We start from the raw sequence: 72,089 nt of genomic DNA on the forward strand, positions 1-72,089 counted from the left end.
AGCCAAGAAAAGGGACAGGCAGGAAGAGACACCCACAGGGGCATCCACAGAACAACAAGGGGAGAAAAGGAAAAGGTTGAACCCCTACTCTGAGGAAGAATTTATAGAGGAGACAATAGGAAACCAAAGGGGTGAGGAATCAACCGAACAACGGATTCCCCCAAGTATGGAAACATCAGCTAGTTCCTTTCAGCAGGAGCAAGAGAGGCAACAAGGTGTGGAGGTTACATCCACCAAGCAACAGAGCAAGAAAGGCTCTGACATCAAGAAGGCATTCACTGAAATCAAGGCCAGCAATGAGCCTGTAAGGTTCCAACTCTATAACCAATTACTAAGAATGGCTCCCACCAATCAACAGAGGCTAATGGCAGCCTATGATATCCAAGAAGAGAAAATGACCCTCAGTCACTTCAGGCCTATAGTACAGCAGCCCCAGTCAGCTGCTGATTATATCAGAACCAATCTGGAAGTCATTGCTAAAGACATCCACCCAATGGACCAGATTGAGTTACACAAACAAACTGGAGAAATGGTGTACTCCACCTTGGCAAATAAAGCAATATTAGCCCACAGATTGCAAAATTCACTTCATAATACTTCTGCCCAATTGGAATTGGAGAAAGCTTCCTCATTAACCAAGGAAAATAGAATCAAATCATTGAAGGAGATTATTATGGAGTTGGGACATGATCCCAGCGATCCCAAGGGCATACAGGCTTTAATCAAGAAGAAAGAAGAAGACATAGCAGCCCTCAGAAAACAACTCACGCTGCCAGCTACAATACATCCTTAAACTATAGAAGTAGCACAGTAGAAAGAAGAGGAGGATGTAGTAAGTTTGCTAATGAGGATGAATGAAAGACTGCTAGAAACAGAGAAAGCCTTGGGGGCAACACTGCAAGGAAAATAGGGAGAGTTGGCCTCTCAGCCGGCTCAAACAGCTCTAACTCTTGAAACTGTTCCTCCTACAGTCACCACAATAGTCCCTCCTACTGATCTGGCATCAACAACAGGTACCTCATCCCCAGCCTCAACTTCAGCAACAGTTACAACAACAACTACAGCAGCAGTAGAAGAAGAGGCCAGCCTGAGTATGGAGGAAATGATGAAAGAAATAAAATCTCTGGAACTCCAAATGGAAGAATTAAAGGAAGCCAAAGAAAAGTTGGCCAATATTGAGTTAAATTATGACAAATCAAAAATGGCTGTGGCTGAGAAGACAAGGGAAGTAAAGGCCTTGGAAAATAAGATAAAAGCCTTGGAAAAGGACCTTACTCTTCACAAGACTCTAATAGAAATCAAAACAATTTTGTGGAGTAAAATTGGCTAGTCCATTACTGATCAATGGACATCAATCTAGACTATTCATGACCAGATTGAGTTGATAGGGATAGATCAATTTGAAACTCAAAAGGCCAAAACATTATTGGCAAACAAGCCTGAAGAGGCCAACAAAATGATCCATTTTTTGAATACTCATACTAGAGAACAGTTAGCAGCTCTGGATATCAAGAACAGAACAGACACAATTTTGTTAGTGAAGAAGGTACTGACCATGAGGAATTTTGTGCAGACTTTGGAAAGAAAGTGCCAAGAGATGCAAGCAGAAATAAATACCTTCAGACAAAAGTTTGCAGTGTTGCAGAGCAAGGGGTTGCCCAGCTTACTGACCAGTAGTGGGAGACTGTTAACACATCAACAGTATGCTCGAAGGGTAAATACCTATATTACCAATCAAATCACAGCATCATCAAGCAGCACAGAAGAGACAAAACCTCCCTTTGGACAGGTTTTATATGAAAAATTGGAAAATTTGTTTTATATTGAACATGAAATAAATCATCTTTTTGAGGTTCGGCCAAATAACTACACATACACTGAAGCTGATGAAACATTGATTAAGCTACAGAGACACTAGCTGCCTATAGATCAATGGTGGGAGGGCATGCTTGAGGTTTTGCTAAGGTGATTTTATTGCTTTTTTTTGGGTCAGCTACACATTAGCAAATTCAAATATACGGGGGCCACGTACTAGAAAATCAAATTGACAAAGGATGGAATTCGCGCTAAAAGGCGTTAAGACAAACTCAGGCATAGGTGGCAAGTAGCAGCACATTAGGAACGCAAATTAGAGAAGCAGCCGTCAACCGACTAGTTGAGCTGAAAAGTCAACAATAGAGGAACACCTACAGTGGCCAGTACAGCATAGTTACTCCTTCATTCATTTCTGCGTGGTTTTTCCACAATCAGTTATTGCCTTTGCCAAAGTAGATGGATGAATTTATTACTTGATATTTTTCCTACGGGATATTTTGTAAACTCTTCTATAAATACTTCCCCAAGATATGTATTATTGTTGGCTGGTGAATATCATTCTGGACCTGTGCTGTATGTTTTGAGAACTCTTCTGAAATAAAGATTGCTGGAATGTTTTGCTGGTGAATTTGCTGGTTATGGAATCAATGGCAGAAGGATATACTGCAGAATTCTCGTGTTAATGCATGGATCAATAAGTCTTCTTTACTCTCATGTTATTGTACTTGTGTTTTATTTACCATCTAAATTTCATGCTCTAAGTTACAGGAAAGAAGGATAACACTGAATTTACTTTGTTGTACTCTGTGTTCAATTCCTGTAATTTCTTATGTTTTCTACAGGACTACCATAGGCAAGAATTCTTGACTGCTCTTTTCTCCCTAGTTCTTTCACTCTAAATATCATCAAGGAATTCTTAAATTCTCCTTGATAATGTTTACACAATTTCCCTCTGTTAGCATAATGAAAGATTCTTGATTGCCTTTCATTCCCTAACTTCATTTCATCTTATTCCAGCTTGAAAATTGTTTCTGTGTTTAATTATCTTGCTCTGTAGTTTTCCTATTGCCAAAGACACCATACCCAGAGGTTTATTTCCATTAGACTCCATCAACCCAATGGTCTGAACTTCTCTCGCATTGCAGCCCTGCTCTACTGAATGTCATCTTCCAAACATCAAACAAAACTTATGCTTCATAACTAGCCTAACATATAACAAAACAAATCTAAATTATAAAGAGAGAGCCCTCTCTAGTTGCAGATTGGCTAGAATCTGCAGCTAAAAGACTGGTTAGTGGTTACCTTGGCCGTATTCCCTTCTGGAGGCAGGGAACAACCTGAGTGATAACATCATTGGCGACTCCACTGGGGACCTGAATGACTGTTTGTAACTGCTGTCTATTTTCTAAAGCTACAGATGGAGCCTGAAGTTAGCCAGGTAGCCTTTGAAACTGTTCTTGCTGTGCATTTACAGGAGTAAATAAATGCTACTTCAGTCAAACTCCAGTCTAGTTTTAGGTTTTAAACAGCTGTCCCAAAGATTTAATCAGTCTCCCTGTTTCAACATATTCAAGGAGAGCCCAAAGCCTCCTATATTTCCAAAAGAACTTCCTGTAGAATATTATCGAAAGTTGTGATCTCTAAACATTTCCAGAAAATACCAAAAATAGATTTAGAAGCTGGCTCCAAAGAAGAAAACTCGGTACACCAGGTCAAATCCTGATCCAGATCCTCCAGCTGTTTTTGAAAATCCTAACTTGATCTCTAAGACCCTTAGAAAACAAGAAGATCTAGGAAAATCTACTGATTTAGACCTTGATATACTTCAGCATAACCTTACAAAATCTGAGCTTACTCCTGGGAGAGTAGCACTCCTTTCTATCAATACTACAACCTCTCCTAGTTCTTCATCCACACCTCAAAGCATTCTCTCCACTCCCCATCCATTGCACATATTTCCACCACTGTCCCTGCTATTCCAGCTGTCTTATTTCTTCCTGCCGTCCCATTTATCCTTGTAAATATGGCAAACCATTATGCTCCTTTGCAGTTACCTGGAAATCCAAAGGCTATGCCTCATGATTATCAGAGCAAAATCACATATTTCGATGGTACTAGCTCCTATACAGCCCAACAACACACTAAGAAAATGATGGACTACTTTGAGAACTATGAAATTGATGACAATGATGTCAGAATGAAAATTTTTGTTCAAAGTTTAACCGGTGAAGTAAGGACCTAGTTTAGGGCACTTGGGGCAAACACAATTGCTGATTTAGATGCCCTTTACCAAACCTTTCTCAATAGATGGGAAAAGAAGAAAGATTTATTGCACATCCTATCAGAGTATGACAGCTTAAAAAGAGGCCCGCAAGAAACTATCCAAGACTATTGTGCTAGATTTAACAATGTGTACAATGCTATCCCTCAAAACCTTAGACCCCCACCTGACTTAGCCCTAATCAAATTCCTTGATGGATTTGACTCTGACATGGCATATCGGCTAAGAGAAAGAGCCCCTGCCAGTTTGGAAGACATGCAGAGCATAGATGTTAGTGTAGAGGCAAATCTGATCTCTAAAAGAGCCCGAGCTAGAGCTGAAAGAAGGACTACTTTCAAAGAAGAGCCCTCAGCATTTGAACAAAAAATTGATGCAATCATCAAAGGCATGGACAGGCTCGGTGATAGAGTGGAAACCATTGAAAGAAAATCTTCTTGGGAGGGTCAACCAAGTAACACCACTAGTAATCCGAACTTTAGAAAAAATTCAAATCCTAACACCGGGAAGGTTGACCTTGATCAGAATATCAGACCTCCATTTCAAGAGAACTATGCCGAAGCCTCAACCTCTAGTGAGCCAACAGAGGACACCCAAATCAACTTAATGGGGTTAAACAGTGAGCAACAAATCTTTCTAACACAAGATGACCAAGAGGCCCATAATTTCAATCAATTTCAAACCAAGTCCGGAGAGTCATTTGATTTCAGAGAAGGGTATGATGCAGCGGTCTATGAGGTTCATAAACAATACAAATTAAGAAGCAGAACCATAGATGTGCCTGAACCTGCCAAGCTGAAAGATACCAAGCAACCAAAGAAAACAAAAGATAAAGCTGCCCTGACAGAACTCCCTGCTAGAATAGGTCCCAACCCAAAGGAAGCCACTGTGGAAGACATATCAGATGTACAGCCCTCAAAGAATCAACCATCCACATCCTTTCCCTCAAAATAAAATCTAAACTCCCCTCCTGAAAATAATTTTAAAACAAATTTAGCTCAAAACAACACTCATGATGAAGAGAAAGTTACTGAAAATACAACAGAAAAGGAAAAGCTTGCTGTCCACAATACAAGAATTCAAGTGGAAAAACCTTTTAACTTAGAAACAGAAATAGGAAAACTAAAAATAGCCATTTCTCTGTCTGAATTGGCTAAACATGAAGTTTATAGGGAACAAATCAATAGGTCACTTCAAATGTCAGAGAATAGGGATGCAGTCAATGTTTTAGATGACCAACCAGAACTGATTTTTGGTCCTGAAGTCAATGGTAAAACCATAGATGGAGGAGTTCCTCCATTCTATGTGAGCTTGAACATTCATGACAAAGTGCTGCACAACACAATGTTTGATTCAGGAGCTTCCCATAACCTAATGCCTAAGTCTGTGATGGAAAAGCTAGACCTAGATATCACAAGGCCATACAAAGACTTCTTCTCATTTGATTCCAGCCAAGTCAGGTGTCTAGGCCTAAATAAAGACCTTTGTGTATCTTTAGTCCAATATCCAGCTAAAACAATCTTGATGGATGTGGTGGTCGCTGATATCCCACCTAAATATGGAATGATTTTGTCCAGATCTTGGGGTGCAAAACTCCAAGGATCTTTGCAGCTAGACATGTCCTATGCCACCATTTCAGTCTTTGGACAGCCAAAGAGATTGTACCAAGAAACATTGATGAAATATGTGGTTAGTAGTCAAGAGAAACCCCAAAACTTCCCCATCTATTCTATGCATTCCGATATGGATTCATTCATCTTATACAATGCTGGGATGTGTCCCAAAACTGATGTCAAACTCCTGGGAACAACACAAACAAAAAACATGAATGAACAATCTACTGCTCAAGATCAAAAAATCGTTGATGTGATTGATGCAACAAATGAACAAGACATAACATATAAGCTACAAAATCCATAACTGCCCACTGGGCAAGTTTCCAAAACTCCTAAGACTAGCGGTAATCAAGAAATCCTATGGTACTTAGAGTTTGATGGGTCAGTGAAAAAATTAAGAGCAGGGGTAGGGATTTGGATACACAATATGCAAAATGACCATGCTCAAGGCTATGCATATAGGCTAAATTTCAGATGTACAAACAATATGGCCGAGTATGAGGCCCTTTTGCTGGGACTCAAATTTATCAAAAGCATAGGGGCAACTAAGATTTCAATTCTAGGGGACTCAGACTTGATTATCCAACAGATAAAGGGAAGCTTTGTTACAAATGATCTTAGGCTAAGAGCTTACAGAGGTGCAGTTATTGAAATACTTAACACCTTCTCAGAATCTCAGCTCACCAAAATTCCAAGAAAGCACAATTTACATGCACATAGTTTGGCAACCTTTGCCAGCACTTGCAAGCTACCATTTGAGCCTAACCACCACTTTACTGCTGAAATCAAACACAAACCTGCTGTCCCAGATAATGTCAAAAACTGGCAGGTGTTTGAAAATGATACACAAATAAATAATTTCCTGACTTTGAAAGAGGAATTCTCAAGTATAAACATTGACACAAGCACCATTGATGATCAACAACAAATAGACAAAATTGAGCAGAACATATCAGCTGAAATAGCAAATCTGATTTTGCATCCAACAACCTTTGACTGTAAAAATTTACAAGAATTGAAGCAAATGGACCTTGATGAAATGGCTGAGGGAGAATCCGAAGTAATTGAACTAAAGGATAATTTTCTGCCCACAGGATTAACTCCTTTGGAGGATATATTTGATTCAAATGATATTCCTAGAAAGCCAAAAATGCAACCTCTAAATGCAGAAATTGAGGACTGCAATATTGGAACCATAGAAAATCCCAAAATGGTAAAACTGTCCAAAACATTGCCTCCTGATCAAAAGCTGAAATACATTGAGTTGTTTAAAGAGTTCCAAGATGTCTTTGCATGGAGCTATGAGGACCTCAAGTCCTATGATACTTCCGTCATCCAACATACAATACCCTTGAAAGAAAATCAAAAACCTTTTAAACAAAAGCTTAGAAGGGTGAATCCTGTCCTCCTGCCCCTGATTGAGAAGGAAGTCAAAAGAATGTACGAAGCTGGAATAATTGCACCTATCAGGTTTTCAGAGTGGATTTCAAATCTAGTGCCCACTAGGAAGAAAACCGGAGAGATAAGACTCTGTGTTGACCTAAGAAATTTGAATAAAGTCTCTCTTAAAGACCACTACCCCTTACCAAAAATGGATCATATCCTACAAAGGGTAGTAGGAGCTTCTAGGATCTCACTGTTAGATGGCTTCTTAGGATTTAATCAGATTTTAGTCCACCCGGATGATCAAGACAAAATTGCCTTCACAACACCTTGGGGAACCTTCAAATATGTGAAAATGCCTTTTGGACTCAAAAATGCAGGGGCCACATTTCAAAGAGCAATGGACATAGCCTTTGCAAAGGAGATCCATGATTTCTTAGTCATATACCTTGATGACCTCACTGCTTTTTCAAAATTAGACCAAGAACATTTAGAACATTTGAGGCAAGTGTTCCTAATTTGCAGAAAATATGGCATATCATTGAACCCAAAGAAATCACTGTTTGGCCTAGAAGAAGGCAAACTCCTAGGTCACATAATCTCAAAAGATGGCATCAGAATTGACCTGGACAAAATTTAGGCTATCCTCCAAGTCCCTCACCCAAGAAACATTAATGAACTACAAGCCTTTCTAGGAAAGATCAATTTCCTAAGAAGATTTATTCCCAATTTAGCCGAACTAGTAAGACTGTTGAATAACATGTTAAAGAAAGATTCTAAAGTCAAATGGAAAAAAGAAGCTAAACAAGCCTTTGAGGAAATTAAAATGGCTTTGATTAAAACACCTGTTCTCACAAGCCCCAAGTTTGATAGAGATTTCATAATTTTTTCCTTTGCATCTTAGCATACTATTGCTGCTGTCCTACTACAAAAGGATGACCAAGGATGTGAGAAGCCTATTGCTTTCTTCAGCAAAGCACTTAGGGATGCTCCACTCAAATATCAAATCATGGAGAAACAGGCCTATGCCCTTGTAAAAGCCATCAAGGATTTCAGAGTTTACATCTTGTATTCACATGTCATTGCTTATGTCCCAAATGCTATGGTCAAGGACATTTTGACTCAAGAAGGAATTGAGGGTAAAAGAGGCAAATGGATAACCAAGATTTTAGAGTATGACATTGAAATCAAGCCTACAAAACTCATAAAAGGACAAGGGTTGGCTAAATTAATGACTGAAACCAATTTTCAAGCCCTTGACATAAATGAACTGGATAACGAACAGGAGATGGTGACTCCACAGATCAATCAAGCCTTTTTACAATCACCCTGGTATGCTGACATATGTTTTGTATTGTTAAACCTGCAAGCTCCTCCAGGGTTATCCAAGACTAAAAAGAGATTCTTGAAAATGAAGGCATCAAAGTTTTGTATTATAGACAATGTTTTATTTTGGAAAAATCATGAAGGTATTTTGCTAAATTGCCTAATACAGGATGAAACTAACAAAATACTCAAGGAATTTCATGCAGGGGACTGCGGAGGACACTTGTATTGGAAGTCAACAGCTGATAAGATTCTAAGAGCTGGTTTTTATTGGCCCTCCCTGTTTGCTGATGTGAAAAAATTTGTAGTTTCTTGCCATAAATGTCAGATCTTTGAAGGCAAGAGAAAGCTGTTACCTTTACCTCTCAGACCCATTTCAACTGAAAGACCATTTCAACAATGGGGTTTAGATTTCATTGGAGAAATTCATCCTTCCTCTTCTGGCCAACACAAGTGGATTCTCACTGCCACAGACTACTTTACCAAATGGATAGAAGCCATCCCTTGTAGGCAAGCCAATGACTCAATCATCATGCAATTCTTAGAAACCAATATTTTGTCTAGATTTGGTTGTCCGGAGAAAATTATCACAGACAATGCTGCTGCCTTTAAATCCAAAAGAATGATCAATTTTTGTCATAAGTACCACATTACCTTGGGCCACTCCACAACTTACTACCCTCAAGGTAATGGCCTAGCCGAATCCTCCAACAAAAGCCTGATCAACATCATCAAAAAAGTCTTGGAGGAGAATAAAAAGAATTGGCATAAAAAGTTGGTAAATGCACTATGGGCAGACAGATTGACCACCAAAAGATCTATTGGAACTAAACCATATGAATTGGTTTATGGCATGGAGGCTGTGTTCCCCTCATCCTTGGGCATCCATGTAATCAAATTGTTACAAGAGTTACAAGCAGAACCCAATGACATTCAAAGGAGAATCAATCAAACTATTCTCTTGCAACAAACTAGAGAGGAAGTATATCAGAGAATTCAGGTTCTGCAAGATAGACTCAAGAATATTTTTGACAAGAGAACAAAAGCTGAAGATTTCTTCATAGGAGACAAAGTGCTGAAGTGGGATTCTAGAAGGGAAGACAAAGGAAAGCACAACAAATTTGATTTACTTTGGAAAGGCACTTATGTCATTCAGGCTGTACAAGGAAACAACACCTATTTTTTGAAGAGTTTGGATGGCACAGAAGCTGAGGAAGGTCCAGTCAATGGGCGAATGCTCAAGCCTTATTTTGATCCTTGTTGATCAACATAATAGAACTGTATTGTACATAAATAGTGTCTATTTTAGTAGTTCATTACAACAATTAGGTAAGGGAAAAGATGCAGCAGATTTTGAGGGAAAAAGCAAGGAATTGTACCACCCTTTTGTGCATATTTGAATTCATCAGAGGAAATCAAAAAGAAAGCTTGGGAGCCATGAAGATGACTGAACATTTAGACCATTTACCAGAACAGAGTTGTTATTCGGTTCACATTAGCACATAAGAAGTATATACATGTTACAAAGATTCAGTTGTGTGTCTGCAGCAGAAGGAAGTTTCAGATCACAGCAAGAGTTGAAAATAAGGCCATCTGACCTGCTGTTCTTGGCTTTTCACCTGGAAAAGCCATCCCCAAGTGGAGCCACTGTTAGGTTCCTATACCAATAGGTGTCATATTTCATGATTGACTATGGAAGTGCCAAATATGATCATCCTTTCCATGCTGCAAAGGTTCCATATTTTGTAAACAGATAAAGAAAATTAAAAAATGTAAAGAGGGTATGCCCTAAAAGAAAAATCAAAGGGCAAGAAGAATGAATTGGTCAACAAAAGATAAAGAAAATGAACCCCAAAGAAAGACCAGGAAAGTGGCTAGTTAAAATGCCACTACTGTCCTATTTGTGCAAAGCAAGTTCACAATGTGCAAACACTGTTTCTTAGCACACTTGATGGATGGCCCAACAGCTCAATCTGGGCCAGTCCATATTTAAATTTCCTGTTGTAGAATAGAGAATGAAGGTCTGTCCAAACAGTTCAAGCTTGGCAGATCACTAGATAAGATAGTGAAATAAAGGGCCCAACTGCTTAGTCTGAGCCCTTGGAGGAGATAAGGATAGATTTAGATAGAAGGGTAGCCAAAAGAAAAGAGGAAAATTAGGGTTTGCTAGTTCAAGTGCACCCAATCAAAAATGAAGAAAAAATGTTAGGAATTGTAGAATGGGTAAGTAGATTGAAGTTACAGAAACAGGTCTATCAGCAGTGTCATCTTTGAGTATGATCTATTTTATGGATATCTCAAATTCCATGGCAAAGGTGTGATCAGATGTTGCATGTCTAACTCCCCCCTCTCTCCCCTCACAATAATCATTCACTAACATCCCTCAAAGAGATTGGGATCTGCTCAAACTCTTAACCTCATTTCATTTCTATAAAAGCTTAAGTAAAACTTTAGGTTTACTTAAAAGCTCAAAGCCACATTTCTTGTGTAAAGTTTTATTTATCCCCACACCCAAGGCTAGGTGATTCAACTTCATGCACCGAGAATTTCCCCTTATATTCATATTAACATGCTACCCCTATTATATAACTCCCACTTATATTTCCCCTCCTCTATTATATATAAAAATACATAAAAAACCCAAAAAATGTATAATATCCCTACCCTTGGCAACTATAGCCATATAGCAAAAAGTTTCGGGAATTATAACGTTTACCAGAAACATTATAATAGCCCTCCGCGTCATTGGAATTTATTTAACCCCCGGTTAAATAAATAACCACCCCTAACCTGCCCACATAAACCACATTATAACCCTTTGCACATTATTAAATTGCATTTTATTTAACATTTGGTTAAATAAATAACCGATCCGCCAAAGCCCAAAGTTAAAAACATTAGCAAAACCCCTCCAAAACATTATAAAATGTTAAATCTTTGGGCAGGCCCCTGCGCTGTACCTCACGGTCAACTCGCCATCCTGTCAACCGTTGGATCGTGCCCTCCAGATCCAACGACTCTCGTTGATATCGGAGCCGCTCTGGTGTACGAGAGTTAGCGCCCGATGGAAAGCGGTTTTCCCGCCGTACCTCGGGACGCGTGTCTCTTTCCTATTGCATCGGGCCTGCTCTGACATAAACCGCCCCCATACCAAAAGCGGTTCGATGGAAACCACAAACCGCCTCCCGTTCCCGCTGCTTACATCATACACCACGTCTGCACCCACGCTAGCACCTGTGTTACTGTTCCGTCCGCCGTGTCCGCCATGTCATTCTTCCATGTTAGCGACCACGTCATCCACCACGTCACCTTCCGTACCCTGCTACAAGACAAGGTTACGTCATGATGAGGTCAGCACAAAAAGCGCCAAAAAGTCCGAAAAAGCCCAAATTTATTCAAAAGTCACGAAAGTGATGTTTTTTGTTTATTTTTTATGTGTCGTATAGTGGAGATTGTGCATGTGAATTACGTTGAATCCACCACTAACGTTCCAGTCCGCCACCTAGGCGTGTTCATGCTGCAAACCCGACCTCCTCAGCTCTGTCTGCAATTGTATTTCGCACCAGACTCTTGTAAAACAGGTATTTACTCGACAGTCGCCCATAAACCCTGTTTTTTCATGATTTCTCAATTAAAATCACTAGGAGAGCTAAATTTGAGTCAAATACACTGTTGCCTGCGAACCTCTACACTCTAAGTCACTGATTCACTGTCTTTCCAAGGGAAACCTACTAATTCTGTGGTCCGCTATCAATTGTCCATCAAACTGCAAGTCGAGCTCATGTCTGCCTGCAAAACCACCAAAAAACGCCTGCAAAAGGAGCGCCCTTTCCCCTATTTTTTAGCTTCCTAATTAAAAAACTCTGCCGGCTCTGTCTCTCCTTTGAGTTTTACTCAGTGAGGCCATTTCCATATAAAACTCAAATTGTAGAATTCCTGTGAAAGACCCACTGTTAGTACCCTGTTTCCTGTTGAGACACAGACTCAAAATCTAATTATAAACACAGTGAATCATGGAGGCTCCAGTGGCCCTGAATATTGCACCCTTGAATGCACCACATAGGGAGTTGGAGTGGATGCCTCTTGCTGATAGAGGTTTCCAGATTGAGGACATGGAGGTTGATAAACTTCACCTTCAGGCTTTTTGTGAAATAAGGAATAGATACAGGAATAAAACTGACATATTTAGAATCTGGGAGTCTAATATGCCTATATACTACCTGCCTTCAGTGAATGTCTTCCCTGACCTCATCCATCAATGTTGTGCTAATTATGAGCCTTCTCAAAGGGCAGTGATGGACCCTTCTGGCAATGTCCTCTTTCATATCACCCCTCAGTCTATAAATGAGATGCTGCACTTCAAGCCAACTCAGCCTTTGGTCCCTCTCTCCATGAAACATTTGCTGGATCAAGCCTCCAAGTTGTCCTCTGCAGAAGTTGACCGAATTGCCAAGATGTTCATGCCACCAGATTGTTACTCTAGATACAAAATTCCCTATCACCATGCCTAGTTTGATGAGCCTGGAAAATTGCTCATTGACATGATTTCTTACATCCTGGGATTCAGAACAAGTGAAATAGTGGATGAGACTGTCTTTGCTTTGATGTCCATGTTTGCTCCAGGACAACCCCCTACTGTCAAGTATGATTATGCCACCTTCATAGCTAACAAAATTCATGAGCAATTCATGAATTTAGACAGAGAGAGAGTGTTCAAGTACACTTCATATATATACCATTTGCTGCTGTACTATCAACCTGATAGTTTCCCAGTTCCCCTTAAAAAATTGGATGCTAAGGGGGAGCGAAGGTCTGTAATATTTTGGTCCTCAGTATTCCATCATGTTCGTAGCTCCCCATATACATATTGTGAGTTTATTGACCTTTTCATATATATCCAGCCACCTGTTTGTTGTCAACAACTCCTCTTGCTAGGCTCTTTGCTGAAATGCAGAAAATCTTACACCTCTCAAAGGAATACAGTGTTGGTGACTGGTATTTTTACCAAAACCATACAGTGATCAGGATCTATCGCTGTCAATTAGCTCCCTACAAGTTGCCAAAGTATGTCCCTATGAGACTCTTTGCCCTGGAATACTACCGGAAATTCAGTAGTTCGGATTTGACTCATTTCTATGGTGCTAGGAAAAAAGCATAGCTCAAGATAAGGCACCAACTGGGCCCTTTTATCTTTAATAAAAGGGAAGAAGCATGGAAGGAAGCTGACACTATTCTGAGAGAGAAACTCAAGCTGAAACAAAGTTTTCTTTGGTCACCATATGACCCTGAACATTTCATAAGCTTTAGAAGAGTAAAAAACAAGCTTACAGGATATGTGCACCATAGTATCCCTCAGATTGAACAATATGATAATCAACAGGAGTGGATAGAAGGCACACTAGTTGAGGAACTTACTGAAGAAGAGAGATTAGAAAAAGAAAAGAAAGAGTTTGAAAAGACACTTGACCTGGACTCTATTGGACAGGTGTTTTTCACATTGCCTCGACACCTTGGACCGGGCACATTATTTGCCACAACTTCACAACAACTTGCCCAAGGGACTACTCCTCCTGCAGGGACATCCAAGGGCAAGGAAGTGTAGCATTCAGAGCAGTAGGAGACAATGGCAGACCAGCCAGATACAACAAAAGAACAAAGTCAAGGGAAAGCCCCTTCAACACAAGAAAAAGCACCTGAAATCCCTGTCTTACAAACTCCTCTCAATGAGGAAAGAGCCAAGAAAAGGGACAGGCAAGAAGAGACACCCATAGGGGCATCCATAGAACAACAAGAGGAGAAAAGGCAAAGGTTGAACCCCTACTCTGAGGAAGAATTTACAGAGGAGACATCAGGCAACCAAATGGGTGAGGAAACAACCGAACAACGATTCCCCCAAGTATGGAAACATCAACTAGCTCCTTTCAGCAGGAGCAAGAGAGGCAACAAGGTGTGGAGGTTACATCCACCAAGCAACAGAGCAAGCAAGGCTCTGATATCAAGAAGGCATTCACTGAAATCAAGGCTAGAAATTAGCCTGTAAGGTTCCAACTCTATGACCAATTACTAAGAATGGCTCCCACCAATCAACAGAGGCTAATGGCAGCCTATGATATCCAAGAAGGGAAAATGACCCTCAGTCACTTCAGGCCTACAGTACAGCAGCCCCAGTTAGCTGCTAATTATATCAAAACCAATCTAGAAGTCCTTGCTAAAGACATCCACCCAATGGACTAGATTGAGTTACACAAACAAACTGGAGAAATGGTGTACTCCACCTTGGTAGATAAAGCAATATTGGCCCACAGATTGAAAAATTCACTTCATAATACTTCTGCCCAATTGGAATTGGAGAAAGCTTCCTCATTAGCCAAGGACAATAGAATCAAATCATTGGAGGAGATTATTATGGAGCTGGGACATGATCTCAACTATCCCAAGGGCATACAGGCTTTAATCAAGAAGAAAGAAGAAGACATAGCAGCCCTCAGAAAACAACTCACGCTGCCAGCTACAATACATCCTCAAAGTACAGAAGTAGCACAACAGAAAGAAATGGAGGATGTAGTAAGTTTGCTAATGAGGATGAATGAAAGACTACTAGAAATAGAGAAAGCCTTGGGGGCATCACTGTAAGGAAAACAGGGAGAGTTGGCCTCTTAGCCGGCTCAAACAGCTCTAACTCTTGAAACTATTCCTCCTACAATCACCACATTAGTACCTCCTACTGATCCAGCATCAACAACAGGTACCTCAGCCCCAGCCTCAACTTCAGCAACAGTTACAGCAACAACTACAACAGCAACAGAAGAAGAGGCCAGCCTGAGTATGGAGGAAATGATGAAAGAAATAAAAGCTCTAGAACTCCAAATGGTAGAATTAAAGGAAGCCAAAGAAAAGCTGGCCAAGATTGAGGTAAATTATGACAAATCAAAAATGGCTGTGGCTGAGAAGACAAGGGAAGTAAAGGCCCTGGAAAATAAGATAAAAGCCTTGGAAAAGGACCTTACTCTTCACAAGACTCTAACAGAAATCAAAACAATTTTGTGGAGTAAAATTGGCTAGTCCATTACTGATCAATGGACATCAATCCAGACTGTTCATGACCAGATTGAGTTGATAGGGATAGTTCAATTTGAAACTCAAAAGGCCAAAACATTATTGGCAAACAAGCCCAAAGACGCCAACAAAATGATCCATTTTTTGAATACTCATACTAGAGAACAGTTAGCAGCTCTGGATATCAGGAACAGAACAGACACAATTTTGTTAGTGAAGAAGGTACTGACCATGAGGAATTTTGTGCATACTTTGGAAAGAAAGTGCCAAGAGATGCAAGCAGAAATAAATACCTTCAGACAAAAGTTTGCAATGTTGCAGAGCAAGGGGTTGCCCAGCTTATTGACCAGCAGTGGGAGACTGTTAACACATGAACAGTATGCTCGAAGGGTAAATACCTATATTACCAATCAAATCACAGCATCATCAAGCAGCACAGAAGAGACAACACCTCCCTCTGGACAGGTTTTATATGACAAATTGGAAAATTTGTTTTATATTGAACATGAAATAAATCATCTTTTTGAGGTCCAGCCAAATTACTACACATACACTGAAGCTGATGAAACATTGATTAAGCTACAGAGACACCAGCTGCCTACAGATCAATGGTGGGAGGGCATGCTTGAGGTTTTGCCAAGGTGATTTTATTGCTTTTTTTTTTGGGTCAGCTACACATTAGCAAATTCAAATATACGGGCCACGTACCAGAAAATCAAATTGACAAAGGATGGAATTCGCGCTAAAAGGCGTTAAGACAAACTCAGGCACAGGTGGCAAGTGGCAGCACATCAGGAACGCAAATCAGAGAAGCAGCCGTCAACCGACTAGTTGAGCCGAAAAGTCAACAATAGCGGAACACCTAAGGCGGCCAGTACAACATAGTTACTCCTTCATTCATTTCTGCGTGGTTTTTCCACAATCAGTTATTGCCTTTGCCAAAGTAGATGGATGAATTTATTACTTGATATTTTTCCTACGGGATATTTTGTAAACTCTTCTACAAATACTTCCCCAAGATATGTATTATTGTTGGCTAGTGAATATCATTCTGGACCTGTGCTGTATGTTTTGAGAGCTCTTCTGAAATAAATATTGCTGGAATGTTTTGTTGGTGAATTTTCTGGTTATGGAATCAATGGCAGAAGGATATACTGCAGAATTCTCGTGTTAATGCATGGATCAATAAGTCTTCTTTACTCTCGTGTTATTGTACTTGTGTTTTATTTACCATCTAAATTTCATGCTCTAAGTTATAGGAAAGAAGGATAACACTAAATTTACTTTGCTGTACTCTGTGTTCAATTCCTGTAATTTCTTATGTTTTCTACAGGACTAGCATAGGCAAGAATTCTTGACTGCTCTTGTCTCCCTGGTTCTTTCACTCTAAATATCATCAAGGAATTCTTAAATGCTCCCTGATAATGTTTATACAATTTCCCTCTGTTAGCATAATGAAAGATTCTTGATTGCCTTTCATTCCCTAACTTCATTTCATCTTATTCCAGCTTGAAAATTGTTTCTGTGTTTAATTATCTTGCTCTGTAGTTTTCCTATTGCCAAAGACACCATACCCAGAGGTTTATTTCCATTAGACTCCATCAACCCAATGGTCTGAACTTCTCTCGCATTGCAGCCCTGCTCTACTGAATTTCATCTTCAAAACATCAAACCAAACTTATGCTTCATAACTAGCCTAACATATAACAAAACAAATCTAAATTATAAAGAGAGAGCCCTCTCTGGTTGCAGATTGGCTAGAATCTGCAGCTAAAAGACTGGTTAGTGGTTACCTCGGCTGTATTCCCTTCTGGAGGCAGGGAACAACCTGAGTGATAACAATACCCTCTATAGAGGACATCAAACTCAAACAGGAAAGCATCAGGATCCTCTGTGATCATCCCATGGAAGGTTGGGATGCTCTGTAGAGGAATAGCCTTCATAGGAGCATTGGCCACCTGGTCGACTATGGGGTACTGTAATGTCGAGGTTTGACCTTGGGGTGGATGATTTTCCATTTGATCAAAGATGTGCTGATAATCTTCAGGGATTTCAAGGGATACTTCTGGAGTAAGCAGAGAGTTAGCAACCTGAGTTGGCTTTACAGCACTACCTAGGTCTGGGATCTCAGGAGATCCTTGTTCAGACATTTGTGGTTCTGCTTTAGCAACCCCACTAGTTTCTCTTTTTCCTTCTCTATGTTCGAGGGGATAATTCCAAAGGAATACCCAATCGATCGTATGAACTGTATGGATGTTGCAGTGATATCACAGCGGGATCAAACAAAGGATTCAGAGGATAAACAACCAGTCCTAGCTAACCTTCAGAAGTCGCCGGACTCTCGGGAGTCTGGATAGGATTATCCAGAGATTTCGAGCCAGATTCATAAGGTGACTTGGTATCTGAGGGAGGAGGAGGACGTGATGACAAAGGTTGAATACTCAGAACAATTCCAAGTTCAACACCTTGATCCTCAAGTGATCGTGGAAGTTAAGGGAGAGGCTCCTCAAATGAAATTTTAGATGGAGAAGAGGAAGAGGAACTGGGTGAACTTGATGGTTTAGCCATGATGACTTTGTCTCAAACAACAAGAAGAGAGAGATTAATTTTAGGGCTTTTAAAGTGTATTTAAAGGTATACTCACGATGTGGTCCAAAAAAATACTAACAGGAATGTTATGTGATCATGGGCAACAATTTTTTAAGACACTGAAACAAACTGGTGCTTTTTCATGTTTTAAGAGTCAAGAAAAAAGCAAAGATGACTCTATCACTTTTGGTTTGAAACGAGCTCGAAAGGACAAGCGCTCGGTGATATTTTATATTTAGGGAGTCAAAAATATCAAAATGACTGCTCAGGATAATCTAGGCAAAAAGGATTACCAGGTAACTATGAACTGCAAAATACCTCTAAACAAACTGAGAAGTTTGGGAAGGCAAAGTGAGCGTTAAGTTTAAAATGTGCCTTAGTTTAATTGAATACATTTTAAAGTTTATCGTGAAATTATGTCTCAGTTTTTATGCCTTATCGATGTGACTTGAAAAAAACTCCTATATGCATCTAAATGAGAAAAAAACCCTTTCAATTCGATGAATGTGTACACTAATGAGAGTAGAGGACCCAATCAATGCAATAAACAAGCAACTAAAAGCAAGATGACATTTTCACTACTTCGCTTTTGAAAACAAAATAATGAAGGCTCTTTCCACTTCCTATCTTTCCTATCATATGCACTTCAAGTAGTCCTTTAAACGATAAAGAGAATTCATTTCTGTTTGAATGCAAATGATGATGCAACTCTAGTTTTCAATGATGATAGCTAATGTAACATATTGATTCAACAAACTAGAATTATGTATTTTCAATAGAATGATAAGATTAATTTTTCACATACACTTCAATGAAAATTTTCAAACAATCAACATCAATCAAATACAAAGCACAAAAAAAAGAATTTTTTTCCAAACCAATGACACAAAGAATCAATCAAAAACAAGATGAGCAATGTAATCTATGCCCGAAAAGAGACGCTTAATCAAGAGAAGAACAAACGAAACTTTTCAAACTTGTTTAATTGAAATAAAAGCGATCAAAGGACAAAAAAAAAAATGCATCGAGCATCTAACCAACAACTTGACTTGTTGAGCACACTAATAGCTGAATGGATGATGACCTAGATGCCCTAGGGCAACAAACCATCCAAAGACTCAAAAAATCAAGGAAAAGTAAAACCAAACAAGCACACAAACCAAGCTAATGAAGCTTTCCAGTTAGGGAGAACACATGCAAAATAGACTAAGAGGCAGAAATTAAGAGGGCAAGACACACTGGTTATGATCCAAGAGAAACCCTGATCTTCACCTATAGGAATTAGCGCGATTGCCTAACTGACAACAAGTGCCACAAGGGGGTACGATGTGACTGTTTTAAAAAAAATCGTGCTGGTCGGCGCAACTGTCAGAAAATTAAATGCGCTGATCGAGGATTTCAAGAAAAAATATAAAAATTTTCAAAGGCCAAAACTAGACCTGCCACTGTAAATTTTAGACTCAGAGTAGTAAACTAGGCAAAGCAGAGAAAACCAAAGGGAAAAGGTGATACTACAAAAGTTCACACAAACCATGAAATGAAAATCAATCAAATGAGAGGATTGGTTCCCCAGTGGAGTCGCCAATTTGTGGTGTAGGTAAATTCTCAATGCAGACAAAGACAATTCCTCTAGCCTGAGAGAGCAGGTCTAGCCACAAACAAACAATCTAGTGAAAACTTCCTTAGGCTAGAATCAAATAAGAGGGCCTACCTCTTAGAACGCTATTTTTCTTGGTGATGATCCTGCTTCCTTACTCCAACTACCTTTCGTTTCCTTCCTTCGAATACCTGAAACAAGCAAACAAACAACAACAACAAACGTGATAGCATACAAATTGCATTCAACCTACTTAAAAGGTCAAGGAATCTTAAGCCATCAAATGTAAGATAACACTTAATGTAGGAAATCAATCAATAGTTGTATTCATATAAGTTTAGAAAGAGATTACAACCAAAGCCTTGACGTTGCAGGTCTCCTCCGACATATCCAGGTTCCCACACCTCTACTAGCATCTCATGGATAGCCCCAACAATGGAAGTTTTAAGGCTTCTTCCCTTTAGTTCCAAACCAAACCAAACACACTATTCTCCCTCCACAAACATAAACTAGAAAGCTACAAGCTATAGATATCTTGTTGGTTATTCAAGCTCCAAAAAAAACTAGTTCAGCTTGGAAAAGGAGGAGTTTATATAACTTTGATGGAGGGGAGATGGTTCCTCTTATGATGGGAGAGGGCTTATATATTTGTTTTTTTTCCATCTTAATAGGGGAAAAGAGCCCAAAATGAATTCCTTGGCTCCATCCAGCACAACCATTTACCAGACTTCTGTTACAAAGCTTCTAGACCTGGAAGCTTCAACTCCATATTTAAAAAACTTGTCAAAATATGATCGACATGACTGAGAAAAGGCCCATTTGCGCCGTATGAATCTAGGCCAAGTTTTAAACTCTGCAAATTGGCGTGAGGAGGAAATGGGTCATTAGCGTTGGTCTTGTAAACTAGGGTAAAAGGAAGATTCTTGGGAAATGATGCAAAAGGGAAATGTTCTGCTCATGAAGAGGGACATAATGGGAGTCTCTTCATGATGGGAAAGCATGTAGGGTTCATTGTAGAGGTCCTCCAGGATCGAGGAATGGGGAGTATAGGGACAGTGAAAAAATGTTGTGTAACACTTACACAAAGGGAAATTGATTTAAAAAATGGTTTGAAAGATAAACATGAAATCATGCATTTTCACCCTACAATATTTTATTAAGTTATTTTATAAATTATCACTGTGAATGTAGGGTTTTTTTTTTTTTTCTAGATACTTCCCAATTCATATAAATATGTTTATTAATTGACAACACCTTTTGTTATTTGATTGGCATATTGCAGTTGAAACATCATAAGGCTATGTGGTACAATGACCGTATATTTCACATCAAAATGTTGGATGGAAAGAGGAAAACTTCTGATTGTGGGACAACTCCAGTCTTCTAGGTCACTAATTTTTCCTTGAGAAGTGACACACATCCACAAGTCTTTGAAAATCGATATTGTGGGTATCTGGATGACATACTTGAATGTGAATTTAATTCCTTTAAATTGGTTATATTCAACATCAAATGGTATAGGCTACAAATGAATGAACATGATCCCGATATAACTATTATTCAACATGATAACTGAGTTACCATGGTTAAAACAAGGCCATTTGAGTCAGGACCAGATTGCTATGTTTTTCCAAGCCAATGCGAACAATTATTTTACTCAGATGTTTCAGGTAGAGTGGGTTGGTCATATGTTGTTAGGTATGATCCAAGAGGAAGGACGATAGAGTATGATGTAGTGGAAGAAGATGATATGGCAGAAGAAGATGATGTAGAGGATAAATTACTTCATGTGTCAAATGAAGTCATTGGAGAAGTTCAAGAATATGTTAATAGAGACAATGTTCTAGATGAAGATGATATCAACAATATATTATCAGATTAAGAGCTTGAATAAGTCAAACAAAATGTAGGATAAAATGTTCCTGATCATGATAACAATGATGATATGAATGGAAATGCTAACATTGATGATGATGTTGATATGACCAATCCTTTGATCAACATCAATACTAATGTGGATGATACAGATGTTGACTTGGATGAAGAATAATATTAATGCTATCAAAATGTTGAAATGTACAAGTTAGGTGTTAATATGTTTTCATTTGATTTGTCATCTTTCATTTACCTTAAATTTTTGTTTTCTTAGATTTTGTAACTATTCTTGATTCTTACTATTTTGCTTTCAAATATTTTATAGTAGATAAATTGGTTATTGGGGAATTGAGAGTGATGTGCAGGGGGGAGGGCCCATATGAGCTTCCACCTCCACATGGTTGGTCTTGTTCAGTAGAGAATATATTATTCTTGAAACAAAGAGAAGCTCATTGAGGTATGTATTTAGCCCCAAAGAGGGTTAGATGCTCAATTGGTCAAGTATCTATTGTCAACACATCTTAATTTTCTATTGAGAGATCACAAGTTAAATTATCTTGATGCTCTTGGGGTTAGGTAAATGTTCAATTCACTTAACATTTAGAGATCAACCAAAATTATGATTTAATTAATTGACCCTGCATAGAGGGGGTTGTGAATGGGTCCAATGTTGAAATTTTATCAATTTGTGTTTGTTTGCATTGAAATTTGACTTGGTTATAGTAGATGCATGTGTTGATGATATGGGATGGTTTCAATACTCAAATATGAATCACACTATTAGGATATTCCGACACATAGGAAATAGTTAAGTATAACTTGGTCTAGTGTAGAGTTAGGTAAAGTGTGTTTATTTACTATGTACATTTGTAACTTACAATCCTGAAGTCACGATATGTTCTACACATGAAGTGATCCTATTGTTCATTCTCTCCTCAGTATTACCAACACTTGATCCATGGCTTAACACCCGATTGGTCCATGATCGCTATTTAAAGAGCATGGAGGGTCATTTGTAGGGTAACCGTTCATGAGAGAAACTTATGTAAATTTTATTTCTTTTATTAATAAATTGCCTAAAGTGGTCGCGTTGGCTCAGGCCGTGGACTGTTTCCCTGTTTCCATCTTTGAGAGTTTTAACCACGTCAAGAATACTGGTGTATTGATCTATGATCTATTTGTGAGCGGTGTCCTTTGGTGTTCTGTCTAAGGAACTTACCCTGTAAATTCCTACAGGGTATCAAAGCTATTTGAGGGTTGCATCCGTTGGTGATCCAAATCAGAAGCTATTACAACTGCATCCAATTGTCATTTCCTAGATCTGCTGTTTTTGACTGCTTTCGGGCCAAGAGAATTGCTCTATTGTGTTAGGTGCATTTGTTCCAGTGAGGAACCCCTTTCATTTCACGCGAAAAGGTTTCTGGTAGTCCTAGCTACATCATTTTTAAGATCTGGAGGTATACAGTCTTTATTTGCAGTTTTAGTTATATATCTCTCTATTTATTTCAGTTTATTTATCTCTATTTTTTTTTATTACCAGATCTATACCTTTTATTTCTGCAAATGCTCTTTGTCCTGCGACTCTGTGAAATCTGGGCAAATCAGAAACATAAATGAAGTTTTTTTTCTCATGCATATGCTCTTTTCCGCCGTGCCTTAGTGTGATTTCGGAAAATCAGAAACATTGAGGAAAATATATAGTTTCCAGCAAAAGTTAACTTCAAGCCATAAGGTTTGGTTTTTTCTGTATGTCCATGTTGGGTTTTGTGGTTTTTTTTGTAGGTAAAAAGAGATTTTTCAAGTAAGCACGCACCCTAAAGCTTTAGTGACCAAAAAAAATAAAAATTACTAACCTTTTAAACTAGTTCACTTGGTCCAAAGTTACTTTATGAGAGTAGAGGTCTTGAGTTCAAGTCTTTCTTCTTGTTGAGTTAATTTTTCAAAAAAGCACATGTAACTTATGTTTTAAAGTTACTTTATGTAAAAGTGTTCTCACCCATTATAAAAATTGAGTCACTTATAATTCTAAAGTCTCTTTATCTTTTATTTAAGTTACAATTTAGTGGGTAGCCCAAAAAGTACCATTGTAAAAGTGACTTTCACTAATTTATGAAAGTGGGTCACATAATTTTTTTTTTTTTAAGTGAGCTAATTAGATTAAGTTTAGCGGGGGGGTGGCGGGGCGGGGGGATTTTTTTAATAACATTATCATTCATTTCCACACATTCACGTACTTTGTCGACATCTTCAACAACTTTTCTTCAAAAAGCCATAACTTCTTCATCCAGAAGCTGTTTTTAGAGCCGTTTTTTTTAATCAGCCTAATTTTTCGAAATCTTTCCATTGGAACACTTAATTTCAGCATCTACAGCTTCAGTTTCTGTTAAAATGGAAAGTCCATGCCAAGTTATTCTTGACAGCACCAACTACTTCCAATGGTGGTCCTACATTGTGGATTTACTTAGAAGTAAAGGTCTTTACAGAATAGCCTCAGGCCAAGAAACCAAACCTCAAGATGAAGATAAGGCAGCCAAATAGGAAAATAGGAAAGATCAAGCACATGGGTTGATAGGGATGTCTATTTCTCCAGACCTTAGATTCCATATCACAGAACTTGATACTCCTAATGAAGCAATGAAACAACTCACTAAAGTTTTTGGAATTAAAAATGAAATTAGAGCCCATCAACTTGAAAATGAGTTACTTACATTGGACCCCAATAATTTTCCTTCCATTGAAGATTTTTTGTCCAAGTTCAAGACCCTTAGAATTCTCTTGGAAGGTGTTAAGGTTAAGAAAGAAGATGGTAGCCTTATATATTCCATTCTTACTAAGTTGGGACCAGCCTACTCTGTGCTTGTTTCCACCTTCCATTCTACTAGAGAAGCCTTTATTTCTCAAGGACAAGACTACAAGTCCCCCTCTTTTGATGCCTTTTGTGATTCTTTAATAAGAGAACAAGAAAATGTCTTATATCTTGGTCTTCTTAATCTTGGAAAATCTTCTAAGAAAGCCTTAGCCGCCTAGAAGCAACCAAATTCAAAGAATCCTAAGAAGCAGTATCCTAAAAAGAATGCTCCTAAACCAAACAAGGGTCCTAAGCAATTTCAATCTCAAAATGAAAATCATTTCAACAAAATGATAAGGCAAATAAAAAAAAGAAGGAAGAAGACTCATAGACATTGCCACTTTTATAATCGAGATGGTCACTTAGAATCTAAATGCTTTAAGAATATGGAAGCCTTGGAAGCAGCAATGAAGAAGCATAACATCCATTTGGAGCACTCTTAAACTTCAACTTTATATTTAGGAATAACACTTTCAGCATGTGGTTTTCAAGCATCTCGGTCTGGTTATGCACTAAATGTATCTTCTTCTTCTCATTCTCAGGAGTGGCTCATTGATTTTGGAGCTTCTTATCACATGGCCAAAAAAAAATCCATGTTTTCTTCTTTAAATGATTGTAACACAAAAAATATATATGTTGGTGATGATAGATCTCTTAGTGTTGTAGGGACTGGAACTGTTCATCTAGACAATGGTAAATTTAATGATGTATTATGTGTTCCAACCTTATCCTGCAACCTTCTATCTGTGTATCAGATAACTCATTCAGGTGAAGGTAAAATCGTTGAATTTTTACCTCATGATGTTGTAATTAAGGACCTAAGAGATCCTAGACAGATTTTAGTTACTGGCATTGTTGATGATTCTACAAGGTTGTATAAGTTTAACAACCTTGGGTCATCAAATCTTCCCTCGGTATTTGTTGCTCATAATGATGAAGTGAGCAAACTTTGGCATGAGCGATTGGGTCACTTAAACTATCACTCCCTTCAGAATCTATGTAAAGAAAATATGGTGACAGGTCTTCCAATGGTATCTTGCAGAGATGGTGTTTGTTCCAGATGTGTACTTGGAAAACATCATCGAGATAGTTTTGAAAAGCATGCTTCTTGGCATGCCTCAGCCCCTTTACGGCTTGTGCATAGTGATTTATGTGGTCCACTTCCAGTTGTTTCATTCTCTGGCTACAAGTATTTCTTAACTTTCATTGATGATTTCTCCAGACGCACTTGGGTATACTTCTTAAAACTCAAGAGTGAAGTATTTAACATGTTCTTGGCCTTTAAGGCCTTTGTTGAAAAACAATCTGGACATCAAATTCTTAAGCTAAGATCTGGTAATGGCGAAGAATATGTTAACAACAAATTCATCCACTTTTACACTGAGAATGGAATTCAAATGCAACATATTGTTCCATATACTCCACAAAAAAATGGTGTAGCTGAAAGGAAGAATCGCACCTTAAAGGAAATGGCTAATTGTATTCTTCAATCTAAAGGACTTAGTCTTAATTTTTGGGCAGAAGCAATTAACTATGAAAATTACATAGTAAATTGCACTACTACTAAGGTTTTAAAGAATATCACTTCAGAAGAAGCATGGAGCTCAATTAAACCAGATGTAAGTCACTTTCATGTTTTTGGAAGTGAAGCATGGGACCATATTCCAGATGAGAAACATAAATCTTTAGAACCTAAGAGTGAAAAATGTATTCTTGTTGGATATTCTAAAGATGTAAAAGGATATAGGCTTATTACTATTAAGTCTAAAAATGTTATCATTAGAAGAGATGTAAAGTTTTTTGAAAATATATCGGCCTACGAGCTTAGTTTGGCGGATGTGCCACCTCTCTCTATCCCTTCTACTTTTGAAAATATTTCTTCTTCAGATGATGACAATCCTCCCCCACCTTCTCAGGATCCTCCTTCAGCTCCTTAGCTTCCAAAATGGGTCCGTGCCACTTGGGATGCAGTAGGTGCTCTTGTAGGTGATCCTAGAGATCAACGATGTACACATTCTCAGTTCGATAGAGCCTCTTCTTTACTGGCTCAAGCTTCAGTGAATCATGATCCTGACACCTTTATAGAAGATTTAGGCCATCCAAATTGGGATGCAGCTATGAATGAAGAATATCGTTCATTATTGGCAAATGATACATGGGACCTTGTTCCTCTTCCAAAGGGACGAAAACTTTTTAGATGCAAATGGGTTTACATAACCAAGTTTGGACTAGATAGAAAAATTGATAAACATAAAGCTTGTCTTGTTGTTAAGGGTTTTTTCACAAGTTGAAGGCATTGACTATACTAAAACATTCTCCCCTACTACAAAAATGAACTCTATCTGCCTTGTTCTTTCCCTTGCTACCTCTTTCAAATGGGAAGTCCATCAGATGGATGTTAAATCTGCCTTCTTGCATGGGGACTTGCATGAATAATTCTATATGGAACAACCTCCTGGCTTTATAAAAACAGACTCCAGCCTTGTATGTCTTCTTAAGGAATCCCTTTATGGTCTCAAGAAATCCCCTCGCACTTGGTATGCCAAAATGGATAGCTTTCTTTTAGATAATGACTTTTCTAGGTGTCATTCTCATAATATTGTCTACACCAAGAAAGTGGGTAAGTCCCTTATCATTCTTGTTCTTTATGTTGATGATCTTATCCTTACTAGTAGTGATCCCAACCTTATAAACCATGTGAAGTACAACCTTAAAAGGAAGTTTGAAATGACAGACTTAGGACACTTGCATTATTTTCTTGGTCTTCAAGTCTTGCAAACCAAGGAAGGTATTTCCCTTTCCCAGTCCAGGTATGCTTGTGATCTTCTACACCACTTTCACATGGAAGATTGTAAGCCAACCCCTTCTCCCTTTCAGTCTAGAGCCAAAATTTCAGTCACTTGTAGTTCCCCTGAAGTTGATGCTACCTTATACTGTCAGCTTGTAGGAAAAATTTTGTATCTGATCCATACTCGTCTTGACCTTTCCTTTGCTGTTGACCTTATTGCTCGGTTTATGCAAAACCCACATGAAAGTCTTTGGAAAGAAGCTAAAAGAATACTTCATTATGTTTGAGGTATAGTTCAGTTTGGGATTCATTACAATGCAGAAGCATCTCCTCTATTGGTTGGTTTCACTAATTCTAATTGGGCTGGTGACCCTAATGATTGGAAGTCTACTGCAGGTTATGTGTTCACTCTTGGTTCTTGACCTATTACATGGGCTTGCAAGAAACAAAGTGCCATTTCTCTTTCTTCAGGAGAAACAAAGTATCGTGGTGTTGTAGAAGGTAGTAAGGAAGCCCTATGGCTTTGTCAGATCCTGTCAGAGTTTGGTTTTCAGCAGCAACATCTGACTACACTTTGGTGTGATAATCAAAGTTCCATTCAACTATGCAAAGATATAGTCAAACATCAGTGCAGAAAAAAAATTGAACTACACATGCACTTCATCAGAAACCTAATTCATGACCATGTTCTTGAAGTGTAATATTGTTCAACTGATGATCAAGTTGCAAACATCTTTACAATGGCTCTCACAGAGGCGAAGTTTACTAAAATTCGATTTATGGTTGGTGTTTAGGAAGTTGTCACTAAGGGGGGATAGGCTCTAATGCCTCCTTCCTTCTCCTATTGTGTCATATTTGTACATCCTTCAATCCTATCCCAATTTGTTCTTAAGGGGGGATGTTAGGATATTCCGACACATAGGATATAGTTAGGTATAACTTGGTCTAATGTAGATTTAGGTAAAGTGTGTTTCTTTACTATGTACATTTGTAACTTACAATCCAACAGTCAGGATATGTTCTAGACATGAATTGATCTGACAGTTCATTCTCCCCTCGGTATTACTGACACTTGATCCATGACATAACACCTGATTGGTCCATGATCTCTATTTAAAGAACATGGAGGGTCATTTGTAGGGTAACCATTCACGAGAGAAACTTATATAAATTTTATTTATTTTATTAATAAATTGCCAGATGTGGCCGTGTTGGCTTAAGTCATGGACTGTTTCCCTCTTTGAGGGTTTTAACCACGTCAAGGATACTGGTGTATTGATCTGTGATCTGTTTGTGAGCGTCGCCCTTTGGTGTTCTGTCTAAGTAACTTACCCTGTAAATTCCTACACACACAAATAATTCACAAAAAATATAACATAATGTTGAGGAGATGATATTATTTATTATTTTTTACTGTCCTTATCATGGTATTTATTTACTAGCCCTGACGAGGGTTAAGTGCTCAATTGGTTGAATACCCATTGTCAAAGCACCTTAATTTTCTATTGAGAGGTCAGAGGTTAAATTCTCTCGAAACTTTAGGGGTTAGGTAAATGTTATATTCATTTAACATTTAGAAATTGATAGAAATTATGCTTTAATTAATTGACCCCACACAAAAGGGGTTGTGAATGGGCGAATGTTGAAATTTTTTCTGTTTGTGCTTATATGCACTGAAATTTGACATGGTTATAGTAGATGCATATATTGACATTATGGGAGGGTTTCGATACTCAAATATGAATCACACATAGAATTCAAAAAATTTATAACATAAATGTTGAGGGGATGCAATTATTTATTATTTATTATTGTCTTTATCATGGTATGTATTTACTAGCCCCGTTGAGGGTTAGGCACTCAATTGGTCAAGTACCCATCATCAAAGCACCTTAATTTTCTATTGAGAGGTCACAGGTTCAATTCTCTCGATGCTCTCGGGGTCAGGTAAATGTTCAATTCAATTAAAATTTAGAAACCAATTGAATTTATGCTTTAATTAGTTGGCCCCACATAGAGGGGGTTGTGAATGGGGCCACCATTTAAATTTTTTCATTTTGTGTTTGTATGCACTAAAATTTGACATGGTCATAGTAGATGCATGCGTTGACAGTATGGGAGGGTTTTAAGGCTTAAATAAGACTCACAAAAAGAATTCAAAAAAATTATAACATAAATGTCGAGGAGATGAAATTATTTTTTAATTTTTACTGTCCTTATCATGATATGTATTTACTAGCCCCGTCGAGGGTTAGACACTCAATTGTTTGAGTAACCATTTTCAAAGTACCTTAATTTTCTATTGAGAGGTCACTGTTCTATTATCTCAATGCTCTTGGGGTCATGTAAATGTTCAATTCACTTAATATTTAGTAATAAGTGGAAATTATGCTTTAATTAATTGACCTCGCATAGAGGGGGATGTGAATGGGACCAATGTTAAAATTTTTTTCAGCTTGTGCTTATATGCATTGAAATTTGACACGGTTATAGTAGATTCATGTGTTGACGGTATGGGATGGTTCTGATACTCAAATATGAATCACACTAAGGATTCAACAAAATTATAACATAAACTTTAAGTATATGAAATTATTTATTATTTTTTACTTTCCTTATCATGGTAATTTACTAGCCTTGTCGAGGGTTAGGCGCTCAATTGGTCAAGTACCCATCATCAAAGCACCTTACTTTTCTATTGATAGGTCATAGGTTAAATTATATCAATAGTTAGGGTTAGGTAAATGTTTAATTTACTTAACATTTAGCAATAAGTCAAAATTATGCTTTAATTAATTGACCCCACACAAAGGGGGTTGTGAATGGGGCCAACATTGAAATTTTTTCAGTTTGTGCTTGTATGCATTGAAATTTGACATGGTTATAGTAGATGCATGCATTGGCAATATGAGAGGGTTCCAAAAATGAAATATGACTCACACAAATAATTCAACAAATTATAACATAAATGTCAAGGAGATGAAATTATTTTTTTACTATCCTTATCATGGTATGTATTTACCACCCCATTGAAGGTTAGGTGCTCTACTAGTCGACTATCAATCATCAAAGGACCTTAATTTGATATTGAGAGGCCACAGATTCAATTATCTTGACACTCTCGAGGTCATGTAAATGTTCAATTCACTTAACATTTAACAATCAATCAAAATTTTTCTTTAATTAATTGACCCCGCATAGAAGGGGGTTGTGAATTGGGTCAACATTGAAATTTGTCCAGTTTGTGCTTGTATACATTGAAATTTGACATGGTTATATTAGATGAATGCGTTGATAGTATGGGAGGGTTTTGAGACTAAAATATGATTCACACAAAGAATTCAACAAAATTATAACATAAATGTCAAGGAGATGAAATTATTTATTTCTTTTTACTATCCTTATCATGCTATGTATGTACTAGCTTCATTGAGGGTAGGCGCTTGATTGGTGGAGTAATCATCGATAAAGAACCTTAATTTGATATTGAGAGGTCATGGGTTCAATTCTCTTGATTCTCTCAAGGTTAGGTAAATGTTCAATTCACTTAGCATTTTTTTTTTTTTTTGAATTTTATTTTTTAGTTTGCGCTTGTATGCGTTGAAATTTGACATGATTATATTATATTCATGTGTTTATGATATGGGAGGGTTCCAAGACTCAAATATGAATCACTCAAAGGATTTGACAAAATTATAACAAAAATGTTGAGGAGATGGAATTCTGTGGGTAGCAAGATGTGATCATAGAAGCAACAATCCTAACAAATAGTAGAAGAAAAAACATACCAATCATCATCACATGTCTTCCTCAAATAGTAAATTTCTCCATTGTCATAATAATGAAACACCAACACAAGATTGAAGTGGAATTACAGACTAGTCTCTATAACGAGATTTAACAAATTATTTTTTTAGTCCTCTTATCAAAATCTTCCTTCATGGAATCCCTTAATTAACAATTGGTTTCCATTAATAATTAAAATCAAATTAAACACATCTCAACCCTATTAACAAAATTAAATATCATTTATATGTACCTCTATATTTAATATCCTCTATATGTACCCTTCCTTTCCCTTTTTTGAGTTTTTGATGTAAATATATTTTTTTATATAGAATAAGTATTTTTCAAAAAATTAAAAGGAATATATAACCTTTAATATTCAAAAAAAAATTTCAATTTGTAATTTATACAATTGGCTATGGCATATGTTATACAATGATCAACACTGGAAAGGTTTGAGGCTATGGAAAACATAGGAGACTAACTTGTTGGCATGAAGGGCCCCATGTCATCATGATTGATGACCAATACTCCTACATTCAATTAAAAAAACATAAGGCAAGCACAAGATGTAATGTTAAGACAAAGTTTTATTTGGGAATGCTTGACCTTCAAGCTATCCCCCCAACTAAGACTCCATCCTATATGTTGAATCTTTGAGAGGGAGAAGGGGTTATTTGGTTGAGAAGGGAAGACAAATGATGCCTATATTTCACTAAGAAGCATAGAGTTGAATTGGAGAGAAACTTGCCCGTTGTTGCATAATAAAATCCTAGCTAGTAAAGCTAATTGAATGTTGGTTTTCTCTTCGGGTTTCTAGGATATTTCATGTCTTAATGTATGTATGTATATATATATATATATATATATATATATATATATATATATATATTTATTTATTTATTTATTTATTTCGTGTTGAGTATTTTACTATGTTAACCTGCATTTGTGGTTTATTTAGCTATTGTAGGTATTTAATGGTTTCTATATAGATAGTTATTAGTGTTGAGTAGTTAATGAGTTGGTAACTCAATGATATTTATAGTGTGGAGGTTTTGTTTCATTTTACAATGTTTAATAGTTGTCATCTATCTCAATAGATCTTTATCCTCCATCGTTGGGTGATGTAAAAGATGGGAAATCAATAGTTCATATTCCAAAGATACTACTATTAAAACAAACTAGGAGTTTCTAAATTTGTTTTCATAGATGTTGTCAGGTTTCTCTCACTAACATAATCGATCTTGAATTGTTGAGTGAGTGTTTCGTGCTCTCTAGAGGTTGTATCTCCTCTCTGGGTTGCATCCACTCACTAATTAGTGTCAACACCTTGTCCACAGGCTCTAACCCCTATATATCACCCAATATATTATGTGATTTTTTCCTCAATAAATATCCCCCAATATGAACCCACGTGGTATGGTATTGCTCTCCCAGTGAAGCCCTGATGTCCACAGGTAGTACATTATATTAATAAAATGAAAAAACTATATAATATATAATATATTAATAAATAAATAAACTATATAATATATAATGGTTTAAATGTAAACCCCAAGGGATAGCTCATTTGGTTGAGTTCTTGTTGCTAAGTACCTCACCTATTAGGAGGTCACGGGGTCAAATATCCTTGACACTCTTGGGGTTAGGCCTTACTACTTTGGTCGACGGGTAGATCCCTTCGGGTTAATCTACCTAGATTTTCTCATGGATGGAGTGGCCACTCAGTCTCTGTGAACCACCCCTAAAATAAATAAATTGGTTTAAAGGTTTAATATATATATATATATATATATATATATATATATATATATATATATATATATATATAACCCATCCATAATATCTCATTTCATTCCACCTATTTTTCGTAGATGTTCTCTAGTTGCATGCCATAGATGTTCTCGTTGGTGATATACTATGCATCCCATACTAATTTCATATACCAAATACATTTAGGGATGGTCAGTCTTACTAGTGAATTAGTTGAAAGGGCCTACACCTGCTCCTGTCTTGTTTCATTACATATGTAATATCTCTCCCCACCAGGCTAAACTTGACTAAATACCTCCTCCACACACCATAAAACCCTGAACATAAGAAGTTGGCTCTAGAGGGGAAGAATATTCAAATTCTGCAAGCACCATGAGAGCACCAGGATGAGAGATGGAGGTAAGAAAAATTCATTTATAATGTTTACCTATACAAGTTGTGTAAAGGAAGAGGACAAATATATATGCATGAACAAATTCTATACTCAAATGGGCCTTTTTTTGTTGTGAAAATTTGATGTAGAAACCCTAGGAATCTTGTTCATTACCTAAAATTATTAAATCATTCTCCATTAAAGGGATGGTATCTTGCAAGATCTCCTCTTGATCTATAATATTTAAGACATTCCTTTGTAAATTCCCTCTCAAACTCCTTAATGTCATTTTGTGGTTTCAAACACTATAATAAGTTCCCCAATTTGGTTACCATGGCCATGGATCCATGCTCTATAGACTAAGTCCATTTTGGAATGAGGGATTGAGTTCCCAAAACACCAATTTATTTCCCATATGTTATTAAAATGTAGCGCTAGCCACATTGATTTTGTAGTAGATTTGACTTGAAAATATATAACAATGGAAAATATTCCCAAGAAATAACACAATATATTTATATAATAGAAATATCTTTTATTAAGATCTTTAGAAAACCCTTGAGGTAGGGAAACACCATACAACTACTTCGTAAGGAAAGAGATCACTGTCAATACAAAACAATACTTGACATATCTCAATGGGGAGTCTCTATCCACTATATAGACTTCATACATACAAAACCATGGGTAATTACTTTTATCAAAATAAATATTTCACATTTATAAATCTTTTTTGGAAAATGCGGATAGTTGTAGTGTCAGTATTTAGAGTAGATCGAAAAATGCATGTTGGAAGGTCCTACATATCAAAGCATTAAGCATATCGACGAATCAGTGATCGACACATCGGAGGTCTAGGGAAGACCAACGATTGGCGAATGAGAGAATCAGAAATAAGAACTTCTTAAGGTGTAAATCTTAAGAAGTTTCAATATGAAAATGTGCTGATAGTGTTAAAACCACCGAGGAATGTCGATAGTGTTAAAACTGTCGGGGAACGACGATACAGGTTAACAAAGGATTTCATCACAAAACCAAAGGTGAATGGGCCTTTTCTCTCTCCTATAGAGGAACATGTGGCGTGATATGATTGGTTCCGATAAAGCTACAGTGGCATCTGTCGTCAGCATGATGTGGCGGTATGGCAGGACACGTGGCAGGAAATTTTGGCATTTTGAGGGGTCCTAAGTGTTAACGGGAAAAGTGTCCATTCAGAACGACCCTATCCCACTAAGGTGTGACAGTGACCTTAGAAACAAACAGAGAAAACTACTTTTGTATTCTTCTTTATGAACTATAAACAAAGAGAAATAGGATGAACCAACCTGTGTCTTGCGCTAGTCCTTTGATCCAATCTCTCTCCTCTTTGACAGCTTCCAGCTACCTGCTCCCTTACTTGCCTAGCTTCACCAAGTACTTGTAAGATCACAGAAGAAGGAAACTATACAAAGACATGGGTTTATATTCATAAAAAGCTTAGGATCAGATTTAAGCTAAACATACAAGTGTAACAAACATCAATGATACACAAGCATGTAGGAGAAACTCAAATAGTTTTATTGATATAACAAGAAGATCCAGGAGGAGTTACAACCGATGATCCCTGATCCAGCATCAACCTCCCAGCAAAGAAGCCCCTCTTTGCCTCCAACAAAGCATAAATCACCCAATACTCTGATATCTATCTCAAAACCAACAGCAATTCTCTGCAATGTACAAAATTCCAGCCTCTGGATCTCTGGGATGAGGGATCCATATATAGATGTATGCAGGGAGTATGAGTCAGCTTATGATTTGACTAGTGTCTTCTCTCTGTCAGTTCTTGCTTCCACTTGGGGACTGAGAGCCTCTTACTCATCCTTGGTCGAATTCAGTGAGGCAAGTGTTATTGGGGAAGATTCTGGAAGCTTCCATTGTCTCTCCACCTCGTGGAATGACTCTGCCACTTGTCATTTCCCGCTCAACGCACCCTGGTAGTGCATTTAGGTGCGTTGCAACGCACCTAGCTAGTGGACCTGGGTGCTATGCAATGCACTTGGCTAGTGGAGCAGTTGAAATGATCCTGATTTGACTGATTCTGAGCAGTTTCTGGTGGAGAAACTTCTGGGAGAAGCTGTAATTTGTTGACCTTGTTCCTTTAGGAGTTAGAACAACACTTTTAGGGACTTAGGATCCCTTGTTTTATGGACATTTCATGCTTAGAGCTGTAAGGCACAAAAATGTCTATAACAGTTGCCCCCTAAAGTATGAGGCCGTTTATCGGGTGAAATGCTTTATTAGGAGGATTCGAAGTTCTTTCAATGCTAGGAGGAGACCTGTAATAAGATACAATACAATACATTATCTTCATACTGTTTTCATGATCTAGCTGAGGCGGGCATTCCCATGCTCAGCTTTATAAATTCATTTTCATGTACATAGGATAGACAATCGTCTGATGGTAGACTGATGATTCTGATAGAGTCATCATCCTTTTGGTAGGATGATTATCTGTGCTGCAATGTTGTACATTTCAATGTCTTTATTTTCCTGAATATATATCGTAGCCCGGATGGATGAAACTAGATCCGGGGTCTTCAATCTCGTTCGATCTTCACTCGAAGTACAAGTCGATCCATGTGAGAAATGTTTTGAAGTCGAACATGGAAAGACATCGCTTGATTACCAGTCAATGATGTAAACTGTTAACAAGCGCAAGAGGAATCACCGATAATGATAATGACCCTCAAGGTACTGCAGTACAATTCACGTGGTGTGAATAAAGGACTTGGCGTCGAACACCACGCAAAATCTTTCGGTCGAAGGTCATTGATGTATACCTGTCGTCGGAAGTGAGAAACTTGCCATTGAGGCATGCAAGCTTCAAAGTACTGAATGGGGTGTTCCTAGATCAAATTCTTGGATAATGAGCTGATGTCGACAAGAAGCGATCTGTCAAAGGAGGGCCTTAATGAATCCCACATCAATGACACGGAACGGAGCAAATGATTTTGATGGAGGTGAAAACGATCTGATGATATATGGTTCAGGATGGCGGTCATGAAAGAATGAAGTATAATGTATGGTAGTGGATAGGACACAGGTGACTTCTCTGGATGACTTCTCTTGAACATGTCGGCGACACTTATGTGATGGATTGGTAGCATTTACCCCAAATGTGGATGGTGTGGCGTGACCATGGTGATGTGACCGGTGAACGAAACAACCCAACCCGACTCGGGCACGGAGCGGAAGTGTCATGTTCAAGAGCGACTTGCTACCAATAAAGATTCTTTGAGTTTTCTTCCCAATTTTTCCCCAGTCATTGCTGACCAGTACCTCTTTATTTTTGTCAAGCTCGAGGAGGATAAAATATGCTTGTTCTATAATTTTCCCTTCGGGCAAACCCATTGCTATGTTTTAACGAGCCTAGCGATAGTGAAACTCGTTCTCGTCTAAAGACAAGTTTGTCACTATTAATCTTTTTAACGAGTCTAACGACAAAGATAACTCGGTCCTTTTCATTTTTAGAGAGTCTGAAAAGGTACGTAAAGGTAACTCCGAAATTCCTTTTTCGTCATCTAATCCCTTAAGTCCGAAAAAGTATAAAACAATACATAAGGGATGAATTTTCGATAGTTTTAACGAGCCGAACAAAACAAGTGCTCGATCTTTTTGTGCAATAATCCCTCAGGTCCAAAAAGATTAAAATCTAGACGAGGGATAGCACTTCCTGTCGCTTTAATGAGCTGGAAGGCCAAAACTCGGCAATCTTTTCATATTTTACGAGTCAGTTGAAAAGAGCTTAAAGAAGACTCGTCTTTTGAGGAACGAGTGATAAAATGGGTAGCAGCTGATTCCAGGTAAGGTTTGGAATTTTCCAATCACGGCAGTGTCACAAGGATGGCTAGTGAAATCACTCTTCGCAGCTGTTCCTCAAAATGGGTAAACAATCAAATGGAGGTGAATGATCGGCCAATGGAAAAGTGGAGGTGACAGTGCAAACACGACCAAGGCTTTAATGGCTGAAATGCTTCATTCACGGTGGTTATTTACCAGGGAATGGTTCATTTTTTAATGAGCTTAAACGCGGGTGGAAACATTTGCTCATGTCTTATGTTTATTTTTTAACGAGCTTGAACTATGCGCTAAAACTGCTCGATTAATCCAGTCATATGATAAGAATGTCTCATATAAAAACGACAACTTTTAGATTTTTGCCCCACATCCTTTCTTTATGCAAGTTAGGAAACGACTAATCCAAAAAACAGATAAATAACCGCTCTTTGCTTGCACTCCAAAAGGTTTGCATGCCCCCAGGTATAAAATATAGTTTCAAGGTTACCCCTCAATTTGCAGACAAAACATTTGTTCTATTGGGAGAGGCCTACCTCTTACAGGTTACCCAAAGATTGCTCTATTCACACAGCAAACAAAACACTTCTTCGGCGATGTCTACCGAGATAAACAAGGGCGAGCAACGACGTCCGCCAACTCACATAACTTTGACAAGAGAATCTTATTCTAGAATAACCCCTCTTCCACTGACGGACGGGGTACAGACTAGTCATATTCTCCCATGGAAACCTACCCTATACCCGAAGTTTTCCTGCCGAAGCAGACCAGGACGCATGCCCCTTGGGTTTTAGTCATATCCCTCCAAATTACTCGCGCTCATCGGGGGGACGGACTGGGGATTGAGACATTTCTTGTGCGAAAAGACCATTTAGGGATGGTATATGACTATTTGCTATGCGTGATCCGGGAAATGAAAGCTGGTCCACGAGCTTGACCACTCTTCCTTCTTGCGGAAAACACATTACTCTAAAGAGTGAGGAGACAATGGCTCCCATGCAATAAATATAGTCTCGTCCAAGGAGTAGATTATAATCCAAGGGTCCTTGAACTACCATGACGTTCATGCGAACTGTCTTCCTTCTCAATGTTATGGGCACATCGGGAAGGATCCCTAAAGGTCGACTGGTTCCTTTATCAAATCCTGTCAGATTTCTCATCTTAGGTGAAAGCGATGGCGAACCAAGCGCTTTCCAAGCAATAGAGGAAAGGATACTCACAGAAGCCCCCTCATCTATGATGGTACCAGCCATGACCATTCTATATATTTGAACGATAATTCGGAATGGTATGCTTGCTGGTAGGCGGGGTCTACCTAGTTGATTCCAGTCGAAGGAGACAACTAGGTTGCTTGGAGGTGGGACCAAGTAGACGGCCGGGTATGGCTCTGACGAACTTCCTTCCTACGGTAAAGGAATGGGTAGATTGCCCCTATGTTCGTCGGAGTCTGTGTTGATGAAGAGAATTTGGACGGTGTCATCCTTGTTCTCTTCAGTGACTGTATCATCTGAAGATAAAACCTCTGAAGGCAAGACTGGGTCAACTGCCGCCTCGACCTTTTGACTTTCGTCTGGTATAAATTCAGTTGGTTTATCTTCAATGATAGATGCTTCAGCCGACCACCTGAGCGGGCCAGCTGGATTCTCAACTAGTGACGGACTCAGCAAGAGTTTTTTATGTCCAGGAGGAAGTCATAACAGTGAAACCGGACGATCATCCAAAACTCTTTTAGCTTCATCTAAGAAGGGACAACGGTGGAGGGCATGGTCGCCTTCGCAGAGTTTAAAAGGAAATCTAGCTTTCCCTTTTTGTCCTGGGGCTTCACTTTCACTAGTTGACGGTGTGCTTTCAACATGATCACCAGAGGTTGATGACACCGGATTGTGCAAATGAGGAGACCAGTCCCTTAGTATCTGGGGGATGCAAGGACAATCTCTATGAAAGTGGTCTCCTTTGCAAATGACACATGGCGATTTAGGCCTGGTCAGTGCAATGTGTGGATTTTCGTTAAATGACACTCGTTTTCCCCCATTAGCCTTTGACTCCTTCTTCTTTTTCTCTTTCTTCTTCTTTTCCTTCTTCTCCTTAGGAACTTGGTTTTTAGCTTTACCAGTTCCATCAAGCGAAGAGGAAGGAGGAGATGAAGAATTAGAGGAAGTAGAAGGCTGGTGGGCAACTCTGGACTCGTCTAATTGCTGATTCGATTGTTCAGGAATAGTGGTGTTCTGAACGACATTGGTTGAGAAGAGCCATGCTGGCAAGCCAATTGTCAGTCCTGGAAGCGACAATGTGGCCATATGGGGCGCACCAACATCTCCCCAAGAGGAGAAGGGACTAGGATTTCCACCAAGGGGAATTCCTTGGTTGGTAGGTTCCATTTTCTCAACCCAATATCAACGTAGGAAAAGGGTATGAATATTCCGTTTAAAATAAATTTTAACACGCTTTGACACAACTTGTTTTTTCAGTTTTTAAGAGTCGAGAAAAAATAAAAGATGACTCTAGTCTCCTTCGATTTTTAATGAGCCTGAAGTGACAAGTGCTCAGATGGACCTTTTCTGTTAAGGAGTCTGAAAAGGAACGAAAGGGACTGCTCTGGAGGTCTAGGTAGAGGGAGTACCAAACCAATCGCAAAACTGCAGAATACTTTTTACGGTACGATAGTCAATCTTCCCGAATGCTGTGTTCGGTGCATTGCGATCAGTAGGGCGGCCGACACAGCTTCCTATGGATAAAAGGTTTTAAGCCTATAGGGGTCTCCCAATATATACTCGACGGTACGTGGGAGCACAAGTCCGTGTTGGAGAGGTAAATCCCCTCTGCGGACAGAGGCGATCCCACTAGCCCAAAATGGGTCTAGCAACAATCAATCAACGCTACCATGCAAGTTCCTAGTTGCAGATTGAAAGTGGATTATGAGAACCAACCTGGAGTCCAACGCTAGTGTCGTAGAAGAGTTGATACTCCCGTTCCCTTGCTCCGGCAGGTCACGATCCTCACGATCTCCGCGAATGGATACCTGCACATGCAAAGAATGAAGCGAATACAAACATAAAATCCACTAAATACAACTATATATCAGTCAGAAAAGATATAGATCAAACATTATCATAACGAACAATAAGATCAGAACCATAATGATAGTCGTTTATTAATGAATAATCAACACAGAAAAATACAACCAAAGTTCTGACGTTGAATCTCTCCTCTGGCTGGGCGAGCAGCTACATATGTCTTGCAATAGACCTTTCTCTCTCAGACTTCTGGCAGCATAACCTCCCTATGCTCCAAGACTCTTACTATCACTCAAGACAAGCATTATCACTACTAGCACGATCACCACTACTCAAAAACTAGCTTGTCAAATGCACGAGGACATAATTTTATAGATGGAGAAGGGGAAGAAAATACAATGAATCAAGACACCCATTATGGATTGGCATTATCTCCAAAAAGCCGCTGTGGATAGATGTAAGGGATAGATGATGAATCTTGACATCTAGAAGATTAGCTTTATCCTCAAAAACTTCATGATTTGAGGGAAAAAACATCCGGGCGCGCGTTTGTTAAAAATCTTTTCCAAACTTGGTTGGCGCGGGTGTAACTCTAAGATAGAGCGCCAATTGGTGCGCCCTCTTTTGAGGATTTCCCCAATTTGCGCGGGCAGTACATTGTGGACCCGCGCTAATGGAAAAAGGGCACTTTTCAGGGATATTTTGCACAAGATGTCTTCAGGGCACATGAAGTCCATACTTAGGGGAACATAATGCAAGTGGTTTTATGTTATGTCACTGCTCACAGGTCCCGGAATGAGTCCTCCAAAGTGCGGAAAGGGGTAACAGGGACAGTGACCAATGGTGACAAATTACTGTGTAACAGATGCCCCCTAAAGCATGAGGCCCAAGAGAGAGAGAGGGGTGAAATGCTTTACAAGAACACATGCAGCTGCCGCTGGAGAATTTGCATAGAGAGAGATACAACTGATAGCTCAAGTACATGATATATGTGGTATGGTCGCAGCCATCCATAATAGAGTACATAATAATCTAGATCCATGGTATGGCCGCAGCCGTCCGGTTAGGATCGATGAATAGACTCAGGTATGGTCGCAGCCATCCAGTGATTGAGTCATGTAACAAGAATCACACCTGGATTACAACAGACAAAATCCAGGGTCTTGCGCTCCATCTCGACCCGAACAAAAGTACAAGTTCAAGCATGCGAATATATGAGCTGAAGTCGAACATGCATGAACATCGTCTAATTACCAGTCAATAATGAAAACTGTTAACAGACGCGAGAGGTACCACCAATAATGACGATGGCCCTCAAGGTACTATAGGTACAACCTACGGCGTGCGAATTAGTGAGCTGGCATCGAACACCCGTAGAATCATTCGATCGGAGGCCAATGATGAAAACCTCACGTCGAACACGAAGAACCTGCCATTGAGGCATGCAGGCTCCAAGGCACCTGAAGGGAGTCTCTAGATCAGCTTCCTGGATAATGAGCTGAGGTCGATAGGAAGTGACCTTGATCGAAGGTGGGCCATAATGTTTCCCACATCATCGACACGAGACAGAGAGATAATGTTGTGAATCAGGATTATGTGAGCTATCAGAGGGAGGTTGTTTTTCTGCAGAGGTCAACTTCTCTTGAACATATCGGTGGCACGATAGTGGAATTGGCAGTATTTGACATCAATGGATCAGAGGTCATGATGACGAGGCAATGAGCAGATGAGAGGTCAAATAGGATTATCCAAATCCATGGAGGCAAGTGAAAAATGAGATGAGATATCCCCACCCAGACACGAAAGCAGACAAGTGCCATGTTCAAGAGCGACATACTGCCGACACGACAATAATTATGGTTCCATTTTCCCCCGCCATTTCTGGCGAGTACCCCAATTATTTTTAACAAGCTTGATGGGGATAGCATATGCTTGTGGTGCATCATTTCGACAGAATCCAATGTCATCAGGTTTTAACGAGTCTGACAAAGGAAGAACTCAGCGTCTTTTCATGTTTAGAGAGTTTGAAAAGACAGCAGAAAATGAAACTCCAAGGGTGTCCTTTTTCATAAAGTTGTGTCTCTCGAGCCCGAAAAAGTATAAAACAATGCTCGAAAGAACCGCCCGACCATTACGATCGAGGAGTACTTTTCATAAGTAGTGATTTCGACCTGAAAAAGTAAAAAAGCGATCGAGATCACGTCGTTTCATAACCATTAACGAGTCTGAAACGACAAAAGCCCGGTAATCTTTTTATGTTTTAACGGTCAACAAAAAGAACTTAAAACGACCGCCCCTTATTTACTTTTAACGAGTCAAGAGGGAAAACTCGGCAATCTTTTCATCTTTAAACGGTCGGAAAAGCGCTGAAAGAAGACCTCCATTTTTATTTTCTTTAACGAGTCAAAAAGGAAAAATACTCGGCAATCTTTTCATATTTTACGAGTTAGAAAAGAGCGTAAAGGCGACTCGTCCTGAAGGAACGAGTGGTATAAAGGGTAGCAACTGGTTCCGGTAATGGTGGAACTGCTCAAAACATATAATAGTTAAGAGGCTGGCTAATAAAACCACTCATCGCTGCGGTTCCTCAGGAAAGGATAAACAATCAAGTGAGAGCATATGATCGGCCAAAGAGATGGTGGCGATGGAAAGAAACAACCAAGGCTCATCTAACAGAATTTAGTAGATAGGCAGCAGTCACGAGATGTAAATCAGATATGGGTTCATTTTTACACAAGCTTGAACCATGAAGAACTCTGCTTGGATTCGGTTTCATGTTTACACAAGCTTGAAACGAAAAACTATGCTTGTTATAAGTTCGCATGCCCCCAGCATAATAACGCAAATCGAGGTACATGGATGCCCCTTAAGCTTCATTGCATTCAACAAAGTGGATGGAATGAAGGTTCACTCTCGAGATCTATGAAAGACTCGACTTGTATTTTACGAGATCTTAATCAAAAGACTCGATTTGGAAAGGGAGTTGTTTCAATTTTTAATGAGGTTGACGCAGTAAAAGAACTATCCTCATTACCCTTGTTTCATTTTTTAATGAGGTCGTCACAAATCAAAACTATCCTCGGACACCTAGTTTCATTTTTTAAGGAGCTTGACACAAGAAAACGAACTATGCTCCAACCGAACTTCATCATAATGAACAGGAAGTCGAGGCTTCCGAGAGTGTCACTCCCGATGGAAGGGAAACATCTTGGAAGTCAGGGCCCAATGCCACCAGGACACTATGCACAACGGCGACATCACTAGATACAGGCACGGGATAGGTGGCCACATAGTTGATCTGTGCTGGGGCAGATGCAACTGGTGGATGAAAACCAGGAGGGGATGACGACTGCAAAGGAGGGACCCGTGGACGAACGAACGATAATTGATCGATAGTCACAATTCTTCCATCGTGTGGAAAGCAAACCACATGGAAAAGTGAAGAGACAAGGGCCCCCATGGCATAAACATAGTCACGGCCAAGGAGAAGACTGAAATCTAAAGCACCTTGGGTAACCGATACGTCTATATAGACGGTTTTGCCTCCCAAAGTAATAGGGAACTTTGGAAGGATCCCTAATGGTTGACTAGTTCCTCCGTCAAAAGCTGTTAGATTCGGCGCGACTGGCACAAGCTGTGGGGAACCCAAAGCTTGCCAAGTAGTGGCAGGCATAAGACTGACAGATGCACCCTCATCCAAAACAGTGCTAGGTATCGCCTTATTATAGGCGTGTACTGTAACCCAGAAAGGCACATGGGATGGAAGGCGGGAGGTGGTCAAACGACTCTAGTCAAAGGAAACGACTGAACTACTTGGTGGGGGAATCGTACGATTGCCCCCCTGCTCCAAAGGGACCGAAGCAGGACTCTCGGGAACAACTGGGATAGGAGAGTCATTTCCGGACTCAGGAGAATCTGAGGAGATGAGAAGAACATGGGAATGATGCTCTTCCAGAACAGAGTGGTCGATAGATGGTGAACTCGAGTCGACACTCTTTCCGACCAATGGTTGGTCTGGAACAGGCTTGGCAGAGCCAGGTTCAGGAAGAGGAGGCTGGACAAGAGAGGAATCTTGGTCGATCTCTTTGTCAGCAGGGGAACGATCTGCGGCTGCAGAGAGACGTTGATAGCCAATGGGTAGTTGGGGTGAGGGAGCTGTAAGACTTTCCAAGACAACAGAGGCTTTATCCATGAGCGGACAAAGGTGAAGGGGATGATTGCCTTCACAAAGTCTACAAGGGATTCGAATCTTCCCTTTTCCCTTACCATTTCTAGCTGATAGAGTAGCATCGCCATGAGCTTCAGAGGACGATGAGGGGCCAGCTGGATCATGAGACCATACTTCTAAGACCTTGGGAATGCCAGGACAATCGCGAAGAAGATGGTCCTCCTTGCATAATCTACAAGGAAATTTGACCTTCCGCGGAGGAGCAGAAGGTGGCTCGACTTGAGTTGTACTTTTAACCTCTCGCTTAGGAGTCTTCTTCTTCTTCGTCTTCTTCTTCTTCTTCTTAGCCACCTAGTTACTTGAATCCAGACTTTCGCCAGGCGAAGTAGAAGATGAGGACGGAGAAATAGGCGAAGAAGGGGAGAGGTCCACCTTGGAATCAACATGATGTTGTTCGGGTGGAGTAGATGGTGGAATAGGAGTCATTACACTCGGGACCACCGAGGTTGAAAACAACCATACGGGCAAACCGATGGTTAACCCAGGCAAAGACAAAGTTGCCATATATGGAGCACCGACATTTCCAAAAGAAGGAAATGGACTAGGGTTTCCATCTGGGGGAACACCTTGGCCGGTAGACTCGGGGAAGGTTGCCATTGAAAACGAGAAAGAACCCTACTCAAACTAACGCAAACAAGATCTAACCGGGTAAATGTGTATCGTGGCCGAATAAATTTTAAGACAAAGGAACTGAACTTGACCTTTTCATGTTTTAAGAGTCGAGAAAAGGACAAAAAGATGACTCTAGTCTCCTTCGAATGTTTAATGAGCACGAAGTGACAAGACGCTCACTGGCACCTTTTCTTTTAAGGAGTCTGAAAAGGATCAAAAGTGACTACTCTGGAGAACTAGGCAAAAGATTTACCAAACAATCCGTAAAACTGCTTATACACCTTGGCAATCAGATGAAAACCAAGGACTTCCTGTACGACAGTCAATCTTCCCGAATGCTGTGTTCAGTGCATTACGACTTGTAAGGTGGCAGACACGGCTTCCTGTGGATAAAGGATGATAACCTAGTGGGGTCTCCACATATACTCGACGGTACGTGGGAGCACAAATCCGTGCTAGACCACTATCGAGTCACAAAAGGAGGAATCACCCAACCATAATGTGAAACAACAGTGACTAGGTTTAACGACGCCGGAACACGTCTCTAGCCTAGACCTCTAGAATGTATGCGTTAAGTTCCAATGTGTTGTTAGATTCATTCAGTTCATTTTACAGTTGATCTTCAATTAGGTTTCAGTTTTTAGGTCCTACCGCTTGTGATCTCTCAGAATTTCCTAAATGCAAACTATATGCCAAAATATATCATTCCGTTCAATGAATGCTAACTACAGAAGAGTTGAGATTTTCAAACAAACAAAATGATCACCAAACAATCAACAAAGATCCTAATGCAGCTAATAGCAATAAATGATTTTTTTTTTTTTTTTTAAAAGTGACTAATTGCCAATAACAATGAAAAATGCTAACTAATATAATGCAAAAAGATCGTTTGTTTTTTCTTTTAAAATGGCATAATGCACTTAAACAAATCTCGAGAGATATTAACAAGCGTAAACAGGCAAATTTCACTCAATGCAAATAGAACCAAGTCTGAAACACCAAGACAAACTGTCAAAACAAGGAGAATCACAAAGACCAAGCAAAATCCAAACGAGCTAGAGGCGAATTGCTCGAAGCACAGAATAATAAGTTTTGACAACCACTAGACAAGTGCAGAAAACAACCAAAAAGTCGACTGGACAATCAAAGAACCAAAAACTCCTACGGAAGGCTCGATATACAAAGCCACTAGATGCTCTAGGGCTGGGATATAAGATCGATAGAAATAGGCGAACACCCGAAGGATAAAGGTAAAAAAACCAGTCAAACAGAGTTCTGACACACTCCAGTAGCTGAAAAGGATGTAAAAAGACAGAAATCTGAGTTTAAAAAGCTTCCAACAAATAAACTGGCAAAGTTCACAGGACTGGCGCGACTGTCAGCCTGTAACTCGCGCTATTAAGGAATTAGCGTGAGTTGCTTTTGTGCAACATGCGCCAACTGGCGCGACTGTCAGGTAGAAAAACGCGCTAATAAAGTTTGCTTGCCTAAAAAATAAATCAAGCAGTCCAAGGTCTGGTCGACAGTATTCAGACAGATCAAACAGCAAAAAACAACTTAAAAACTAACCCAGAAAGCTTATTTACGCAAGCAAGCAAGAGAAAACCAAAATGCAAGACAAAATCCAAGCTGTTCGGTTCATAAACCAAACCGGAGATTGACTGAAGTGGCGTTGATCTACTTCGCTAATGCAAAGCAATAGCGTTTAGAAGGCTGCCTGGCCGTACTTCAGGCTCCGTCCAAGGTTTATGAATCAAACAACAAATAGCTCCTCCCCAGTGGAGTCGCCAAATTATTGGAGAGGTAAATCCCCTCTACGGACAGAGGCGATCCCACTAGCCCAAAATGGGTCTAGCAACAATCAATCAACGCTACCATGCAAGTTCCTAGTTGCAGATTGAAAGTGGATTATGAGAACCAACCTAGAGTCCAACGCTAGTGTCGTAGAAGAGTTGATACTCCCGTTCCCTTGCTCCGGCAGGTCACGATCCTCACGATCTCCGCGAATGGATACCTGCACATGCAAAGAACGAAGCGAATACAAACATAAAATCCACTAAATACAACTATATATCAGTCAGAAAAGATATAGATCAAACATTATCATAACGAACAATAAGATCGGAACCATAATGATAGTCGTTTATTAATGAATAATCAATAGAGAAAAATACAACCAAAGTTTTGACGTTGAATCTCTCCTCTGGCTGGGCGAGCAGCTACATATGTCTTGCAATAGACCTTTCTCTCTCAGACTTCTGGCAGCATAACCTCCCTATGCTCCAAGACTCTTACTATCACTCAAGACAAGCGTTATCACTACTAGCACGATCACCACTACTCGAAAACTAGCTTGTCAAATGCATGAGGACAGAATTTTATAGATGGAGAAGGGGAAGAAAATACAATGAATCAAGACACCCATTATGGATTGGCATTATCTCCAAAAAGCCGCTGTGGATAGATGTAAGGGATAGATGATGAATCTCGACATCTAGAAGATTAGCTTTATCCTCAAAAACTTCATGATTTGAAGGGAAAAAACATCCGGGCGCGCGTTTGTTAAAATTTTTTTCCAAATTTGGTTGGCGCGGGTGTAACTCTAAGACAGAGCGCCAATTGGTGCACCCTCTTTTGAGGATTTCCCCAATTGGCGCGGGCAGTACATTGTGGACCCGCGCTAATGGAAAAAGGGCACTTTTCAGGGATATTTTGCACGAGATGTCTTCAGGGCACATGAAGTCCATACTTAGGGGAACATAATGCAAGTGGTTTTATGTTATGTCACTGCTCACAGGTCTCGGAATGAGTCCTCCAAAGTGCGGAAAGGGGTAACATGGACGGTGACCAATGGTGACAAATTACTGTGTAACAGTCCGTACTGGCACTTATCGTCTCAAAGTGGAGGAATCACCCAACCATTAGTGAGGACAACAGTTACCAGGCTTTACGACGCCGGAATACGTCTCTAGCCTAGACCTCTAAATGCTGTGCGTTAAGTTCCAAAGCGTTGTTAAGTTCATTGAGTTTATTTTAAGTTGATCTTTCTTATGAAGTTTGCCTTTTGGGATCACCACGAGATGTAGATGTAATTCCTAAAATGCAATCTAAAGATGATAAACAAGCTTTTATCTCTTTTCAGCAATGAAAATCCTAGCTACTAGGGGAAAAGAAAGACACAATCTTTTCGCAAAGAGCAAAGAGCACACTGTAAATGCACTTTCCTAAATCAAGCCAAACAGACTGTCAATATGCAAATGCACATGCATGTGTTTTGTTTTTTCACTTTCTTAATATTGATGCCTAAAAAGAAAGTTGTTGTACAAATCTGAATTTGCTTTCAAGTGACAAACACAAACAAGCTTCTTTTCGAAATCAAAAGGTAGAGATGATTACGACACTTTATGATTTTGAAATAAATACTCGTTTCGACACTAGAAAGTCACAAATTCAAGCCAAAGGCAAAAGTAAAAGCATAATCGACTGTCAACAGCAAATAAACTTTCTCCTAAGATCAAAATCGACACTTGCGACAGATCTAAATCAAAGGACGACAGTATGACTATTCTACTTTTGCAATGGAAAACTGTAAATGACGTAACAAACACACAAAAACATCTACAGTTTCTTTTATACAACTGAGGCGGAATTATGGCAAAGAAAAGGGGTTTTTAAACAGACACATACACTGATCACAGGCTGCAAAAATCAGAGACAAAACTGAAAAAATTGAGCAAAGAACCTCAGCTGCACAAGGCTAGGCTGATCAGCGCACCTGTTACACAAAGAAACTAGATTGCAACGCAGGTTGCCCTCTCGGGAACTGTGCTGAAATGCAGGAACTCTTCACAGTACCTGCGCTGGGACAGAAACGAGAATTCTATCCGGGTTCTGGGTCACGGTTTGCAATTTAATCTATGGTTTTTGGCCGAGTAAAAGCAATCAGTAATGCACAATCAGAGGGTAGATTTAAAGAAGGTCTAAGAGCTATCACAAAGGGCAATCAGATCATTTGTGAATCAGCTGTTCAAATCATAAACAGATCCAGTGAATGGATTGAAGCAGCAGATGTCTACTTTGCATTTGTTAATGGCAAATGCAGTTCGATTTGCTACTTCTAAGTTTATGAAATAAACAATGAGAGAAACACAAACAAACTAACTAGACAATCGTCCCCAGTGGAGTCGCCATTTTGTTAACGGGAAAAGTGTCCATTCAGAACGACCCTATCCCACTAAGGTGTGACAGTGACCTTAGAAACAAACAGAGAAAACTACTTTTGTATTCTTCTTTATGAACTATAAACAAAGAGAAATAGGATGAACCAACCTGTGTCTTGCGCTAGTCCTTTGATCCAATCTCTCTCCTCTTTGACAGCTTCCAGCTACCTGCTCCCTTACTTGCCCAGCTTCACCAAGTACCTGTAAGATCACAGAAGAAGGAAACTATACAAAGACATGGGTTTATATTCATAAAAATCTTAGGATCAGATTTAAGCTAAACATACAAGTGTAACAAACATCAATGATACACAAGCATGTAGGAGAAACTCAAATAGTTTTATTGATATAACAAGAAGATCCAGGAGGAGTTACAACTGATGATTCCTGATCCAGCATCAACCTCCCAGCAAAGAAGCCCCTCTTCACCTCCAACAAAGCATAAATCACCCAATACTCTGATATCTATCTCAAAACCAACAACAATTCTCTGCAATGTACAAAATTCCAGCCTCTGGATCTCTGGGATGAGGGATCCATATATAGATGTATGCAGGGAGTATGAGTCAGCTTATGATTTGACTAGTGTCTTCTCTCTGTCAGTTCTTGCTTCCACTTGGGGACTGAGAGCCTCTTCCTCATCCTTGGTCGAATTCAGTGAGGCAAGTGTCATTGGGGAAGATTCTGGAAGCTTCCATTGTCTCTCCACCTCGTGGAATGACTCTGCCACTTGTCATTTCCCGCTCAACGCACCCTGGTAGTGCATTTAGGTGCATTGCAACGCACCTAGCTAGTGGACCTGGGTGCTATGCAACACACTTGGCTAGTGGAGCAGTTGAAATGATCCTGATTTGACTGATTCTGAGCAGTTTCTGGTGGAGAAACTTCTGGGAGAAGCTGTAATTTGTTGACCTTGTTGCTTTAGGAGTTAGAAAAACACTTTTAGGGACTTAGGATCCCTTGGTTTATGGACATTTCATGCTTAGAGCTGTAAGGCACAAAAATGTCTATAACACTAAGGGGGATATTCTGGGTGACACATGTCACCAATCAATGTTGAAAAGTGTTCAACAAGAAATGCTAAATTTAGAATGTGCTAAAAATAGAACTCCTAAAAATAACACTTTTAAAAATAGCAGTTTGGCCAATGAGCATTTTGGCCACCTTGGGTGAGAGGTGAAACTGCTAAAAATAGAATCTTCTAAAAATAACATTTCTGGGTCCCTTCCTATTTTTAGTAGTCCCCAGTCTAACTATAGGAAGTAAAAACGAATTTGGTCTTAATAGCAGTTTAAAATATTAATTAATTAATCTCCATGAGTTAATTAATTATGGAAAATTAAACTTGAAGTCTTTGTGAGAACATGCAATTAGTTGTCCCACTGATTGAGGAATTTATCCTTGATTTTCTCCTCTGATTGAGGAATCAAGTATGAGTTCTATAATGAGAGGATTAGTTGACTTAGTTTTACTTAGTCAAGTCCAGTTAGATTAATTTAACAAGTTGTTAAATTAATGAGATATAGTTTGTTAATGCTTGCATGTATGTGACAACTATTATTTCAGATAACTAAGCATTCCCTCATGGATAATTGATGCATGTCAGTTCAGACAGAGACCAAGTTGAGTTCAGATGAGGGACAATGTACTATCAGATTCTTGGATATTTTTAGTAAGTATTCCTTGCATGGAGAAGGGTTTATTTCCAAGAGAAATACGAAATATAGGAGATTGGAGGACTTGTGGCCTATATATTGAGGCCTAGGTAGTCTATGATCTTCATCTTTTGATTGCAGAGAGTGCAGGATAGCTCTGACCTGATTCTTTTTGTGAACAGAAGAGGATTTCCACTTGATTGATAATACAAATAGGGGTTTTATGCTGGTGCTTTCCCCAATGATATATCTTGTGTTATGGTTGATTATTTTTCTTGATCAGTTATGTGTGTTTATTCTTGATGTTTCTCATGAATTCGATTATGCTTCCGCTTAATGTTTTGTAGAACTAGATCAAGTATTATGCTTTAGTACATTGCATATATCAGTTTGATCTACAGGTGTGAAATTTCTACATGGTATCAAAGCACAGGTGATCAAGGAAGAATAGTATACAGGCAAGAGAAATTCGAAGTTTATTATTTGGGATATAGATCTCAAGTTCTTATCACATCTATTTCACCGATGGCTTTCTATGGTTTGAGGCTTGAGTATGCCCTTGATGGTAGCTCAAACTACATAGCTTGGAAGGATCGCATGGAGGCAGTATTGGAAGATAACGGCCTTAAGGACTTCATTGATCAAGAAGTCCCTAAGCCTACTAATGCTACTCAACTGGCGGAATGGAAGAAGTGTGTGGCTAGAGCTAGGAGAATCATCCTGGAGGGAGTTCGAGATCACATAATTTCGAGCCTCCATGGGAAGGAGACTCCGCATGCAATGTGGAAAACATTGAAAGATTTATATCAGAATAGCAGTGATCAGAGGAAGTTGGCACTGAAGGACAAACTTCACAAGATCAAGTGTGAAAAGGGTGACACTATCTCTACGTTCCTAAACAAGCTCACCACCTACAGGGATGAGCTTGCAAGTGTAGGGGTCGTGACTGCTGATGATGATATGGTGAGTCTAGCACTCCTTGGCCTTCCTAAGAGCTGGCATAGCTACCAGGAATCAGTGAATGGAAGGGACAAACTGCCAGATTGGGAATAGCTATGGTTGGATTTGATGCAGGAGGAGATCAGACAGAGCACCAGGGATGGAGCTTCTTCATCAAAACATGATGATGTAGAGAACTTGGCTTTAGCATCTAAAGCTAAGAAAGGGAAAGGGAAGGCATCCCAATCCAAGTCTTCTCAAGGAGAGAAGAAGTTTGACAAGTCGAAGGTGAGATGCTTTCATTGTCATGAGTTGGGCCATTATGCTACTAATTGCCCAAAGAAGAAGTCCAAGAAAGGTTACTCCAAGGAATCTAATGGTGATGCACTAGCTTCATAGTTTGAGATGGATTTCTCACTTATTGCATGCATGATTTCATCTAGCATGGGATGTGTTTGGTACTTGGATAGTGGAGCCTCTTTCCACATGTCAGGTGACAAGAATATTTTCAGCACTTTGGAGGAGAAGGATCTCCAGATACGGAATGAGATGGGCAATGACGGAAAGTACCGTGTCTCAGGTGAAGGTACGGTTGTGTTTCAGAGGGAGCATGGTTCTCCCCTCACTGTTTCTAATGTTATGTATGTACTAGGGCTGAAAAAATTCTTGTGTTTATTGGTATGCTTGAGGATAAAGGCTATGATGTAGTCTTTAGTTTGGGAAAGCTTTTCCTAAGGCATATCGGCACTGGATAGACCAAACAAATAGGGATTTGAATTAAAAGTCTCTATAAGATACAAGTAGAATATTGTGCTGCATTGAGTTCCAAAGCAGAGGTGGTGCATGGCCAAGATATTGGCGAGGTATGGCATAGGAGACTGGGCCACTTGCATCATGGGGCCTTGAAGATCATGCAACAAATTTCTACCGGATTACCCAAGTGCAAGATGGAGCAAACGAGCACATGAAAAGGTTGCACTTTGGGTAAGTATGCAAAAGCTTCCTTTCATGATCGGGATATTAGTGCAGGAGTAGTTCTCGAGTGAGTTCATTCAGATGTATGCGGGCCCTTTTCTACAGCCTCCACAGAAAAGCATAGGTACTATGTTATTTTGTTGATGATTTTTCTCGTAGATGTTGGATCTACTTCATGCAAAAGAAGGATCAAACCTTATTGAAGTTTTGTGAGTTCAAAGCTTTGGCAGAGAAAGAATCAGGGATGAAAATAAAGGCCTTGCAGACTGTTAATGGTGGAGAGTATGTTTCCCAGCAGTTTAAAGACTTTTTTTCTTAAGAAGGAATTAAACGGGAACTCACGACACCTCATAACTCACAACAGAATGGGGTGGCCGAAAGGAAGAACAGGTCTATTGTGGGAGCAGCTCAAGCGATGTTGCATGACCAAGGCCTACCACTTCATCTATGGGTTGAGGCATGCAATACAGCAGTATATCTTCAGAACAGAAGTCCTCATCGCATGTTGGGGATGAAGACACCTATAGAGGCTTTTTCAGGGAAGCGACTAGATGTGAGTCACTTCCGCATCTTTGGATCACCAGTCTTCTGTCATGTGACCAAAGATGCTCGGAAGAAGCTAGACCCAACAATTAAGTTGGGAATACTTGTGGGGTACACAGATTCACCTCACAACTATCATGTGTTTCTGCCTGCCAGTCAGCTGACCGTAGTGTGTAGGGATTTGAAGTTTGATGAGTAGCGAGCCATGCGAGTGTCACTTGAGAGGGAGCTCAAGTTGCACGGTGATGATGAGGAACTATTAGTTCCTAAGGAGGAGGAGCCTCTTGATGATGTGGATCAGCCACATGCAGAGATTCCAGTAGTGGAGATCGCCACTGCTGGAGAGTCTTCCAGAGATGGGTAGAAATGCTCTCGAGAAGCTGACAGATTGATGCAGGATGCGAGAGAGAATGTGTGGCAGCCATCCTCTCAGCACAGATAGAGGAGATCTCCTGATAGATACATTGGCTACATGGCCCTGGTTGGAGAGTGTGTAGCGACCGAGCCTTCTTCTTTTGAGGAGGCAGTGTAGTAGCCAGTTTGGGTGGATGCGATGATAGAGGAGTATGATTCTATCATGTGGAACACTGTGTGGGATTTTGTCCCTAGACCGGGGGAAAAGTCAGTGGTTACTTCCCGATTACTTTGCAAGGTAAAGCATGCCATTGATGGCAGTATTGAGAAACACAAGGTAAGGTTTGTTGCTCATGGTTTCTCACAGGTGGAGGGGATTGACTATGATGGGACCTTTGCTCTTGTTGCAAGGTACTCATCGATTAGATCGATTCTAGCACTATCAGCATAGATGGGTTGGAAGATCCATTAGATGGATGTGAAGACAACTTTCCTCAATGGGGAAATTGAGGATGAGGTATACATAGAGCAGCCTGAGGGAATTGAGACCTTCGATCGTGAGTCGCATGTGTGCCGGCTCAAGTGAGCATTGCATAGGCTGAAGCAAGCACCCCGTGCTTGGTATACCAGGATCGACAACTATTTCACCTGGTTGGGCTTCACCAAGAGTGAAGTAGATGCGAACCTCTATCACATCATGGTAGAAGGTAAGCTATTGATTATTGTACTTTATGTTGATGATCTGATTTTGACAGGTGATGATCAATTGATCAAGTCTTGCAAGGAGGACCTTGCAAGAGAGTTTGAGATGAAGGACAAGGCCTCATGCACTACTTTCTATGCATGGAGGTGTGGTAGAGAGATGGGGAAGTATTTGTGTCTCAAGGCAAGTATGCCAATGAGATACTTAGGTGCTTCCACATGGAGACTCCTCTAGTAGGGAACTGGAGGAAGGAGGATGCTACTTCAAGTGAGGTAGTAGTTGCTACTGTTTATCAGCAACTTGTGGGTTCACTTATGTATCTAGTGACCACACGACCGGATTTGTGCTTTGTGGTGAACTAGCTGAGTCAAGCTATGATTCAGCCAACCAAGTTATTTTGGAAGGTGACAAGCATGTGTTGATATATCTTAGAGATACTACACAGTATGGATTATGGTATAGGCGGACAGAAGGGAGTGAAGCTCCAAGGCTTCACGGATGCAGATTGGGCAAGTAGTCCATCAGATAGGAAGAGCACTTCTAGAGGAATCTTCAACCTTGGGTTAGTTGCAGTTTCTTGGTATAGCAGGAAATAGAGATCAGTTGCACTTAGCTCAAAGAGGCTGAATACATGGTTGCTAGTCAGGCTGCATGTGAGGCCATTTGGATGTGGAAGATTCTAGTGGGATTGTTTGGTCAGATGATGGATCCTACCGTGATATATTGTGATAATCAGAGTTGCATTAAACTCTCTGAGAATCCAGTGTTTCATGACAGGTCCAAGCATATAGATATCTACTATCATCATCTACAGGATTGTGTGGTCAAGAGGATCATGATGTTGCTATACATTTCAACCAAGGAACAGGATGTAGATATTTTGACAAAGGCATTGTCAAAGGGCAAGTTTGAGTTCCATAATGACAGGATTGGGGTTGCTGGTAATCCATTTCTTGTTGAGAGGGAGTATTGAAAAGTGTGCAACAAGAAATGCTAAATTTAGAATGTGCTAAAAATAGAACTCCTAAAAATAGCACTTCTAAAAATAGCAGTTTGGCCAATGAGCATTTTGGCCACCTTGGGTGAGAGGTGAAATTGCTAAAAATAGAATATTCTAAAAATAGCATTTCTGGATCCCTTCCTATTTTTAGTAGTCCCTGGTCTAACTATAAGAAGTAAAAACAAATTTTGTCTTAACAGTAGTTTAAAATATTAATTAATTAATCTCCATGAGTTAATTAATTATGGAAAATTAAAATTGAAGTCTTTTTGAGAACATGCAATTAGTTGTCCTACTGATTGAGGAATTTATCCTTGATTTTCTCCTTTGATTAAGGAATCAAGTATGAGTTCTATAATGAGAGGATCAGTTGACTTAGTTTTACTTAGTCAAGTCCAGTTAGATTAATTTAATAAGTTGTTAAATTAATGAGATATAGTTTGTTAATGCTTGCATGCATGTGACAACTATTATTTCAGATAACTAAGCATTCTTTCATGGATAACTAATGCATGTCAGTTCAGAGAGAGACCTAATTGAGTTTAGATGAGGGACAATGTACTATTAGATGCTTGGATATTTATAGTAAGTATTCCTTGCATGGAGAAGGATTTATTTCCAAGAGAAATACGAAATATTGGAGATTGGAGGACTTGTGGCCTATATATTGAGGCCTAGGTAGGCTATGATCTTCATCTTTTGATTGCAGAGAGTACAGGATAGCTCTTGAGCTCATTCATTTTGTAAACAGAAGAGGATTTCCACTTGATTGATAATACAGATAGGGGTTTTATGCTGGTGCTTTCCCTAGTGATATATCTTGTGTTATGGTTGATTATTTCTCTTGATCAGTTATATGTGTTTATGCTTGATATTGCTCATGAATTTGATTATGCTTCCGCTTAATGTTTTGTAGAATTAAATCAAGTATTATGCTTTAGTACATTGCATATATCAGTTTGATCTACATGTGTGAAATTTCTACAATCAGGAGGTTCCACGTGGATTGATGATGTCATATCTGAGTTCGCATATTAGAGGTTGAGGAATATCACAGCTCCAAAGTAAATCTTCTAATTGGAAACTTTCGATGAGAGGGGGTTCCAATATTGGGTTGGCACATGGTCGAGAGAAGTTTAAAGAAACTCAAGTGCTAAGAACTTTACAAAGGAGATATAGCCTCCGACAGCGAACAAAACACCCTAGCACCTCAAAGTTAAGCAGTAGGTCAGAACCCTTGGCCCTATGGTGAAGAAATGCGGGAAGGGCTAAAGCAAAAGGAGCCAAGACAAAATCAGAACTTCACGTTAAGTTATGTTAAAAAGGGGATCTGATATGGCATTAAACCGATAATATTTGGGCCAATCATACAACAAAACAAATTCCAAAGGAGCAAAGTGCAAGGGGCTGAGTATCAGTTAGCAATAAGGTAGAAATTTCTCCGATAAGACCATACAAAGAGTTGAAAGCATATGAGTTGGAAGTTGTTGAATCACAGGAAAAGAGGGGTTGGTAGTTTGAATGGACAGTCAACAAGTTTTTACAAAAACAATTTCAGCCACTCCATATTACAAGGTAGAGGATCAACATTAATGAACCAATTTCTAGATTTGAAGGCTAAATATTTTCTAGCAGAATTGAAGAAGAACGAGAAAAACAAGGGAGCAGTTTTGATGGATTGTTGTAGAGGGACCTGTTATGATAGCAGAAATGCTAAACTACAGTTTAGGGACCTATTCTACTTTCAAGGGAGGCAGTTGACCAAATATTTCTTTTTGCCTAAATACAAGCATATTTTCCTATAGTTATTCTAGGAAAGACAAAATATTTTTAAGTTTATCTTTGCATACATGAACTTGAAATATATTTAAAATATCTCAGTTTTTGTAATTATGTGATGACTATTATTTTGCAAACTGTTATGTAAGCACTATATAAACAATTTATGAATATTGAAACGAGGTTGGATTTTATTGGAAAAACACTTGTAGTCCAAATATATTTGAGAAAATCTTGAATGTATTCACAATGTTTAATGAGAAGTTAGTAGGAAATTCATGTGTTACTTCTCCCTGTCAGTATTTCTCTGTTATATAATTGTCTTCTTCAATGTCTGAGAATTTAGTTATGAAATTGGGTTTCATTGATGCTCCTCTCTTATATTATCAGTCATTAATAATTTTTATTCTAGTCATCTATAAACTCTATTTTCCTTTAGTCATCTTTCTTCCAAATATCCCAAACAGTTAAAGGATTGGCGACTTTCATGTTTTTCACAACCTGCTCATTGGAGCTGTGATCTCATTTGTTTAATAGATGGACTCCATGCCCAATGGTTTTGAAGATCACCCAACCAATTTATCCCTAGACCTTAATCTGGCCACCTGAACTCAATTGCACAAAACCTTCTACTACAGTGACCATTAGGTATTTCAGTTTTATGGAGACATCCCTCTTCAGGTTGAAGGGCCAAATTCAACCTAAAAGAGGTTCTGAGTTTACCTTAGGGTTCTTCCCTGCAGCCATGATTTTCCCTGAGTGATAACAATTACCATGTGTCTCAAAATACCATACATCCAATACCATGGGATTATCACATTATTTCATAACTACTTGTGGTCCCTTGCTCAATGTGGGTTAACCACTTTATTTATTAATTATGGCCCATTTATTTATCATCCTCACATTATTCCCTTGGGTACCTCCCTCTGTACCCCATATTATCCCCTCTCGGTATAATATAGATTTAAACATAAAACTATATACATATCTGCTTATGTAGAGAGGTTTTTAATAAATTCGTCTTTTTAAGGATAGATAAATTGTTAGTGAGGCATTCATTCCAAGGAGCCTAGTTTTCATTTCCCTTTTTTTTTTTTTTTTTTTAAGTTTGAGTAGATCCTATGTAAAATAGAAGATGTAGTATCCCATTTAGCACATCTTTGATTCTCTATTCATTTAGGGAATTTTCCAATTCTTTTGCAAATATGGCCAGGTTGCGAGCTTGCACCAAGATTGCAGGTGACCTTGCATTATGCGATGTACACCTCGCATTAGGTGATGTACCTAGAGATAATGTAATATCGGGCTTATTAAAAAAATATTTTGAAAAAAGGTATCCATTATGAATATACCCAACAATCCAAGCATTTCATGGTATTACATTGATGTGAAGTATCAAACATATTGTGTATATCCTCCATACACGCACATATTGCATACATACTTATGAAAAATGTTATGAATAACATCCAACCAACTACATGTCTTGAAATAATTTTAGAGCTTCATCATTGAGCCCACTAGTGACGTGGGTTCCTTGAAATCTCTTAATAAAGAAAAGCATTGTAAATCCTTTTTGGTTTTAACAACACTCACTCAAATAGACAACATCAGGGTTTTAAGGGAAACATAACCAAAATGTCGAGCTAAAAGTTATAGTGGGATGATAAGAGGATCAATCAAAGCAAAAGTTGATTTTGGCATAAATCTTAGGTAGAAGTAATCTATATCCAAAATAGAATATGACCATTATTAGAAACATCATTTTGCTATTATCAATGATTGACAATACTGTGTTTAAGGATTTTATGCATGTTATATTCTCCTCTATACTTCTTTATTCTTTTCTTTTCTTTCTCCTTTTGACTATGCAACTGGGGGATTTACTATGTCCAGGGAATGGCCCAATTTATACTTTTAAGAACAATGTAGTAAAGAAAACTACAATTCCTATTTTTCCTACTATTTGGTAAGGACAAAGCCATAAGTTTTGGAACTTAGTATGTTTATCTTTAGGCTCATGACTTCGTCCCACTTTAAAACCAAATCACCCATCTCAAAATTCTTGTCACCAACATAAGGCTTGTCAAAGCAAATTTCTGGTTAGATTTCTCCCTCTCTTCCTCTAACATTAGGAGTGTATCAATTCTATTTTTCAAAGTGAGAGAAGGTTTACCTCGTGAAGCTTGGAAGAGTTGAAATGAAGGCAATAAAACATTTGGAAAATAATTGCTTCTTTCCCATATACTAAACAATACAAGTACCCAATGATTTTTTAGGTGTCACTCTCTCTACTTATAGAGCATCAGATGAGGCATTGTGCCAATTTTTGTGTTTCTCAATTACAATCTTGATAATGATACAAATCAATTTATTATTGGTTGATTTAGATAATCAATTTCCTTGTAGATAGTATTTGGTTGAATAACACATAATTATACCTTTGTCTAAAGTAAAGTTAGACAATAGAGAGGAAGAAAAATATGAATGTTTATCTAACACGATAACCAAAGGAATTATAAATATGGTAATAAGATGTTCAAGGAACTAAATGATTACCTTTTCATTCACATGCATTAAAATCATAACTTCATCCCACCTAGTGAAGTAGTTAGTAGCAATCAAGATGTACTTGTGTTTCTTGGAAGAATGTGGGTTGATTTCCCTTATTATGTTGATTCCCCATTGCTCAAAAGGCCTTCTAATGGAAATATTTTGCAATGGTATAAATGTATTTTTCTCTCTTCCCATGCTTAATTGACAAATCTTTCATTTTTGAATGTAAGCATGTGCATATTTGAAGATAGTGGGCTAGTAGTAATCGTCTCTTAAGATTTTGTGAGCTACAACTTCATTAGAAAAGTGACCTCTAGTTGTCCCATCATGGAGATCTTGAAAAAAATTACCCACATAATCATTTTCCATATAGCATAGTAAAAATATGTCATAATATTTTAGAAAATGATGTGATTCAAGAGCTTGTATTGTGAAAATTTAATCATAAATCCCCTTCCTCCTTACAGTTCAAGTGACTTGGACTTGTCCCATGGTGTAAGAAGTATTTTATATCTAAACACCATGATTATGGCCTAGTGGGAATGTAAAGAACCTTGTTGGAAATAATATAAATTTTGTTCTCCCATCCTTCTTCTTCTATTAATGCAAAATCTTATGATTTTGTTGTAAACGTGTAGAGTCCTTGTATGCATATAACATGAACTTTTTTGAACTCGAGGTCATATTCCTTGATGTTTGTCATCCAGTTCTCCCTTTCCTCTAATTTTTGTTGAATAAACAACAATTTAACAACAAGATGAGGGACTATCACTTTATTATGATTAGTTAAAATGTAAGGTGTGAAGTGTTTAATAGGCCTATAGACTACATAATCCTATTTTTTATATAGAAGGATAGTTCAATTCTACTCCTTGTATAGATCCTTCATTTCCTTTAGGATCTTTCTACATTAAAATTGCTACTATAGAATGATCAAACACAAATGTATAAATAAGAGAGTCATGATTAAAATTAGTGCTACATAGCACCAAAGCATTAGATATTGTAGCCTTGATTTTCTCAAAGGATTCCTTTTTTGCTTTGTTCCACCTAAATTCTGCATTTTTCAATGTTTACACATGTTCTATTGGACATCCCATATCCTCTTCTCTACCAATTGTTTATTACATGTTTAAAATATTTATCAAAATAACATATGCTCCAATTCAATTCTCCATCTACAATCAAATTTCAAATAATGTTGCTTTGATGTATGAATGAAAGGAACCTTCTTTCCCCTGAATATCCAGTGAAATCCGATTGTACCAAGGGGTAACTATACAACCTCTAAAAAAGAAACTCCAAGTCCAAAAAATCTTGATTTGGAATATATTATATTACCTATTTTTCCTTGGAATTTGATATCTATTTTAGTCAAGTGGTGAGCTAGAGAAGTTTTCACACTCTTTCTCTATCTCTCACTCACACACACACACACACACACACACACACACACACACACACACACACACACACACACACACACACACACACACACACACACACACACACACACACACACACACACACACACACACACACACACACACACACACAAACACACACACACACACACATAGCCCCAAGGATTAGCTCAATCGGTCAAGTTGGGGCCTCACCAGATGGGAGGTCACAGGGTTAATTCTAGTAAGCTCTTGGGGTCAGGTCTGTTGATGGCTGAAAGGTTTGATCCCCCACTTATCAGCCCAGTCTCTAAGCTATGAACGTAGCGGCCACCCAATGACCAAGGGTGGTCGTGAACCACACAGAAAAAAAAAATATACACTTACACACACACACCAAATAAACCTTGCAAGGAAACCCTTGGGCACTTCCTTACATTTCATGGATGGTGCCCAATGTAAACCTGCTAGTGCTAATTATGACTCCTGATATCATAGGGACATTGAGTGTGGCACACAAAAAACACAACAAGTCTAGGGAATTGACTCCAAGGAGTTTTGCATGAAACTTAAAGTACCCAACCTCTCAAGGTAGCCCATCAATTTTCTCTCACAACACACACACACACATGTGTTTACCTATGTGTACATGTACATATTTTCACCACATGAAAAAGAATGCATATATTAAACGGTAAAAAAAATACATTAAATTTCCAAATTTTGGCCTCTGCATAACACGACTTCACTTCACAAAAATGTTGACCACATTAGAATATACCAACAATATTATCAGAAACCACCAACCACATCCATACAAATGATAACTACTCTATTACATATGCATGATTCGATTGCAATCCATACTTTGTAATAAAAGTAAGAATAAATAGGAATACTACCAAACAACAAAACATGAACATCATCAAACTATGCCACTAGAGGAATCAATGGATGAGAAGACAGAGGAAGATCAGAGAAGGTAGAAGGGTGGATGTTCTAAGATAACACCCTCATTTTCCTCCATAAAATTCATCATTCTAGCCTCCAATGAACACCAACTTTAGTTAAGAATCAACCTTGGAGTTATGTTCATGAAAAACATGAGAAAAATAGACTGTGTTAAAGCTGCTTCTCATAGTTGATATTTGATTCATCACTACTTGAAGACCTAAATTTTGCATGGTGATTTTTCCATTGAGCCAATCCACTGAAAATTTTCAGTTCCCATAGACTTGGACACTACTTACATTCTTATTAATGGCTAATCCAAGAAGGGATATTAGGGAAAATATCTTGACCCATTATTTGTCCCATATCCAAGATCTAACCAAAAAGAGATATAATGAGAGGAACTAAAATAAATACAATCCCATGCACCATATTCACTTGGATTTTCTAGGGGAGCACCATCAAAGAAGCTACATGGGTGAGAATCATCACTCACAAAAGGATTAATTTGATGTTTTTTCTTGCTCTTCACAATGTATATGTATTCTTCATAGCATAATTTTACTCCAATATACTTGTACTAGAGAGAATGGGGCATCTTTGAAACTAATATCATTTCTATACCTCCATATATCCCGAGTAATAGTAATTAGGAAATATCTATTTTTACATACATCCTTATCCTCATAGAAGGTTTTGAATACTTCTAATAATAAGTTCCTTTCTCATTTACGTGTTCCATTCTATAATGTTAAAAATGTTGCTCATACTTACTTTGTGTCATGACATCCCACAAATAGGTATGTAGATCTTTCCTCATGTAGGCTTGGCACAACATACATATGTTTGGTAAAACACCATACATACATACATGTTTTTCCTCCTAAGAGGTCACAAGTTCAAATATGTTCAGTGGGGTGGGTGGGGGTAGAGTATGTACACCTATGTACACTTTAACAATCAAATCACTACATGGAGGGGGTTCCCTTGTTCCAGAAATAAGGGAGTTTCATACACCATTTTGGTCTTTGGCTCAACTGTGACCTTAAATTATAATTATACTTATTATAATATACATGTGCATTGTTCTTGTTGGATCTCTAAGCTACCAAATTTATGATGAACCATATTGTGAGTCAATGAGGTTCTCGTATATTGCTTCCAACTAGATAACTACCTTGAAGTATCTTTAGATTTCTTTGGATAAAAACAAGCTAAATGTTACATGCCATCAATTAGCTAATTGCTTCTCTCATTTGATGGACTGTTGGTACAATCAAACAAGTCCCTATCATATATACCTTCATCGAGCAAGGGAATTTCAAGTAGAGTGGAGGAAGGTTAGAGATTTATTACATTTAACAAATAGAGATCAACTATAGGTGAGAAGATCATAAGAAAATTCCATAGACACACATGATTTTTTCTTGCTGAAGGGGGGTCATGTTCTTATGATGCTTAGATAATAAATGACATTGAGGTGCCCTTAAGGGACAAACATATAGTGAAACGATGGTTACCCAAGGACCTTCGTCAAGTAAACATCATTTTTTTTCTCAACGAGAGGATATATCACATTGCTCCATCATTGTTTCATGTTTTGGGGATATTTTCCATGGATGGAATAAACATTTCTTACGATGGATTCACTGTATTGATAGAGTATGTCTGACACTGTTATAATTACAACGGTTGAATGTGACTAATCCACTATACATGAGGTATGTGGAGATACAAAGTGGATGAAAATTATATAAAACTAAGAGAATGTTAAAAAAAATGAGCGTCTATTTGTATTGACGGAAGGCCAAAAGCATTGGGGAATATTGCAGGGTTTATAAACAATACAAAACCAAAGACAACAAATAAGAAACCCAGTTTCATATTTGAGGGATGCGAAGGAAACCACATATTCATATGTGCAATAAAATCAATAGCTGCTAGAGAACATTCGTTGATTAATTTTAACTTGAATTGAATAGATACAATCGACATTGCTATTATGGGGGCAATTATATGTATCAAAATTTCATGGACAATGAACATTGTATGACTAACTTATCAAAAAGGTATATCTATTATCATTTTTCATTTTTGAGGGGTAAATAAATGAATCTATGGCTAACATTTTTATAAGAACGTGTATATATGATCCAACTAACCATAGTCCAAATTTGGTCTTCATCCGATTTATTATGTATTTATTAAGCCAAAAATTATGTTATAATATGGCAGGATGATCGTGGAAAACAGTCAACAAAGTCAGAATAGGTAAACAATTAACAATTTTGATTTATATTGAATGTGAAATTGATTATTTGTTTAAAAAATCAAAACAACTTTTCTTTTGTTGAAATATGTAATTTGAGGGACATGACCACAATGATTGTGATTGGTTTGATGAGGAGGAGTTGTTCGATTCTCCCAACCCATTCAAAATAGTAAAAATGATTGTGGTTAAAGTGAACAAAAAACTTGTTTGTTTGATTCACATTAGAGATAAAACTACTGGGATGAAACAAAGGATGAAAATATTGAATGAATATCTTAAGAGATATGAGGTAATAACCAAATTTTAAAGTGGTGTTTTTTATGTCATAAGTTGAATTATGAAAGTTTGTTTTTAACTTTACAATATCTAATCAAAAAACTTTTTCTTTCTTTTATAAGATTATTTGGTAGAGACACCACAAATTTCGACCACCATGAGGCAACATATACCTGTGAAGCTATTCACTTCTCCACCTTTGAGTGGTCATAGTCCTAGTAGTCTGACTAGGTCCACACCTTTGGCTCTAACACATGAGCACACAGCCCCCAAGGAAAATACACAAACAACTTCTAGAGGTGGTGACAGAGGTGACCCTATTGATGATACTATGGGTTCATTTCCTAGACTGTAACATGTTCCCAACACATGGACAATTCCATACACATTTTGGTGAATGAGTAAGAAATTCCAATAAAAACACCAAAAAGGCTAGGTAATTTTTAATGTTTTAACTATTTCATGTTGTCTCTCTCAAACATAAATAATCTATATTATTATTTTCAAACTAATGATCGTATCTTTTTGAATGTAAGAAACAACTTGTTCTATAAAAAGATGAATGAAAATTTGTTGTTGATTTTTGGGCACACCATACACATAGGGTGGAAATCCCAAAATTCCAACATGAAGAACGAGCTTATGGACTACCTTGAATGTCTATTTGGGGTATCTACCTTCAATAAGAGTGCAATCACCTTTGTAGTTAGAAACTATTTAAAATATATACAAGACATGTATAGGGGTAACTTGGAAAAGAACTCTAGGTATGAGCATCTACCCATGATTCCTATGAGGGAATAAAAGGCTCTCATCATTGATGCAGAGGAGAAGAAATAGAGAAAAGAAGGAAAAACACCACCTAATGCACCAAGGTAAATTACATTTTCAATTTAACAGTTTTAATTTTATTTAGTTGTAAATAAAATTGTGGTGTATAACATAGTTGAAATTTTTCATAGGCTTCACAACACTTCAAAAACCACCAAGGAGAGACTTGAGAAACATGGGCAACACCAACTAGTTCAGGGTGACTATTCAAAGTTATAGGAACAAGTTGTAAGAACCCAAAAATATTAACAACATTATTTGTTATATCACCCTCTGACTATTTGGGAATTGTGCTATCCAATAACAAAAATCAATACTCTTATGCATTGGCGAATGACGAGTTTGGAACCCAAGCCACATAGGAAGACTTTGGGCTTGGTTTCAAGTTTAAATTTCAATTTTTTGTAGATCACTGAATAAAAATGGGACAAAATCCAAGATCTAGTTTGAAGGACACATTAAATAAAAGTCAATCCACATTAACCTTTAATTACTTACAAAATACAATCATGTTTGATTCCATCCATGATCCAGGTGGATATTGGTGGCCACCTGCCTATTCCACTTGGACCCCCAACACTGTCTCTTTCAGTTTTTCGGTTTCCTTAATTGTAGCAAAATTTACTATTTTTGGCATTTTTTCGGGTCCTGAACTTCCAGAGTCGTTTTGAGGCCCTAAACGACGTTTTTAGGGAAAATGGAGAGATAAAATTGTCCCAAAATGGCTTGCTAGTTTGTTTTTGGCCTTCTCTTCGAGATCTTCGAAACGAGGTATTATGATAGCCAAACGGAGATCGTATGCCAAAGTTACAACCCTGGGAAGTTGATGTACCAATTTACCCAAACGGGGCCCACAGTTTTGGTGCTTCATCTCCTAGGGTTAGGTTTTTGGATGTTTAGGGTTTTCCATTGTTTCTCAATAATAAATAGGCCTTTGAGCCTCATTGTAACATAGTTTGGAGGCATGTAGCTGCCACATCTCTTCTCAGAGATAAGCTATCATCGCCCGAGCTAGTATTATTTCCATTCTTGTTTGTAAGCATATTTTAGTATTTGATATTAATGAAATGAAGTGTTATTTCTACTGCATCTTTGTATTTATAGTTATATCTATAATTTGTTGCGTTCTTGTTTAAATTCAGATCAGTGGTATCATAGCAATATGCTCTTTCTTTGTTTTTCTTTGCATGTCCTCAACGAGATCAGGACATAAGGAGTTAGGGCTTGAACTGGTCGAACCTTTGCAAGACCAACCTCGCAAATCCCAACGGCCTCCTATGGGGGATGAAAATAAAGATGAGGGGGTAGGAGATCTGATCAAAATCTTGCTTGAAGAAGCCCTTGAATGACAAAGGAACACGATGATGGACAACTTTGTCTAGATCCTTTGGCGACTACCCAAGGGCGACGCATCTACTTCCGACAACTACTCTGGAAGTGCCACACGCTTTAGGGTACACGTTAACCTTGACATTCCCATATTTGAGGGTCAGATAGATGCAGACGCTATAGATAAATAGTTAAATATACTAGAAGGATATTTTTCCGTTCATGATTTTTCCAGTCGAGAAAAGATCACTTTTGCACTTCTCAAAGCAGCCCCCCACATCAAGGACTGGTGGGAAACCTACTGTGAGCAAAAGGATGAAAGTACAAACTCACTGTTTTTAGCCACACCCACTTGGAACTCATTCCAGGATGCCATCAAGGAGCAGTACTACCCTGTCGGGAGCTATGAGGATAAATACATAAAGTGGACAACGCTGCAACAGGGAAGGGACCAAGATGTACCAGAGTTTACCAATGTTTTTCATACCCTTCACACGAAGTTAGGTATCAAGGATTCTGAGAACCATTTGGTTCTCAAGTACCGCGACTGCCTACACAGGTACATCCAGGATGAGATGGAGTTCTTGAACATCTCCTCACTCAGCATGACATACCGATATGCTGTCAAGATTGAGAAAAATTTTAAACAGAAGAAGCGAGACTTTGGATCTGCGAATCCGAAGCAAGGGAAATGTACCCCCAAACCGCAGAACAAAAGAAAAAGCCAAGGTGGGGCGGCCTAGGACAACCTGCCAAAGCCGCAAGCAAAGAAAAACACCACAAAGCTGAAGAAGGACATGAGAAAGTGGTGTGAGTTCCATAAGAGCTCCACTCACCACACAAGTGAGTGTCAGGCCAAGCAGTCACTAGTGGCTGAGCTAAAGCCTTCGGAATCAAATGCATGTTTTGAATCTGAGTCAAAACCTGACAAGGGGAATGACAAAGGGAAGCAAATTATTGATGTGGAGCCCAACGCCACTATTGCCACCACGAATATCCAGAAGGAGGAACCCGAAGATCCAGAGGAGGAGGAGTGCCTTTTCCACTCCCAGATGTGGGTTAAGGGTCCCCTGCTATAGTTCATTGTCGACAGCGGGAGCCAAAAGAACCTCATTTCAACAGAGGTCGTGAAGCGGTTGGGCTTACCAACCACAACACATCCACAACTGTACACCATTGGGTGGCTTCACCAAGGACATGATGTTTGCGTGAGCCAGCAATGCCACCTTCCATACAACATCAAGCCCTTCACAGATAAGGTATTATGTGACGTTGCTCCCCTTGATGTTTGTGATGTATTATTAGGCCAACCATACTTATGGAAACGACATGCTGTGTATGAGTCAAGGCCTCGTGCTGTTTTTGTTACTATGGGAAATAAGTTGTACAGGATACTGAGGTAGCACCGCCTACTTCCATCTCTTTGGTTACTGCAAAACAATGTAGTAAGCTCATTTCCAAAACCAAGAAATTCGTTCTCCTGATGATACACCCTCAAGGAAGGAAGAAGACGATGGCCACGACCTCCAGAAAGGGCCCCTCTGCACGATAACAATAGATGGACAAGGTTGTTGAGGAGTACGAGGACATCTTCACCTCCCCCGTAGGGGTGCCTCTGCATTGTCAGGTCAAGCACTCCATCAATCTGACCCTAGGTGCACCACTGCCCAATGGACCAATCTATCGGTGCTTCATTCTGGAGAACAACGAAATCAAGATGCAGATTTAGGAGCTGCTGCAGAAAGGTCACATCCGGCAGAGTTCATCATCCTATGGGAGCCTGATCATGTTCGTACAGAAGAAGGATGGGACTTGGAGACTCTGTATTGACTATTGAGCACTGAAAAAGATCACTGTTCAGAATAGGTACTTGATCCCACGGGTTGATGACCTTTTGGACCAACTGAAGGGGGCAAAATATTTCAATAAGATCGGCTTGAAGTCAGGATATCACCAGGTACCAATCAAACCCTTCGATGTGTGGAAGACTGCCTTTTCGAATGGTTGGTTATGTCTTTCGAGTTGACGAATGCTCCTGCAACCTTCATGAGGTTGATGGATGACATCTTGTAGCCATTCACCAACTCATTTATAGTGGTATACTTGGATGACATCCTGATCTTCAGCCAGAGTTGGAAAGAGCACCTCCACCACATCCGACAGGTGGATATTGGTGGCCACCTTCCTATTCCACTTGGACCCCCAACACTGTCTCTTTCAGTTTTTCGATTTCCTTAATTGTAGCACAATTTACTATTTTTGGCATTTTTTTGGGTCCTGAACTTCCGGAGTCATTTTGAGGCCCTAAACGACGTTTTTAGTGAAAATGGAGAGATCAAAATTGTCCCAAAATGGCTCGCTAGTTTGTTTTTGGCCTTCTCTTCGAGATATTCAAAACGAGGTATTATGATAGCCAAACGGAGATCGTATGCCAAAGTTACAACCCTGGGAATTTGATGTACCAATTTACCCAAACGGGGCCCACAGTTTTGGCGCTTCATCTCCTAGGGTTAGGTTTTTGGATGTTTAGGGTTTTCCATTGTTTCTCAATAATAAATAGGCCTTTGAGCCTCATTGTAACATAGTTTGGAGGCATGTAGCTGCCACATCTCTTCTCAGAGATAAGCTACCATCACCCGAGCTACTATTATTTCCATTCTTGTTTGTAAGCATATTTCAGTATTTGATATTAATGAAATGAAGTGTTATTTCAACTGCATCTTTGTATTTATGGTTATATCTGTAATTTGTTGCGTTCTTGATTAAATCCGGATCAATCGATAAATTTAAGGTGTTTCTTTGTTTTAAGTAGGGGAGAAAAAATATCAACGAGTAATTTGTTGATATTGGAGTACAACTAGAACATGGTTCTCCTGTGCAACCCCATGATATTTCTTCAAATGAGGCTCATGATAGTAATTTTATGATTGTGCTTATAAATTTTACGATGGTAATTTATGATTGTGTACTTATAATTTTTTTTCTTTGAAAGACAGAGCTTGTCATACATAAGGATCCTCTACCAGAAGAGGAGCACAAGGAAGCCATTCCAACAGGGTTGAGTAGCACACCAGGTAAATAATTACATTGCAAAGGTATTTTTTAGTATTAATGAACTACTTCAATGATATTTCCCTTGAATGAGTTATTTGAATCGTTGGGTAGCCTCACCTTTTCTTCATTTAGAAAGATGATTACAATTAAAAATATTTAATTATAAATGGTGTATTAATTATAACATTTCCTATTTTAGCTATAGAGCAAGTAGAGGACAAGGCTAGACAAGAAACTACTCCACCTGCCTCGACTACTCAAACATGTAAAGAACACTCTAATAATATTTTTATTAATGAAATACTTATAATAATAAAACAAAAAATTTCAATTTGACATTTCTTTCTTGTTGTAGCTGATCATTCACCCCTCTTGTAGCAACCTTCACATCCTGAGTACATGACTAGGTTGTCAAGAAGAGATCCAGAGGCCATAGCAACTGAAGGGGAAGAATAAACTAATGTCCTCCATCCTCAATTCATGCAAAAAAAGAAAATAAAATGAAAAAGAAATATTTGAACTAGTTTTATAACTATAAACATCATTTACCATATTATGAAAACATATTTTTGATGATAAAATTTACTAAGATGAAGTATTTTGTGTTTATGATTAATGAACATGTGAATGAATGTTACATGTTAATGAATGATTGCTATATGTTTCTTTATTTACAAAACAACATATGTTTCTTTATGCTTTTTTTGTTTTGCTAGTGTTTATGTATGAATCTCAATGTGTTGCTTTCAACTATTTTCTAGTAGATAGATTGGGTACTAGGGAATTGAGAGTGGTGTGGGAGGGGGAGGGGCCATAAGAGCTTCCAACATCATGTGGTTGGCCCTGTTTTGATCTGGACCTTAGGGAGAGGCCCCTAAGATATAGAAAATTGAAATTCCAAAAGAAAAGAGGACAAAGCACAGTAAACAAAACCACAATTTTATTATTATTATTAATTGTAAAAGCTACATTGTGGTGGACGATCTCTCCTTTTACAAAATGCAACTTGTTACTTACAACCTTTTTTGGTTACAATACCACATGTAAATTCCATGGTTGGGTAAATACCATGGGTAAATTCCATGAGTGGATAAATACCATGGGAGGATGAATACCTAGGGTGGATGCAATTTACGATACCATGGGTGGATGCCACTTACAATACCATGGGTAAATTCCATGGGTGGATGAATACCATGGGTGGATTCCATTTACAATACCATGGGTAAATTCCATGGATGGATGAATATCATGGGTGGATGCCATTTTCTGTTTGGATCATTCCTCCCTCCTTATTAATCAGTGGTCCCCATTGCGTGAAGTTCCCTCCTGAGAAGCCTTTGTTGAATATGAAGAGCCACTGAAGAGAAGGGTTTTGTGTGGTTAACCCATAACCATGATGATTGAAGATACAAGGATATATATAACCCATAATTCTTGTGATTAACTGTGATACTAACAGTGTGAAACCTAACAAATGGAATTCGGGTTTGTGGATGACCCATAACCTTGAAAAATGAAGATCCGAGGATAGAGGTACCCTGTAATGCTTGTGACCAACTGTGATACTAACAGTGTGCGGCCTAGATTTTGTGTGGTTGATCCATAAACTTGGGTTTGTGGGTGATCCATAACCATTATGCTTGTCAGTTTGCTTGGTAAAAGCATGACGGCTTCTCTGATAGATTTTCCTATCCAATGAAATGTTGTAAAAACTTCTTTCACATTACAGACCTCCTGTTGCAACTTTGTGGATAACTTCTGTTATAGGTGATGAAATTAAATTATGTCAAAGACCCATTTGAGGCATTGAAAAGATATTTCCATTGATATAATACACTTAAAATTTGATGACAAGTGGAGTGAGAAAATAATTCTAGAAACTCATGGTACGCTTGGTCGTGCAACGTTCCAAACATGTGTAACTTCAATTGTTCATTTCTCTCGAACCATGAAATGAAATCAAATTCTGTAAAAAACCCATTTGAGTTAACAAAAAATAATTTCAAATGAGATATTTTTCACCTTCTATAATACTCTATGGAGGTCATCAAACTTGTATGAAGTATTCTGAAGATTGCTGCAAAACGTTTAAACTTAAATATGCTTCAAACCCTCATTCCCATGGAGCCGTAAGTTGAATATGATACCACTAACTCAGATATTTGGGGGAGGTCACAAAGATATATAAAATTGAAATGCCAAAAAAAAAGTGGACAACACATAGTAAACAAAATGACAAATATTTTTTTATTAAAATAAAGAATACTTGTAAAAGCTATGTTGTGGTGGACGATCTCTCCTTTTACAAAATGCCACTTGTTATAGAATTTTTTGGTTACAATACTACAAGTAAATTTCATGTGTGGGTAAATACCATGGCTGAATGAATACTATGGGTGGATGTCACTTACAATAGCATGGGTAAATTTCATGAGTGGATAAATACCATGGG

Source organism: Pinus tabuliformis, chromosome 8, assembly GCF_031772625.1.
Source record: "Pinus tabuliformis cultivar Carrire ecotype Pingquan chromosome 8, CPIR1, whole genome shotgun sequence".
Lineage (NCBI taxonomy): Eukaryota > Viridiplantae > Streptophyta > Pinopsida > Pinales > Pinaceae > Pinus > Pinus tabuliformis.